The 72,089-nt window shown below is 35.3% G+C and overlaps 5 protein-coding genes across 5 annotated transcripts in view; 2 read left to right on the top strand and 3 right to left on the bottom strand.

Moving 5' to 3' along the window:
* Positions 1–9,803, top strand: part of LOC133196859 (mucin-22-like) — a 15,593-nt gene extending 5,790 nt beyond the window's left edge. Inside the window, exons 6-15 of the mRNA XM_061332708.1 lie at positions 128–304; positions 447–542; positions 713–814; positions 1,259–1,467; positions 1,721–1,864; positions 1,950–5,880; positions 5,944–8,931; positions 9,228–9,323; positions 9,407–9,682; positions 9,766–9,803. Of these exons, the coding sequence (XP_061188692.1) occupies positions 128–304; positions 447–542; positions 713–814; positions 1,259–1,467; positions 1,721–1,864; positions 1,950–5,880; positions 5,944–8,931; positions 9,228–9,323; positions 9,407–9,682; positions 9,766–9,791 (8,045 nt within the window). The 3' untranslated portion in view covers positions 9,792–9,803. The remainder of the gene's footprint in view (positions 1–127; positions 305–446; positions 543–712; positions 815–1,258; positions 1,468–1,720; positions 1,865–1,949; positions 5,881–5,943; positions 8,932–9,227; positions 9,324–9,406; positions 9,683–9,765) is intronic.
* A 9,887-nt stretch (positions 9,804–19,690) lies between these two features.
* On the bottom strand, positions 19,691–34,571 carry LOC133197372 (zinc finger protein 184-like). The gene is made up of 7 exons (XM_061333369.1): positions 34,510–34,571; positions 33,476–33,585; positions 27,280–27,424; positions 26,829–27,011; positions 23,786–23,866; positions 22,646–22,687; positions 19,691–22,236 (listed from the first exon to the last, which is right to left on the bottom strand). The coding sequence occupies exons 2-7, from the start codon at positions 33,554–33,556 to the stop codon at positions 19,784–19,786; spliced, it is 2,985 nt and encodes a 994-aa protein (XP_061189353.1). The 5' UTR covers positions 33,557–33,585; positions 34,510–34,571; the 3' UTR covers positions 19,691–19,783.
* A 6,302-nt stretch (positions 34,572–40,873) lies between these two features.
* On the bottom strand, positions 40,874–44,211 carry LOC133197371 (glucosidase 2 subunit beta-like). Its single transcript, XM_061333368.1, has one exon. It carries the CDS (start codon positions 44,190–44,192, stop codon positions 43,143–43,145), a length of 1,050 nt encoding a protein of 349 aa, XP_061189352.1. The 5' UTR covers positions 44,193–44,211; the 3' UTR covers positions 40,874–43,142.
* Positions 44,212–44,846: 635 nt separating this feature from the next.
* Positions 44,847–53,889, top strand: LOC133196415 (microtubule-associated protein futsch-like). The gene is made up of 6 exons (XM_061332310.1): positions 44,847–44,923; positions 45,200–45,268; positions 46,873–47,017; positions 47,901–48,140; positions 49,769–50,614; positions 51,385–53,889. Exons 2-6 carry the CDS (start codon positions 45,206–45,208, stop codon positions 53,253–53,255), a joined length of 3,165 nt encoding a protein of 1,054 aa, XP_061188294.1. The 5' UTR covers positions 44,847–44,923; positions 45,200–45,205; the 3' UTR covers positions 53,256–53,889.
* Positions 53,890–58,249: 4,360 nt separating this feature from the next.
* On the bottom strand, positions 58,250–70,527 carry LOC133197370 (zinc finger protein 729-like). Its single transcript, XM_061333367.1, has 9 exons — positions 70,225–70,527; positions 69,281–69,425; positions 69,094–69,141; positions 67,398–67,493; positions 66,720–66,836; positions 66,407–66,532; positions 63,725–63,847; positions 62,367–62,420; positions 58,250–61,891 (listed from the first exon to the last, which is right to left on the bottom strand). The coding sequence occupies exons 1-9, from the start codon at positions 70,525–70,527 to the stop codon at positions 58,443–58,445; spliced, it is 4,461 nt and encodes a 1,486-aa protein (XP_061189351.1). The 3' UTR covers positions 58,250–58,442.
* Between the last annotated feature and the right edge of the window lie 1,562 nt (positions 70,528–72,089).

The following is a 72,089-nucleotide window of genomic DNA, read 5'->3' as shown; positions in this document are numbered from 1 at the left end:
GTATGAAACAAGCGCCTGTGGTCGGTTATCATCCCTATACCAAACCAAACCTAGACACGTATCTCAAGAGAACATTTCTTCTTAAATTTTCATTTTCTGCATGATTTTTGAATTTATAATTTAATAGACCCTTCCACTGGAAAGAGTACAACAACGTCCACTACCCTACCCGTTACTCCATACAGACTTCCAACAGGAGTAGCGTCAAATTACAACCCCCTTGATCCAAAGGACTGCAAACGGTCACTCCTGGCCTACAGCTGCAGCGTGCCGATAATTCGTCAGCACTGCAAACATTCTTGTGGTACCTATATTTTTTATTCCTTCCTCATACATGTGCGCACTACCTATCGATACAGAGTTAATCGTATACATTTATCTACTTTTGATATTTTTAACATTTAAAAAGAGACTGTAAAATATATTGATTTTGTTCAATTGATTAGCAAATACATCAGTACTAACGACCAGTGCTACCACAACAAATGCAAACCAGACGATAGCAACAACTGGTGGAAGCATGACTTCATCGAATCAAACAGGTAACGGTCGCCCAGACCCCCACCCCCCACTTCCAAACACACACGAAAGAAAAAAATTGTCTTTTTGTGTTTATTCTCTTCATTCTTTACTAATTTCAAATTGAGTAACTTGAATATGTCATTTTAAATGTCAATTGCACGCTGGACTCACTCTTTTACTACTTTTGAAGGAAATACTTTCTCTTCTGCTTCCTTTCCAACATCCTCACCGAGTGGATCAACCAATATACTTACCAAAGTACCTAGCCAGGGCATTCGCCTCCCTAATACACGTTAGTATATATATAAATACGACTACATCTAGGGTTTGATTCGTTGTTTTTAGCTTGTAAGCAAAATATCATTGCTTCACATTTGATTTCCAGACGTATTTTCATGTAGGTGGAAGAACATGTGATTACATAAGAGGATGACGTCGTTACATTTTAATTAAACAAATCCAATTGATTGCTTGTGTTTATTCGACTAACATACGAAGAAAATATTTATAACGTGATTATCATCTTAAGATTAATTATACCATTTTATAATATTTGCGCATTAAAAACGTGTAGGAATTGTTATGTACATGTGCCGTGTTTGAGACACATTACATAATTCATATTTTCTGTAAACAAGTCTACGGGAATGCTCGATTGATTAAAAAACGAAATAAACCCACACATTCCCGTACACAACAATACCTTCCAAAACAAGAACAAATTCTTTTTTTAAAGCGCAATGTGACGAGTACCTTGTTTCTGGGTCGAGTCCCGTACCGGACAATCACATCAATGCTACTAGTGAGTACGGGGCAGCCGACCCCAAACACGACTACAGTGCCCCCAGGGCACGGATCAACAACACAGAAGTCAAAACACCGCACGGGGTCACACAGATGGGGGCCTGGGTCGCAAAAGTTTTGGATAAAAACCAATATATACAGGTATGTATATATTTTCCAGTAGTTAAAGGTGTTTATAGGAATATATGTTTCCTTCTCTCACTTTGGTGAAAAAACATATGAATTACACTAATTAACATTTTTTACGAAAACCAGTTGTGAATGACTTACATTTACTTACCAATTGATCAGATCAATAGAACTACTGTATACGCATTTCTTACTATAGTTTAAGTGTATATTTAAGTACATATGTGAGTATTTTGTTCAGACACATAAAGATATTAAATTCTAGGTAGAATTGAACAAGATAAGCACAATCAAGGCCATTGTGACAAAAGGACGTGACGGTTGCTGCAAACAGTGGGTAACAAAGTATTCGATAATGTACAGCATAGATGGAAAACACTGGAGCAAATATGGTCCACAGACAGCGCATGTGGGTACAAGATATTTGAAGCGAAATAAAATTTGTTAATGCTAAAAATTATTTTAGACTTTAAGAAAATTACTCAACATTTCAGGTTTTCAAGGGTAATTCTGACGAAAACACACCAGAGATCAACACCTTACAATCCCCAATACAGGCAAAATATGTAAAGCTACATCCCTTGGAATGGAGTCATCATATAGCAATGCGATTTGACTTGATCGGCTGTGCAAGTACACAGCAGACAACAATCTCCTTACCTGTTTCTACACAATTAACAATGTCCACCACCAGAACCTCATCAGGAAACACATCCTATCAATCATCAACTCTACAGTCAACAACACCCACAGTTGTATTAACTGCATCCTCCAACACCAGTGGACTAACTTCTGTATCTTCAATTACAACAGCTAGTTCCTCAACAATCGTTGGATCATCTGGAATACAGACAACTGCGCCCACTATTACATCAGGGCAATCTACAGGATCCTCCATCACAAATACACAAACAACTGGATTTTCAGTATCAACAGGACCAACAAATGCAACCTCTGTTACAATGGGTCAAACCACTTCTATCACAAGGCAAACCACAGGATCTTCAGTCACAACAGCACAAACATCAGCACCCACAGTCCTGACAGGACAAATCACAAGCTCTTCAGGAACAGCAGGACTCACAACCACACCTTTTGTCACAACAGGACAAACTACCAGATCTTCAGTCACAACCGCACAAACCATAGGATCTTCAGTCACATCTAATCCTACAGTCACACTATCTACAACAGCACAGACAACTACACGCTCTGTCACAACAATACAAACCTCAGGCTCCTCAGCCACAGCAACACAGACATCTCCATCCTCAGTTACAATAGGTCAAACCACAGGATCATCAGTCCAAATAGCACAAACAACAGGATCTTCAGTCACAACATCAAAACCTACAGGAACTTCATCTACAATATCACAGACAACTACATCTGTCACAACATCACCAACATCAGGATCTTCAATCATAACAGGGCAACCCTCAAGCTCATCTGCCACAACACAGACATCACCATCCTCTGTCACTGTCACAACAGGTCAAAATACAGGATCATCAAGCCAAACAACACACACATCAGGATCTTCTATATCAACAGTATTTTCTACAGGCACATCATCCTCAACATCGCAGATATCTACACCTTCTGTAACAACAGGACAAACAGCAGGATCTTCTTTAACAACAGGACAAGCAACAGGATCTTCTGTCATAACAGGACAAACAGCAGGATCTTCTTTTACGACAGTAAATACTACAGGAACCTCATCCTCAAAATCACAGACAGCTTCACTTTTTGTAACAACAGGACAAACCAAAGGGTCCTCAGTTACAACAGGACAAACAACAGGATCTTCTTACATAACAGGACAAACAGCAGGATCTTCATTAACAACAGTTAACTCTAAAGGCACCTCTTTCGCAACACCACAGACAACTACACCTTTTGTAACAACAGGACAATCCACAGGGTCTTCCATAACATCAGGACAAACAACAGGATCTTCCATCACAACAGGACAAACTACAGGATCTTCAGTCACAACTGCACAAACCATAGGATCGTCAGTCACATCTAATCCTACAGTCACACTATCTTCAACACCACAGACAACTGCATCCTCTGTCACAACAGCACAAACCTCAGGCTTTTCAGCCACAGCAACACAAACATCTCCATCCTCGGTTACAATAGGTCAAACCACAGGATCATCAGTCCAAATAGCACAAACAACAGGATCTTCAGTCACAACATCAAAACCTACAGGTACTTCATCTACAATATCACAGACAACTACATCTGTCACAACATCACCAACATCAGGATCTTCAGTCATAACAGGGCAACCCTCAAGCTCATCAGCCACAACACAGACATCATCATCCTCTGTCACTGTCACAACAGGTCAAAATACAGGATCATCAAGCCAAACAACACACACATCAAGATCTTCTATAACAACAGTAAATTCAACAGGCACCTCATCCTCAACATCTCAGATAGCTACATCCTCTATAACAACAGGACAAACAGCAGGATCTTCTTTAACAACAGGCAAAGCCACAGGATCTTCTTTCACGACAAGACAAACAGCAGGATCCTCTTTTTCAACAGTAAATACTACAGGCACCTTATCCTCAAAATCACAGACAACTACAGCTTTTGTAACAACAGGGCAATCCACAGGGTCTTCCATCACAACAGGACAAACTACAGGATCTTCAGTCACAACCGCACAAACCATAGGATCTTCAGTCACATCTAATCCTACAGTCACACTATCTACAACAGCACAGACAACTGCACCCCCTGTCACAACAATACAAACCTCAGGCTCCTCAGCCACAGCAACACAGACATCTCCATCCTCAGTTACAATAGGACAAACCATAGGATCATCAGTCCAAACAGCACAAACAACAGGATCTTCAGTCACAACATCAAAACCTACAGGAACTTCATCTACAATATCACAGACAACTACACCTGTCACATCATCACCAACATCAGGATCTTCAGTCATAACAGGGCAACCCTCAAGCTCATCTGCCACAACACAGACATCATCATCCTCTGTCACTGTCACAACAGGTCAAAATACAGGATCATCAAGCCAAACAACACACACATCAAGATCTTCTATAACAACAGTTAATTCAACAGGCACCTCATCCTCAACATCGCAAATAGCTACATCCTCTGTAACGACAGGACAAACAGCAGGATCTTCTTTAACAACAGGACAAGCAACAGGATCTTCTGTCACAAGAGGACAAACAGCAGGATCTTCTTATTCAACAGTATATACTACAGGCACCTTATCCTCAAAATCACAGACAACTACAGCTTTTGTAACAAAAGGAAAATCCACAGGGTCTTCCATCATAACAGGACAAACAACAGGATCTTTCATCACAACAGGACAAACCATAGGATCTTCAGTCACATCTAATCCTACAGTCACACTATCTACAACAGCACAGACAACTACACGCTCTGTCACAACAATACAAACCTCAGGCTCCTCAGCCACAGCAACACAGACATCTCCATCCTCAGTTACAATAGGACAAACCACAGGATCATCAGTCCAAACAGCACAAACAACAGGATCTTCAGTCACAACATCAAAACCTACAGGCACTTCATCTACAATATCACAGACAACTACATCTGTCACAACATCACCAACATCAGGATCTTCAGTCATAACAGGGCAACCCTCAAGCTCATCAGCCACAACACAGACATCATCATCCTCTGTCACTGTCACAACAGGTCAAAATACAGGATCATCAAGCCAAACAACACACACATCAAGATCTTCTATAACAACAGTAAATTCAACAGGCACCTCATCCTCAACATCTCAGATAGCTACATCCTCTATAACAACAGGACAAACAGCAGGATCTTCTTTAACAACAGGCAAAGCCACAGGATCTTCTTTCACGACAAGACAAACAGCAGGATCCTCTTTTTCAACAGTAAATACTACAGGCACCTTATCCTCAAAATCACAGACAACTACAGCTTTTGTAACAACAGGGCAATCCACAGGGTCTTCCATCACAACAGGACAAACTACAGGATCTTCAGTCACAACCGCACAAACCATAGGATCTTCAGTCACATCTAATCCTACAGTCACACTATCTACAACAGCACAGACAACTGCACCCCCTGTCACAACAATACAAACCTCAGGCTCCTCAGCCACAGCAACACAGACATCTCCATCCTCAGTTACAATAGGACAAACCATAGGATCATCAGTCCAAACAGCACAAACAACAGGATCTTCAGTCACAACATCAAAACCTACAGGAACTTCATCTACAATATCACAGACAACTACACCTGTCACATCATCACCAACATCAGGATCTTCAGTCATAACAGGGCAACCCTCAAGCTCATCTGCCACAACACAGACATCACCATCAGGATCTTCTATAACAACAGTAAGTTCTTCAGGCACCTCATCCTCAACATCGCAGATAGCTACATCTTCTGTAACAACAGGACAAGCAACAGGATCTTCTTTAGCAACAGGACAAGCAACAGGATCTTCTTTCACAACAGGACAAACAGCAAGATCTTCTTTAGCAACAGTAAATACTACAGGCACCTCATCCTCAAAATCACAGACAACTACAGCTTTTGTAAAAACAGGACAATCCACAGGGTCTTCCATCACAACAGGACAAACAACAGGATCTTCTAACATAATGGGACAAACAGCAGGATCTTCATTAACAACAGTTAACTCTAAAGGCACCTCATTCTCAACACCACAGACAACTACACCTTTTGTAACAACAAGACAATCCACAGGGTCTTCCATCACAACAGGACAAACAACAGGATTTTCCATCACAACAGGACAAACTATAGGATCTTTAGTCACAACTGCACAAACCATAGGATCTTTATTCACTTCTAATCCTACAGCCACACTATCTACAACAGTACAGACAACTGCACCCTCTGTCACAACAGCACAAACCTCAGGCTCTTCAGCCACAGCAACACAGACATCTCCATCCTCAGTTACAATAGCACAAACAACAGGATCATCAGTCCAAACAGCTCAAACAACAGGGTCTCCAGTTACAACATCAAAACTTTCATCTACAATATCACAGATAACTACACCTGTCACAACATCACCAACATCAGGATCTTCAGTCATTACAGGGCGATCCTCAAGCTCATCAGCCACAACACAGACATCATCATCCTCTGTCACTGTCACAACAGGTCAAAATACAGGATCATCAAGCCAAACAACACACACATCAGGATCTTCTATAACAACAGTAAATTCTACAGGCACCTCATCCTCAACATCTCAGAAAGCTACATCTTCTTTAAGAACAGGACAAACAGCTGGATCTTCTTTCTCAACAGTAAATACTACAGGCACCTTATCCTCAAAATCACAGACAACTACAGCTTTTGTAACAACAGGGCAATCCACAGGGTCTTCCATCACAACAGGACAAACAACAGGATCTTCCATCACAACAGGACAAACTACTGGATCTTCAGTCACAACCGCACAAACCATAGGATCTTCAATCACATCTTATCCTACAGTCACACTATCTACTACAGCACTGACAACTGCACCCTCTGTCACAAGAACACAAACCTCAGGCTCTTCAGCCACAGCAACACAGACATCTCCATCCTCAGCTACAATAGGACAAACCAAAGGATCATCAGTCCAAACAGCACAAACAACAGGATCTTCAGTCACAACATCAATACCTACAGGAACTTCATCTACAATATCACAGACAACTACATCTGTCACAACATCACCAACATCAGGATCTTCAGTCATAACAGGGCAACCCTCAAGCTCATCTGCCACAACACAGACATCGCCATCCTCTGTCACTGTCACAACAGGTCAAAATACAGGATCATCAAGCCAAACAACACACATATCAGGATCTTCTATATCAACAGTATTTTCTACAGGCACCTCATCCTCAACATCGCAGAGAGCTACACCTTCTGTAACAACAGGACAAACAGCAGGATCTTCTTTAACAACAGGCAAAGCCACAGGATCTTCTGTCAAAACAGGACCAACGGCAGGATCTTCTTTAACAACAGGACAAGCAACAGGATCTTCTTTCACGACAAGACAAACAGCAGGATCTTCTTTTTCAACAGTAAATACTACAGGCACCTCATCCTCAAAATCACAGACAACTACAGCTTTTGTAATAACAGGACAATCCACAGGGTCTTCCATCACAACAGGACAAACTGCCGGATCTTCAGTCACAACCGCACAAACCATAGGATCTTCAGTCACATCTTATCCTACAGTCACACTATCTACAACAGCACAGACAACTGCACACTCTGTCACAACAGTACAAACCTCACAGTCATTTCCATCCTCAGTTACAATAGGACAAACCATAGGATCATCAGTCCAAACAGCACAAATAACAGGATCTTCAGTCTCAACATCAAAACCTACAGGAACTTCATCTACAATATCACAGACAACTACACCTGTCAAAACATCACCAACATCAGGATCTTCAATCATAACAGGGCAACCCTCAAGCTCATCTTCCACAACACAGACATCACCATCCTCTGTCACTGTCACAACAGGTCAAAATACAGGATCATCAAGCCAAACAACACACACATCAGGATCTTCTATATCAACAGTAAATTCAACAGGCACCTCATCCTCAACATCGCAGATATCTACACCTTCTGTAGCAACCGGACAAACGGCAGGATCTTCTTTAACAACAGGACAAGCAACAGGATCTTCTGTCATAACAGGACAAACAGCAGGATCTTCTTTTACGACAGTAAACACTACAGGCACCTCATCCTCAAAATCACAGGCAGCTTCACTTTTTGTAACAACAGGACAAACCAAAGGGTCCTCAGGTACAACAGGACAAACAACAGGATCTTCTAACATAACAGGACAAACAGCAGGATCTTCATTAACAACAGTTAACTCTAAAGGCACCTTATTCTCAACACCACAGACAACTACACTTTTTGTAACAACAGGACAATCCACTGGGTCTTCCATCACAACAGGACAAACAACAGGATTTTCCATCACAACAGGACAAACTACCAGATCTTCAGTCACAACTGCACAAACCAAAGGATCTTCAGTCACATCTAATCCTACAGTCACACTATCTACAAAAGCACAAACAACTACACCCTCTGTCACAACAGTACAAACCTCAGGCTCTTCAGCCACAGCAACACAGATATCTCCATCTTCAGTTACAATAGGACAAACCACAGGATCTTCAGTCCAAACGCCACAATCAACAGGACCTTCAGTCACAGCAGCAAGGCTTTCAAACAATTCATCAACAAGAGCACAGAACACTACTCCATCTGTCACAACAGTCCAATACAATCCACTGGATCCTCCTGACTGTAAGCAACGTGTCTCCATGGGTTGTTCTCAACCAAGTATTCTCATACACTGTCCATATTCATGTGGTAAGAATTAGATCTAATTTAAAAATTATATTAAAATTTTGAGTAATGTTTCATGCTAGCAACAATTTTTTTTTCTGAAACCTGGACACATTTAAAAATTAAACTTCCTCTGCAAATTTAAAAAGTAACCTAGAGTTTGTTCTTTTTTTTGTTGAAAGTAACTTTTATGATTAACATTCAATCAATTTTTCAACTGGTGTGGTCTTTTTCATCAAACATAAATGCTTTACATATCAAATTCCACATTCTGTTATGTCACACATAGGAAATAAAAAAGTAAATAAAATTAAACACAGGGTCATCCAGTGTTACTACTTCCATACCAACAACTATTTCTGCAACGATGACAGCTCTCACAACTATCAACAGATCTACACAATCACTAGGTACAAGTATGTAATATTTTCAAATAACCCTATTTTCTCTAAACTATGAAATTCTTTTCCAAAACAACTTTCATACCCATTTGTTATAGGATTATCCAGTTCATCAATAACAACCCCTTCCATTGTTTCACTGCCAACAACCACCTCAACACTAAAACCAAAGGCACATAGCAAATCAACAGCAGCTCCAACAACTGTCAACATCATATCAACATCCACTGCTATGAAGAAGACAACCAAACATGTTCTTCCAACAGGAGCTGCTTCTTTTTATGATCCAAGGGATCCTGTTGACTGCAGGCGAACACTTCTCACTTATTCCTGCAGTATTCCTTTACTGCAAACACACTGCAAATATTCCTGTGGTACGTATCATGATTTTCAGATACATTTAGAGTGAAATGCTGTTCATAATTATTTAAAATGGTTTATATCTGCTTTGTTTCAGCATCACAAAAGAAGCCAAATGGATAATTTTACAGAGAGTTTTTTTTTTACTTTTGTCTAAATATATTTATTAAAGAATTAAAAATTAGTGTTGAATCTTTCATTCAAAAAAAAAGAAGAACAAGAGGCCCATGGGCCACAATGCTCATCAGAGTAACTTTGCCCTGCTGTTCTTCACCAGACTTTTCCCCATGTAATACATGTACCTATTGTGGCCCCATCCTATCCCCAGGGGTAAATATTTTCACAATTTGTAATCTACACTACTCCAGGATGCTTACCCATAAATTTCAGCATTTCTGGCCCAGTGGTTCCAGAAAAGGAGATCTTTAAAGATTTTTCATATATATATTTCAATGTAAAACTTGGATTCCCTATTGTGGCCCCTCCCTACCCCCAGTGGTCATGATTTTTATAATTTAAAACCAACACTACCCCAGGATGCTTCCACATAAGTTTTAGCTTTTCTGGCCCAGTGGTTCTTGAGAAGAAGATTTTTAAAGATTTTTTCTATATTTTTCAATGAAAAAATTTGGATTCTTTATTGTTGCCCCGCCCTACCCTCTGGGGTCATGATTTTTTCAATTTAGAATCTACACTACCCCAGGATGCTTCCACACAAGTTTTAGCTTTTCTGTCCCAGTAGTTCTTGAGAAGTTTTTTAAATTTTTTTCCATAGATTTCAATGTAAAACATAGATTCTCTATTGTGGCCCCACCCTACCCCCGGGGGTCATGATTTTTAGAATTTACACTACCTCAGGATGCTTTCACATAAGTTTCAGCTTTTCTGGCCCAGTGGTTCTTGAGAAGAAAATTTTTAATGATTCCACCTTATTTTTGCCTTTTCTTGATTATCTCCCCTTGTAAGGGGGCTTGGCCCTTCATTTTAAGAATTTAGCTTCCCCTTCGCCCAAAGATGCTTTGTACCAACTTTGGTTGAAATTGGCCCAGTGTTTCTTGAGAAGAAGTTGAAAATGTGAAAAGTTTACAGACAGATGGACAGGCAGACAACGGACAATGGGTGATCAGAAAAGCTCACTTGAGGTTTCAGCTCAGGTTAGCTAAAAAACTAGAAATGTGTCCACAGGACATGACAGCCCTGGCGAGAGTATATTACTAATGCAACATGAAAGTTTGTATTAGCGTATGAAGTTGGATGACAATATACACAATTTGCTAGGTTACAAATATTTTTCAATATCCATTTTTGTTAAGCATATTTTTAGCTCTACTGGTCAAAGACCAGAAGAGCTTATCTGATAGTAAGGTGTCCATCCCTCTCTGTCTGTCCGTCTGTCTGTAAACAATTTTTCAAAACGCTACTCCTCCTACAGTTTTGGTCTGATTTCAATATAACTTGGCACATAAGTAGACTACACAAAGATACATAATTCTGTATATCGGTTTTTGATTTCAATGAACAGTGTTGCCATGGTTACCAAAAATAGAAATTTCTGTGAAAAACTTTCAAAACACTACTCCTCCTGCATTTTGATCTGATTTCAATATAACTTGGCAAATAAGTAGACTTTGATAAGATACATAATTCTGTGTATCGGTTTTTGATTTTTATGAACAGTGTTGCCATGATTACCAAAAATAGAAATTTCTGTGAAATACTTTCAAAACATTACTCCTCCTAAAGTTTTGGTCCGATTTCAGTATAACTTGGCATACAAGTAGACTACACTAAGATACATAATTCTATGTATCAGTTTTTGATTTCAATGAAAGGTGTTGCCATGGTTACTAAAAATAGAGATTTCTGGGAAATACTTTCAAAACGCTACTCCTCTTACAGTTTTGATCTGATTTTAGTGTAACTTGGCACACACGTAGACTACACTAAGATACATAATTCTTTTTATTGGTTTTTGATTTCAATTAATGGTGTTTCCATGGTTACTAAAAATAGAAATTTCCTTGAAATACTTTCAAAATGCTACTCCTCCTACAGTTTTGGTCTGATTTTAGTGTAACTTGGCACACAAGCAGACTACACTAAGATACATAATTGTCTTTATTGTTTTTTGATTTTGTTGAATGATGTTGCCATGGTTACTTAAATTGAAATTTCTGTAAAATTGTTTGAAAAGGCTACCTCCTACAGTTTTAGTCAGATTGCAATAAATCTTGCCACAAAAAGAGACAAAACCAAGGACCATTATTGTATTTATTGCTGTTGCAAAGTTTCAAGTCCAAGTGCTACTTTTATCTTCCTTTATAAGTACAACCAGTAGAGCTACAGTCTCATCAGAGACTTCTGGTTAAATATTCAGTTTCGCAAAACATATTTTTCCAAGTGAAAAGTACCTTAAAAGAATTTAGAACAAAAACAGCATTAGACTTTAAAAAGTATCATTAAAAAGATTCCATACTATTCTTAAAGATGCTGGGTGGTCAACAAACTGAGTTGAACTGAGCTAAACGCAAAGTGCGACAGAAGAACAGACTGACAAACTCTATATGACCTGGCCATATTCATGGCGGGGCATGAAAATAATTTCATTCACATCTGACTAAAAAGTGGCAGTAGGGTACAACAAAGGACGAATTTACACCTAATGTTTGTGATGAGGCAGATACTTTATTATATATCAGTGTGTTACAGTTCTCCGAGAGGTAACCAGTGCAGAGATCTAAAGTATAATACTTTGGACTTAACATATACTGTAGAACTTTTCCTTATGGAATTTCCATAGTAAAATATTCAATAAAATTCAACCAAGATTATGGATTGCATTCATAATTTCACTAAATCTCACAAAATAGGTATTTTTTATTACCATTACAGGTTTTTTTTAAAATTTATTTTTGTATGTGGCAGAACTCTCATCATATGACGAACATCAGACTTTTTTATATTCGCCATCATATGATTATTATCTGATTTTGTGTCTGACCTTACAGGTACTTTTCAAAGTGTAATAACCTCTCCACTTCAAAAAATTAGTCTCCATAAGAAAATGGTTAATCAAAATTGATATTCAAAGTGTGATAACTTCTCTATTATTAAAATCAGACTAGACAAAAAATAGGCTAATCAAAATTGATATTCATGCAAAAAATATTACAATTTAAAATTGTTTCTTATTATTGTAGACATTTTTGAATTGTAATGAAATGAATATACAAATAGTTTTAAAGATCACATAATAGATGTCTCATGTAATTTCTTGAAACTCTTGGTGCCAAAATTTGAAATATTTAGCATGGTAGTAGAGTTGACAGATAAGTTCTTCCATTTTGAGATTAAGCACAGCATAAACACATTAATAGTTGCTGACATTGGAGCATCAAAGAGAAGTACCGGTAGAAATAATTTGATGTCTTAATATAATTAAATGTACATAAAAGAGATAAGTTGTAAAGATAAAATTACAAATTTATATGATTCTAAACTTATTTCATTTCTCTCCATAAAATAGAAAATATGTATACATTTAATAATGAGAAGTAACTCTTAATACATATTTAATGGAATACTACTTTTAACTACTTCTATTAGTCAAACCTCAGGAATTTAAACCTAGCAGGACTAATAAAATATTAAAGATTTCAAGATATCAAAGTGGAGACAAGAATTCATACTACAACTGACTGGGACAGTAGGCCAGCCTCAACTATACCTGGTATTTGACATCTTGGTGTTCAAGACACTGAAGTTCAATGGTACTACATAACTACATACATGCAATAACAATGGTAATTTATGTAAGAATGTATTATTGATTAACATATTTTGTCTCTTTTATATATATTCCAGTAAATTCAAATAACATTTGTCAAGTTAGGACTAACCCCCCCCCCCCCCCCTCCCCTTTCCCCAAGGCTAACCTAAAAAAAAAAATCTGTTTGCAGTTGCTGACCCACAATTTTTAGAGAGGGTAAGTATGTTGTTTTTTTTTTTAAATTGATTTCAGTTGGTTTTATTGGACTATAAATCATAGGGGTATTCATATGGTTATTGAAAGTTGATGAACCTGCATGCGACATTGTGTTTAAGTACTTAATTGACACACTTAAATCAGAAAAAAAAATTGATATTTTGAAAACTTAAACATGAAACTAGAACTGTCCAAAATGGACAAATACCCCCCGCTGGGTTTTTCAGAGAATGTACCAAATCACTAATGTTTTCTAGATGTGAGAGGTGTTCACAATTTGCTTAAACATTTACAGTGAAAATTTAATTACTCATTATATTTTTTTATACGCCCATCGTAAGACGGGACATATTATGTTTTAGCGTTCATGTCCGTCCGTCTGTCTGTTAGCTTTTACATGTCTGGCTCATAACTTTGTCAGCTGATACATCTAGGGTAGAAGGTGTGTCGCACATTAAAACCAGGTCACTCTGACCTTTAATCAAGACGCTATAGCCAAATATGGAAAAATCATAACTAGAAAACCATTAGACTTAGAATCAAAAAACTATGTCTTTTAACTTTTAAATTACACAATCCCGAAAGATGTCAGAGTATTGCAGTATCTTTATTAAAAAAGTGTTAAATGAAGAAAATACTAGTCTTATTTTTTTTCATTATGTTCTTTACAGCAATCTGTAAGAAGAAAAATTCCACCTCTTCCATGGGTGTAATGATCAGGCACTGGTCAAGGAAAATTTTGATAGCAGAAAACTGCATGTCAAATTAGAGATAAATTAATGAGTTTAGTGTGGGGAGATAACTGGTAGAGCATCTCTGATCAAGCAGGTGTTATCTACATCTCTTGGGAATTGGGCAAAAGGAATCAGTCTCTTAATTAATTGCTTGTGTTGTACTGAATTGTTCTTGTTGGCTAGTCTTACTTTCAAGATAAATTTGATGTAATTAAAACTAATTTGATATTGTACATAATAATTAAAACTTATATGATATTGTATAATATAATTTAAACTAATTATTTATTGTACATTTTTTATTTTAATTTTTATATCTTTACAACAAATTGCAGACTGCCTTGTCTCGCTAAGATGTCATTTGAACAATTGAATCTAAACTGTTTATGATAATTTAACAATATTTGATGGGCATATCATGCTGTGGTGGGGCACTTTATTTAATGAATGAAACTAAGGTGCAGCCTAATAAAACATCAATACTAATAATTACAGTGTTTTTATTACATTGAAAAAATAGTTTGCAACTATCTGCCATCTTTGTGAGATATGACACTCTGCAAATTGATTGTTAAAAAAAAATATCATAATTAATTATACAAAATCAAATTGATTTTAATACCTTTATATCAAAATCATTTTAAACAAGAGGCCCAGGGACCACATCGCTCACCTGAGCACTCTGGCTAGGAAAAAGCAGAAATCAGTTCAGTCTTGAAAAGTTTTGATATAAAAGTGGTTCGAGGGGGAGGGGGGGGGGGGGTAATTTGAACTTGAATCTATACTTCAAAGGGATGCTTTTGAATTAATATGACAAATAATGGCTATGCTGTTCTTAGGAAGACAATTTTTATTGATATATCATTTGTATTCCTTTGTATAACTATGATCCCCTGTTATGGCCCCTCTATTCTCCTGGGGGGTCATGATTTGAACAAAATTTGAATCTACATTACCTGAGGATGCTTGCATTTAAATATGACTAATTATTGCTTTGCTGTTCTTCATCAGAAGATTTTAAAAGGCTTGCATTTTCCTATGTATTCCTATGTAAAACCTTGATCACCCATTGTGGCCCTACCCTACCCCTAGGAGGTCATGATTTAAACAAACTTGAATCTACACTACCTGAGGGTGCACCCATAAAAAAAAAACAATCATGGCTTTGCTGTTCTTGAGAAAAAGATTTTCACAAATTTTTCCCATGTATTTTATGTAAAACTTTGATCACCCATTGTGGCCCCACCTTACCCCTGGGGGTCATGACTGGAAAAAACTTGAACCTGCACTACTTGAGGATGCTTCCATGTAAATATGACCAATCATGGCTTTGCTGTTCTTGAGAAGAAGATTTTTAAAGAATTTTCCTATATATTCCTATGTAAAACTTTGATCGCCCATTGTGGCCCCACCCTACCCCCGTGGGTCATGATTTGAACAAACTTGAATCGACACCACCTGAGGATGCTACTACATAAATATAACCAAACATGGCTTTGCTGTTCTTAAGAAGAAGATTTTTAAAGAATTTTCCTATATATTCCTATTTAAAACTTTGATCGCCCATTGTGGCCCCACCCTACCCCCGTGGGTCATGATTTGAACAAACTTGAATCTACACCACCTGAGGATGCTACTACATAAATATAACCAAACATGGCTTTGCTGTTCTTGAGAAGAAGATTTTTAAAGAGTTTTCCTATATATTCCTATTTAAAACTTTGATCATCCATTGTGGCCCCACCCTACCCCTGAGGGTCATGACTTGAATCTACACTACCTGAGAATGCTTCCATGTAAATATGACCAATCATGGCTTTGCTGTTCTTGAGAAGAAGATTTTTAAAGATTTTTCCTATATATTCCTATGTAAAACTTTGATCGCCCATTGTGACCCCACCCAACCCCCGGGGGTCATGATTTGAACAAATTTGAATCTACACTATCTGAGGATGCTACCATATAAATATGACCAATCATGGCTTTGCTGTTCTTGAGAAGAAGATTTTTAAAGAGTTTTCCTATATATTCCTATGTAAAACTTTGATCACCCATTGTGGCCCCACCTTACCCCCGGGGGTCATGATTGGAACAAACTTGAACCTGCACTACTTGAGGATGCTTCCATGTAAATATGACCAATCATGGCTTTGCTGTTCTTGAGAAGAAGATTTTTAAAGAATTTTCCTATATATTTTTATGTAAAACTTTGATCGCCCATTGTGGCCCCACCCTACCCCTGTGGGTCATGATTTGAACAAACTTGAATCTACACTACCTGAGGATGCTTCCATATAAGTTTCATATTTTCAAGCACAGTGGTTCTTGAGAAGAAGATTTTTAAATGATGCCATTAATTTTTCATGAATTCATGATTATCTCCCCTTGGAAGAAGGTGTGGCCCTTCATTTGAACAAACTTGAATCCCCTTCACCCAAGGATACTCTGTGCCAAGTTTGGTTGAAATTGGCCCAGTAGTTCTGGAGAAGAAGATGAAATTGTGAAAAGTTTACAACGACAACAACGCCGACACACAACGGACAAATTTTGATCAGAAAAGCTCACTTGAGCCTTCAGCTCAGGTGAGCTAAAAAAGGCTGGTTCCAGTACTATGTATTTTGACAGACATAAATTACAATTAAGAGACTTAGACAACAGATCATCTTTATTTCTTTCTGCCCAATTCCCAGGAGATATTGATAAGACCTGCTTGATCAGAGATGCCCTAACAGCTTCCCACACTGAACTCATTAATTAATCTTTAACTGGATGCATGTCCACTCATGACTCCCAAGGGACAAATGGATTTACACTATCTGCAGTGTAATGTACAAACTGTTTTTAATACGTTGTAATTTTTTTTAGTTCTAATGAGTAGTTTTAAGCTGTAGTTTACATTTTTGTACAGATGTTCTAGATTCTATGTCTCAAACCTTAGACATCAACCGAAATGACTAAGTCAATAAAAATAAAAAAAAAAAAAACACCTGTAAAATGCAGAAAAATTATCAAATAATGTTGAAAATAAGAGGTGCACATCTTCATATGGTAAATAATAAGTGTACAAATTTTCATACAAATCTATGCAATAGTCTCTGGGAACAGATCCGGACAAAACCACATAATAAAAATGAAAAAAAAAACACCTGTAAAATGCAAAAAAATTATCCAATCATAATGAAAATACCAGGTGCACACCTTCATATGGCGAATAATAAGTGTACAAATTTTCAGACAAATCCTTGCAACAGTTTCCAAGAAATGGTCCAGACAAAATCTCGTCTACAGACAGACGGACAGACAGACAGACGGACATGCTGATTCCAATATACCCCCCCTAAACTTCGTTTGCGGGGGGTATAAAAATATTATCTTAATAAATACACATTGTAGCTGAAAAAATTGGGTTTGGTGCTTTTGAAGTGGGTCAGTTGGCAGCTGCAAACAAAGTTTTATGTTAGGCCGAAGGGCAGACTCGGAGCAGGGCATATTTTTCAGCACTGAATTTTTTTTTTTTTTACATTTAGTAGTGCTGTAAATTACACAATTCCAAATAAAAATTTATTAATGAATGTTGATGCATTAATATGAACAACCTATGGTTTTTGCCAAATACAAGATTCTCATATTTCTACTGCATAGTTATCCCCCAAGTATGTAGTGGAACAGACAAATAGACGCACAAACAAGGTATAACTAGAAATATGTCCATAGGACATGAATGCCCTACCGAGGGTATATAAGTAATGCAACATGAAAATTTGTATTAGTGTATGAAATTTGATGAGAATATCTTGAACAGTTTCTTTAAAATTGAAATCGAAATCTAAATAGTTGAATATAGATGATAAATTCTCACCAAATTATGTATAAGTGCATAAGCTTACATAAATATATCTTAAATGGTTTCTTTAAAATTAAGCAAAATGCAAATTTAAGAGAAGTGAGGTCAAGGTCACATGAAACTTCAAGGTCAAACGTTTTTGATGCAGTTGAATAGTTCTCAAAGGTGCGTATCAGCATATTAAGTTTGATAAAAATATTTTGAATGCTTTATTTAAAACTGAGCTAAACACTAATTAAAAATAAATGAAGTTAAGGTCAAAGGAAAGGTCAAGGTCAAAAAATGCAGTTGAAAAGGTTACATCAGTATGTATTAGCATATGAAGTTTGATAAAAATATTATGGTTTCTTTAAATCTGAATCAAACACAAATTGAGAAAAGTGAGGTCAAGGTCAAAGGAAAGGTCATGGTCAAAAATATTGATGCAGTTGAATAGCTTACATCGGTATGTATCAGTATATGACGTTTGATACTAATTTTAAAAAAGTGAGGTCAACGCCAAAGGAAAGGTCAAGGTCAACAAATGTTGATGCTGTTGAATAGCTCTCATCAGTATGTATCAGCAAATGAAGTTTGATAACACTACATCGAATGGTTTCTTTAAAATTAAGCAAAATGCAAATTTAAGAAAAGTGAGGTCAAGGTCAAAGGAAATGTCAAGGTAAAAAAAATTGATGCAGTTGAATTGCTCTCATCAGTATGTATCAGCATATGAAGTTTGATAAAAATATCTTGAATGATTTCATAAAAACTTAGCTAAACACTAATTTAAGAAAAGTGATGTCAAGGTCAAAGGAAAAGTCAAGGTCAAAAAATGTTGATGCAGTTGAATAGCTTACATCAGTATGTATCAACATATGAAGTTTGATTACACTATCCTGAATGGTATCTTTAAAACTGAGCTAAACACTAATTTAAGAAAAGTGAGGTCAAGGTCTAAGCAAAGGTCAAGGTCAAAAAAATGTGCTAAACGCAAAGCGTGATGGAAGGACAGACAGAAGGAGGGAAGAGGGACATGACAAACACTATATACCCCGGCCATATTTATGGCAAGGCATAAAAACTGTACAGTGATTCACATATATCCCATATACTTTTTCTGGTAGGGATGTACATTATGTAAAAGTCTGAAATGGGTTCATATGACATATAGCAATTCCAAAAAACATGAAAAAGAATCACTGAATGGTTTTGAAGTTCATATCTCTGGTGAAAAACTGTTATATAAAATATTTACAAACCATTTCAAATCTTAAAGCAGTCATAACTTTTATTTGCGTAATAGATCAGTCTGAAAATACAAAGTGTACCGATTTAAATAATATTACACCACACTAAGCTTTGAAATAAAGTAAGTTAAATTTTACATATAATATTCTGACAAATAACATCTAAGAACAGACATATTCAAGTATTTTAGTGTAATGCCTCAATGCCCCCCCCCCCCCCCCCCCCCCAAAGACACACACACATAAAGTGAAAAATTCATTTGCACAGAGTATTATAAAGTTGTTTTTGGACCCTTTTTATTTGCCATATATTTGCCTATATGTTAACTATTTTCTGGTGCTAACTGCAAAGACAAGCTCCCATCACTATTTCTTACAGCATATATCACTCCACCTGTATTCTGGGCTGAAATGAGTTCATTTGGTAAAGAGTTCAGATAAATCACCTGTTCCCCAGCATTGTCCAAACACACTTCATCTGCAGTTTCCTCAATCTCATATTCCTTGACAGCTTCTAAAATTTCAGCCTGGGATTCTGCTTCTGTTGTGAAGTCCCTCTCTGCTGCATTTGTTGAACTTGGCTCCTCCGATTTTGTGACATCTGAGCTAGCATCTGCCAAAAGCTGTAGTAGTTTTTCCTGTGCTTCAGAGTGCTGTAATTCATAAGTACTTTCTGTTTGATACTCCTCAACAGGTTCTGTAGGTTGTTCAAGCTCTTGTTCATGTTTCAATACTGTTACCTTTGGCAAGTCTAATACAGAGTCCTTAGCTTGAACCTGCAGACTCTGAAATGCTCTAGGTTTTCGAATAGGTAAGACTTTTTTGTTGGATTTTGGATGAGGATAAGATCCTTCATGCATCTTCATTGCTGAGAGTCCTCCAGTTATTAGTTTGTTGTGAACATTCATCATATGCCTTTTCAGACTTCCATACCTTTTGACAGTGACTTGACAAATGTTACATTGAATAGATTTATCACTGGAGTGGATCAGCATGTGGTTGTTCATGTCAGTCCTGCAAGGGAAGTAACGCTGGCAGATTTCACAATACTGAAGCCTTCCATATGATTTTGCCTTTTCCACATCATCTACTGCCAGGGCATGACTTTGCGAGTGGGACTGCCAAACTTGATAGATTTTAAAAGTCTTGCCACATCCCTCCCACTCACACTCGTAGGGGCGATCATCAGAGTGCCTCACTTTCATGTGGTGTCTTAAGCTACCCATCTGCCTTGTTCGATGTCCACAAATTTCACAGACACATGGTTTTTCTTCTGTGTGCATGAACTTCTGATGCAATTTCAAGCTATCCTTGGAAGACAAATATTTCTTGCATATTTTACACTGCAATTCTGGATCATTTTCTCTTTTCTGATGTGTTTTGAGATGGAGCCTCATATTGTCTTCCCTTCTAAACTTCCTGCCACAAGTCTCGCAAATGAACTTCTTGTTGGCTTCATGAACCTCTAGCTTGTGCTTGTTAACATCAAAGTTAGTGGGAAAGCGTAATCCACATTCATTGCACATTACCGGCAGGCCCGGATTCAATAGACTGTTGTTTATTCGCTTGTGGTAACTACAATGGCTCTCATATTCTCTGATCCTCATGAAACTTTTGTTGCAGCTTGAACAGAAAAAGGGATAATCGGAACCATGAATGGTTTTCATGTGATTCATGAAAAAGTTGTTGTTATCAAAACTTAGATCACAGTCTTTCATAGGACAACTTTTCTTCCACATTGGCCTGCAATTGTTTACTGCAATATGCTGTAAACAATTTTCCTTTATGAAGTACTGTACCCTACAATTACTACACTTATAAATAAGTGGGCTCTTTTTCTTTTTAACTGTCAAAATCTCTCTTTTTCCGTCTCTTGCGTTTTCCTGCAAACCATCATGTTTTGTTTGTTTCATGTGCTTGATCAATGAAGCAATGCTCTCAAAAACATCTTGACAAGTATAGCACTTAAATTCAGATCCTGTAACAAAGTTTTCATACTTCTTGTATGTTTTCTCATCAACTCTCATCGCGATTGCCATCATATTAAAATCTACAGTTTTTTTCTTTGACTTTATGACTTTCGTTCCCTGGTCATCTTCTCCAGTACTTTGCATCTCATTTTCATCTAGATTGTGTTCTTCCTCATCCATCTGGGCTGTAGCTGAGGTTTCATCTCCATGCATCAGCAACACATGCTTTTCTAAGTTCCTTGTGTTTGTAAACTTAGCTTCACATTTCTGGCAGTCATACAGAATATCCCCCTCCTCTGATTCTGCTTTGTTAGACAAACCCCCTCTCTTTCTTCCTCGTTTTGATTTATTAGCTCCCAGTGTTCCAGCAGACACAGGATGTTTTTTACCTAAAGATACCAGAATATCTGTTTCTTCCTCCAATATTTTTGCCCACACATCTTTGTGCTGTAATCGCAGATGATCCTCTATCAGATTCTGTGTGCTAAATTTTTCCCCACACGTCTGGCAGACATGGTGACCCTTTTTCTTTTTAAGTGTCGCCTCTACTTCTTCAGATTGTTCCAGATCAGTACCCTCTTCAATATCTTCCATCCTTACATCTCCTCTCTCTGCAATATCAGACTTTGCCATTTCTGGTTTCTCTTCATTTGAATTTTGAGTTTTCCATGTTTGGGGAGATTGTTTGATGAGGGACATGAAAGAATCACTTGTGCTGAAGTCTGAATTGACACTAATCTTTCTCTTCTTCTTTTCCAGTGATACATATCCAAGTGACTCAAGTGTCTTCCGCTTAATTCTTCTCCCTTAACATTGTGAAATATGTTTTAAAAAATTAATTAGAGAGTAAACAAACAATATAAAGCTAAAAATGATGATATAAAGCAAGGAAATTTATTTAAATTAAACTACTGTAGATTTCTTTTTTTTTTGCGAGCACTCAATATCGCAAAATGCCTCTTAAAACATCATTTCATGAGAACATGCATTCATTATTGGGCCATTGGTCTACTCTAAAATTTTTACATGAATTTCAGTGATGTAATGATAAAAGCAAGTAATTTTATTTTGTACACTGTGCTTCTCATGAAAATATACGATTATAAATTATATTTAGGGATCTGCAGAAATCAAAGAGAAGTAGCTGTTCTGCAAACTTAATCAGTGAAATTTAATACACAATTAACATATCTCTTTGTAAATATTTGTATTTACCACTTCTGGAAACTTCACACTCTGTTTCTTCAGAGCTGTTATCTGTAGAAAAAGAAACAAATACTATATAGACACAATACCATCATTTTTACACCAAAAAAGTGACACTAAATTTCTATGTAAAATTTAACTTTTTTCTTGATTAGTCATATCTAAAAGGAAGCATCCTCAGGTAGTGTAGATTCAGATTTGTCCAAATCATGACTCCTAAGGGTAGGGTGGGGCCACTATGGGCGATCAAAGTTTTACATGGGAATGCACAGAAAAAAATCCTTTAAGGTTCTTCTTCTCAAGAACAACAAGGTCATAATTAGTCATATTTAAAAGGAAGCATCCTCAGGTAGTTTAGATTCAGATTTATTCAAATCATGACTCCTAGGGGTAGGGTGGGGCCACTATGGGCGATCAAAGTTTTACATACGAATGCACAGAAAAAAATCCTTTAATGTTTTCTTCGCAAGAACAGCAAGCTCATAATTAGTCATATTTAGAAGGAAGCTTCCTCTTGGAGTGTAGATTCAAATTCGTCCAAATTATGACCCCTAGGAGTAGGGTGGGACCGCTATAGGCTATCAGTTTTTCATAAGAATACATAGGAAAAAATCTTTAAAATTCTTTTTCTCAAGAACAGCAAAACGATCATTAGTTATATATATATATATATTGAAGCATCTTCATGTTGTGTAGATTCTAATTTGTTGACCCCCAGGGGTAGGATGGGCCACAATGGCCAATCAAAGTTTCACATAATAACACATAGGAAGAAAAAATTTTAAAGTCTTCTTCTTAGAACAGCAAAGCCAAAATTATTTATGTATGGCAGCATCCAATGATTCAAGTTTGTGCAAATAATGACACCTGGGGGTAGGATGGGGCAGGGGGTAGGGCATGGCCATATATTATCTTAATTTTACAAAGGAATATATTGGGAAAAAATCTGTAATGAACAGAAGGGCCACAGTTACCGAGGTGAGTGTTGTGGCCCATGGGCCTCTTTTCAAAATTTGCTTTTAAAAATACTTAACACCATTGCTCTGTATTTCTATTAATATTTTTTTTATGAAACTCACTGGTTGCTTTACTGTTCTCCTAAACATCATGGTTCTGTATTTTCTATAGCTACTATTTATTGGGACTCACCAACGGCTATATTGTTTTCGTCCTTCTCTTCTCCTGTATCTTCATCACTGACTTGTTTCTGTTCTCCAGCTTTCCGAGCAACTAAAAAGGCAGTAAAGAAAAAAAATATTGCTTAAAGGTGCTCAGACACAGATTTGAAGTTAATATTTTCTCAAATTTTCTGTATAATATCACGACTTATATATTGCAATAGCATTTCACACGAAAATATAATTAAAAGCTTATTTTATCTGGAAATTATTGGAACTACGAATTCCTGGACGCGTTTGATTAACACATCCTTGCACTTTCACAAATTTTATCTTTATCCTTAACATTTAAGAAAAGAAGTGATTTTGTTGTGTATTAATGAAAAACATTACATCTATAATCCAGAAAATTCAGAGTAGAAATGTGCGAAAGCAAACCCCTTCACTAATATCGTCAGCCCGTGCTCAGTGTTGTGTTCAGAGTTTAACAAATTGAATACACCCGTGAAACGTAAACTGTTTTTGTAAACAGGGCACAGGCTCTGTTATTGTTAATGTTTACGATTCACCGGGTGTGTTCAATTGTTAAAGTCTGCACACACCACTGAGCACTGACTGACAATACTGTGAGTGGGTTTTGCTTTCGAACATTTCTACTCTGAATTTTCTGGATTATAGTTTTAATTTTTTTCATTAATACACAACAAAATTCCACTTTTCTTAAGTATTAAGAATAAATTTAAAATTTGTGAAAGTGCAAGGATGTGTCAATCAAACGCGTTCAGAAATTTGAAGTTTCAATAACTACGAGATGAAATAAGATTTTTATTATTTTTTAGTATGAAATGCTATAGCAACATATAAGTCATGAAATTACACAGAAAATTTGAGAAAATATTAACTTCAAATCTGTGTCCAAGCACCTTTAAGGTGATTGATGATGGAATGTAGCAAATAATTTACCTCTGGTAATACATGTATCTAACTTTATGACTTCAATTCAATTTCAGTTGCAAGTCCTTTTTATAGGCAGTGTAGAACATGTCAATATGGTGTTTCTAATGACCACAAGAGGTCTATGGACCTTGAAAATCACTTGAGTATAATAAAGAAACAGAGACTTTACACATATGTGTTACATGAAACTGTGTGTCTCCATAATGCTCCATAAACATGTACTTATGTAAACATGTGTACAAATGGGGAATATCACTAGAGATTACAATTAAAAGTTAACCCGACAGTGTTTAATGCTAATTTATTATAATGGTACCTGCCATTTGTTGAATTTTTCATAGGTGAGGAAAAATAAAGAAGGAAAAATAAAGAAATTCAAATGTGTTCATTAAACAAAATAAAAATCTTCATCAAAAAACACTAATCTGTATAGTTTAAAGGTACAAATTTTAAAATAATTTGTAGCTTGTTTCAAGTATGTTCTCTATGAAGAAAGAAAAAAAATCACTTTGTTCTACCTGTAATATAAAAAATACTCCTGAATATAAATATCCTCTCTACCATTATTTATTTTATTCTCCTCATTTTTGTACAAAAAGAAAGTCAATTGCTGCAAAATTCAAAATGAAATAATTCGATGACAATTCAATACCATCGTAATGTGTCAGAACAGTAATTGAATATAATTATATAATTTCCAGCAAAGGCATAATTTCACAACTTTAATTTCACAGAAATATAAGAGCATTTGTTTATTTTGACAAAGAGTCAAAGACATTGCATGTATGCCTTTAAATAAATGATAAGCAATACAATATTATTTATAGGGGCAGTGGGATTTCATAATTATTGTTTAATGTATTAGTTTCTCTGCTACATGTAAAGAAGAATAAGATTTTGATAACTTGTTTAATATTTTATGACCTTTGGGGTTATTTTTCCAGCTAATGCTACAGGAGAAGATGCGAAATTTGCTCAAAGATTTAAGGTCACTGCAAAAATACATACATGTGATATGTACCGGCGGTACGCAGAATGTACAGTTTTTATAGCCCATTTGCCGTGTACCGGCGGGACACCAAAATTCCTGGAATATGAAAATTTGTACAGTATTTTGAATTTCTCACTAAATGTCGCCATTTTCCTCTCATTCTCGCTCACGAGACACTGGAAACGTCACCTGTGTTTGACACTTGACCTTCTGATAATTGTGTAGTGTACACAAACCATCGCGTGTGAAGGTGTGAACCGCCAATTGGGATAATTATCGTGCTATAAATCCGTATCAAGATACCCCTTTAGGTAGCTTTATTTTTAAAGGGATTACGATACTTAATTATAACTGTTAATGTTTCGTAACTTGATTGAAAAAAATTAAACCAACTTCTAAAGTTGATATACATGACTTAATCATGTTAATATACGTGAATCTGACCCAGGATCTTTGTAGGTATAAAATATACGATGCTTATTACCATGATTACGCTGAAATAAAGGATATAGTTTTAAGTTTTTATGTGCTGAAATTTATGTATGATTGTATTTGCTGCTGTTATTTAGCGTTGCTGATGTATATATCAGTAATATGAACACGATGTAAATTGGAGACATTGACTCTCACATTAATACTATATAAAGCTGGCAAACAAACTATCATCTAAACTAGCTTAATTTATAGTCGATTCATAAGAACATTTTGATTATAAAACACAATGTATGACATTTTAAAGCATTCAAATCTCCATTACATCTTTTAAAATAAGCCATTTGCAACAATATATATTTGTTGGTTTAGAAATAAGGTGCCTTATCAGAAGAATTTATACCGTTTTTTGTACCGTTTTTTGATAGGCAGTGTACAGTTTTTTCACCCAAATTCCAGTTTTTTCATGGCTCCTGTACATTTTTGTGGTCTTTGACTTATCACATGTATGAAAACATATAGGATGAAAATGAATTGCAAAGGTGATTTAATAGACATGTAACAGATATGACTGTGGTAACACTTAATAGCCCCTCTTTCTTTAATCACAACCTACAGAAAATTTTGCTTGTAACATCCAAATACTGGTTTGATTGAATCTACAGGAATTGTGCTTGTTGCTGCTCATTATTACCTTTGAGTGGCCTGCCTCTCTTTCTTTTGGGTTTAAGGACAACAGGAGACTCAGGCATTGTGTTGTTGACATCCATCTGAGAAATGCTATCATCCAGATTTAGGCTGACAGGTTGTACTTCACTGTCCAACTCAGGCAATACTGAAGACATACTCTGGTCTATACTAGTTTCCATCAAATCACCTGGGGTACAAAGAATGTATAATTCTATTGCATTTACTAGATTCATTCTGTATTTTAAGATTAATGTCAGAGATTGACATCTACATAATCCTCATTGTCTTCTAAATACCACTAAATGATAACAATTTTTATACTTTATTTGTACAATAATGTAAGTGCCTTTTGTTGGTAATTATATGTTTTGACAATTTGTAATATTATGTTTAATACCAGTTAAGATTAAAAGATAAATCAATATCTAGTAAAGAAATGCAGAAAAAGTGATTACCAAAACAGAACTTGTGAAACCGCATTGCCAAATCCTGATCTTGTGATAGAAAGCCCTTTCCCTTGCTAGATCCTATGACATGAATTGTAGTCCTGTTTGCAGTGATCAACATACTTTCCTCTCCATATTCAATTAATTTTACCAGCTGAAAAAAAATAATACACTCTTAATTCCAATAATCAACACAAATTACTTTCAATCTGATTAGATTTTTTTTTTAAATTTAAAAAATTGTCTGTCTGCAGAACCTGGCTCACAATTTTAAAGATATACATGCAGATATTTTATTTCTACAAATATGTGTATTATGAGATCACATATTGGTCCAGAAAAAGTCAATTTTACACTGCAGCGTTTCAAACTAATGAAATGGTAGCAGGCGTGGATCCAGGAATTGAAGTTGGGGGGGGGGGGTTCGCAAAAAGTAGGCAGGGGGTCTGGGGGTTGCCTTGAGGCCCCTAGTGGGTCCACGGCAAAGCCCTGGTGGGAGCCCAGGGGATGAAGCCCCCAGAAGCTCCTGGATTCTGAAGCTTTTGTACGGTAAAAATGAGGTCTACCAAGTTGACATTTTTACATTTTTTCGACGAAACTATGATTTACGCTATCTTTGACAGTTTAAGGGGGGGGCACGCACTGGGCGCACCCCCCCCTTAAATCTGCCACTGGGTAGGATTGGCAATTCAGGCGCATATAGTCATAAAATGTCCGTATCATTCTAAAATAAGATTTTCTATTAGAAAATCTAATTTTTTTAGAATGATATTGACATAGATTTCTAACATATTAAATTTTCAACTAAAACTCTCGTAACACTAGCATGAAAATGCTGAACAAATTATAACAAGTTTTATGCTTTTAAATAACATATGAGTTGTGATAAAAGGAAGCAGTTTACAAACAGAGGAATTTTTAGATGATCTAAATTTTAGACTGTGTGGTATGCAAAAAGGGTGCTACTGGCAAAGGTAGGCACTGATCTGATGCACATTCCTACACCAATCATATCTGAGGTTCCCACCTGAAGGGTGGTTTGTATGGAGCACAGTGAAAAGAGAGCAGGAAAGAGAATATGTACCAAGTAAGACAATTGAAATATATAACTTTCATAAACATCTTCACAGTAAACACTGAGTTTCTTTTTCTTTGCTTTTTATACGCCCGTCTTAAGACGGGACGTATTATGTTATAGCGTTCATGTCCGTCCGTCCGTCTGTTAGCTTTTTCGTGTCCGGCTCATAACTTTAATACTATTAGGCCTAGAGTTATCAAATTTTGTCAGCTGATGCATGTGTCGCGCATTAAAAGTAGGTCGCTCTGACCTTTAATTAAGTTGCTATGGCCAAATATGGAAAAATCCTGTCCGGCTCATAACTAGAAAACTATTAGACTTGGAATCATCAAACTTGGCCAATTTATGCATCTTAGGTAGAAGGTGTGTCACGACCTATTCCAAGGTCACTGTGACCTTTAATTTAAGTGAAATTTTTAAAAAAAAAAAATGTCTTTTTACTATTAAATTACACAATCCCAAAAAATGTAAGAGTTGCAGTATCCATATTAAAAAAATGTTAAATCGAGAAAATACTTATTTTTTTCATTATATACTTTACAGCGATCTATAACAAATGTAATGTTATTAGAGAAATTCCACCTCTCCCATGGGTTTAATTATCAAGCACTGGTCAAGTAGAATTTTGATAACAGAAAATTGCATGTCAAATTAGAGAGAAATTAATGAGTTTAGTGTGAGGAGCAACTGGTAGAGCATCTCTGATCAAGCAGGTGTTATCTATATCTCTTGGGACTGGGCAAATGTTGGATTAAATACATGTAGTTCTTGTTCACAGGCTAGCCTAACTTTTAAAATGAATTTGGTGAAAAGTAATTAAAACTAATTTTTTGATATTGCATAATAATAAAATTTGTTGATATTTTATAATAAACTAATTAATTAAAACTAATTATACTGGGGGGGGGGGGGGTTAATATTGAAATCAGTATGCCCATTGTCCATATGATTGCAGCTTAAAACCATGCAGCTAGTCTGACATTAAATCTAAATCAAAGGCCTGAAGGGCTGCGAGTTGACTCGCTCGAGTAAATTGAGCTTTTTCATACAACTGGACACCATACCTTATATTCAGTTTATTTTGCATCTTAAGAGATTGAATATCAGGTCTCCATGTTCGGTTAAAAATTAAGGGCTTCATTGCTATCTCACATGAGATTTTGCTATTTTTTTAAAGTCTGGGTTAAATTGATAATACACATATAAGATACATATTGTGACAAAAATTTCAACATTTTGAATAGAGATCTGAATACATCTGCTTAAATTTGAAAGGGCCTCAATTTACCCCACACCTGCAAAAGTAAAGAAATTAGGGTTTATCTCCCACCTTCTGAAGTCAACTGAATTCTTAGAAAGACTTCACTTCAGTATTTTTTAATTATAATTATCATCAAGTTGACTAGATCTCAGTGTTCCAGTAAGAAACAAAAAACTACAATAAATAAAGTGGAAAAAAGGGGGGGTCATGTTAAAATAGGGAGAAAAAGTAACAGTGAAAGAATTTTAACATATAAACATAGCTACAATCACTGAGAAACAACCTCTAGTAATGGAAAACAAAAATTAGATATCTATGAGTAATTCTTTTTAAGATCTGCCTAACTATATTTCTAATATTTGAAAATCAATAAAAAAAAACCACATATATAAAATTAAAAGCTGTTGACTTTAGTTACATAACGGAATAAGGCACATGTACAAGTATATTTATAAACCAAGACCCAAGTACCTGTAAATAAGATCGCCATGTTTACGTCAGAAATCTTTTCATTATTTGCCTATCTATCCCATATTATTGTGAAAAGCAGCACTGCAAACCTGGATTCTAATAATGAATTTAAGCAGACTAGCTGCAGTGGTCTGTCTTATTGTCTGACGTCATGGCGTCAGACAGTACTAGATTTAGCCAAGGCTTGCTGGTCAAGTCGTTCAACAGAATTTGTGTGATAACTTGATCTTGAAAACTTCATACTATCTTAAATATCAATTGGAGAGCATGAGGAGTGAAGGAAACATGCTGAACACCCAAACAAGCCAGAGCACTGGACCTGATGTCATTATTATCACATTATACAGGTTACATAACATTTGGCCATTCTCGAATGCATCATTCATGTCCAGCAAAACAGAAGGAATAAAGCTGGTCAGGTCGAACACTTGTCCATTATCTTTATCAGATGAACTAATGGCTGTTTATTTTCAATGCATACCAAGTCTCTCTACCTTTAGAATTTTTATAAATCAACACATATTCATAACTTGCAGACGTTAGATTTATTCATAGTTAAAAAAAATATATCAAAGGGAAGGATACTCCGATGTTGAATATTCTTTTGCTTAAATGCAAAGATGTTAGCTCATTTGTAACATGTTTATTCAAAAAAAAATCTATAGTTAACAAAATTGTTCACCAATTGATGTTTAGATTTTTATGTGTTGTAACTTTTTCTTTCAAAGCCACTGGTTATATCTTTGTATCCATGAACAGGCCCGTTAAAAGAAATTTCAGAAATTTTCAGTTTAGGGTGGACACTATCAAGAAAAAAAAATCTTATAGAACATAAAAAAAGTTATCAGAAATTAATATTTACATAATTTAGGGGACACAAGCATAAAATAGCTATGTATAATCGACAAAATTATTGTGGGGCAGTCCCCCCCCCCTCCTCCCGGTTCCTACGTATATTAAAAAAACAAAATTACAAGTAATATAGTGTACATAGAAGCCACTGAATTGAACTTTTTTTGTTTCTTTGCAAAAGAATTCATTTCATGACTCAGAGTCATGTTGCTTACACATGCAGGATTTAACTTTTCTTGATTCTTCACATAAAAATAAATTTGCTCAAGTCAGACAAGCTTTTTAGGAAAGCTAATACTTGTGGAGTAATTAGGTTAAAGATTCCCACTGCAAACCTGGATTCTAAAAATAGATTTTTCAAGCACACTAGCTGCAGCTAATGAGAGCAGCAGGTGTTTGTGTTAGGGAGTATTCTAGGTCAATTTTAAATAAACTTTAGATGGGAAGATTAGATCCGCCTAACATGCTTGACCATATATTCATACGCAGTAATTGTACATCATACAGATATTTAATCAAAATTTTCTTTGAAAGCATGAAGACATAAATAATGTTACAGTATGAAATTTTATACAGTTTTTACCTCCTAAGTTTATACAATCACTCAAACAAAAGCATTTTTTGCTAGAACTATCATATTTGGTGTATGAATCACCTTGATGAATGAGTGATAATTTTTACAGCTCTGAAACAGCTATGATGCCAGGGAGTAGCTCGCTACGTGAGCCGACTCAAAAAATCAAGTATTTACAAAAAATGTTTTAATTATGGTAGATAGCCACTACAAATCTAAGAATCATGCGGGAACCTTATTAATAATGTTGCTTCAAGATGACACAAGTTATTTTTTTGGGGTTTTTTTTCAGAAATCTTTGTAACAAATTTTAAAAAAATCTTTGTTTTCAAATTTAACTTCAGGATGACATAAAATATGCATTTTTATTGCACTACAAAGCAAATAGTGCAGATCCATTCATCCCTTGGGAGTAATGAGTGGATATGCATCCAGTTAAAGATTAATTAATGAGTTCAATGTAGAAAGGCTAGCTGTCTCAATCATTTCTGTAAGAGCATCTCTGATCAAGCAGCTCTTATCTGTATCCTTTGGGCATTAGACAGAAGAACTGCTGGTCAGTTTATAGCATTTGTCATTTGACTGCCAGCCTTTTTATTTTCAAAATTAATTTGGTATAGTTTAAGTGGTTAAGACTAAATTGATATTGCTTAATATGATATTTTTATATTTTTTGAAAATATCAACTAGAGCATCATGTCTCACAAATATGAAAGATGTGTGGAGGGGGGTGGGGTGGGGGGTGGCTGCAGATGGGCATTTGTCAAGCTCTAACACAACCAGCTGAGGATCTATTATGTAATATTTGTTAAAATCAATGCGTACACCACAGGAGATGTATAAACAAATATTATAAGGAATGGAAAAATCATGGAAGTCCTTGTACCGGTATCAAGGTTGACATGACTTTCTTGCACTCTAAACTGTTTTTGATAATTGAACAACATTTGACGGGCGTATCATGCTGTGGCGGGGCACTTTATTTTCTAAGATGTACAATATTCATTTGTATTAATAATATTCTAATAAAATAAGAAAATATGTTTTGGGATTCATTACAATGAAAGGACTTAATTAAAACAAAACTCCTTTGAAGGTTAAGATTAATCCAATCTACCTGTATCCGTGTACTTTTAAAATTTGAAAAATTTTACTTGGCTAGCAGGAGAAGTGTGCTTGTTAGATCTAGTTAATGGTTTTTTGCCTAACCTAAGTTCCTTAACATTTTAATTTCAGCAAGCCTTGTGTCTAAAGAAAATTAAAAAAGATAATTAGCCCCTTCACGGTTACTGCCGTACTACTCTTTTGCAGGGCAAATTAACAAGGTTTGACAAAGTTTTTGTTGACAGATAATGAAATGACGTATATTTAACAATTACTTTTACGTCATATTTCACCAAACTATGTCATTTTGCCCTGCAAAAGAGTAGGAGTGAAACAGTTCACCGCGGTATCGATTCACCGCGGTATTTTTTTTCCGGTTTGATACACGGTGCAAAATCTCTAATTTTCGGTTCGGTCCATTTTTCAGTCGAGATCGTTATTCAGTCAGGTTTGGCATAAGGTAAAACACGTTACTCAGTATAAGTAAGTATAGAAAACGTATATTTTTGAGGACTGATAGTTTGTAAAATAATTTTTGACAGTCAAATAATTCTAATCTATTTCTTCTAGTCAATTTGCAAATAAAATTCGTAAATTAAATGACTAGATTACGTAAAAAAAAAAAAGCATAAAACAACGTAGAATTTGTTTCCTTCTGTCAAAATGTATCGTACCGAAAATAACCATACCGAGACAAAATTATACAATAGGTATCGAACCGTGAAGGAGGTGTATCGTTTCACCCCTACAAAAGAGCAGTACCGCAGTTACCGTGAAAAGGTCTATAAGAAGCACAAGTTAGAGGAAAAACAAGCTACTAATTTGCACAAGTTATGGAACCCATATGTATTCTTATTCATCTCACCAATGCATCAATATCATGCATCACAGAATCTTTCAGGAGTGTTTCCTCAAGTTCACCTTCTCCGTTTCTGGTCTGCTCCATGTTGTAAATATATATAAAGCCACTTGCACCTACAAAGAGAACATGATCGATTATTTTGTTTTTATGTAAAAGATGATGGTAACTTAAACAATGATCAAGCTCATAAATTCAGTAAAGAAATATGAATCTTGAATAGAAAAAATATCATGGGCCCCCTAAAAACATCACAGGTGGGATCAGTTGCTTGGACAGAGTGAGCATCCCCTGTTAACCAGTCACACCTGCCGTAAGCCCTCTGTATAGACGAATTTCACATTCTCCCGTTATCTCCCGTTGTCAGCGTAATGCTCAATTTTTTCACTATAACCTTTGTAACTTACCTGTAAATATTTTCAACCTTAAAATTTTGATTCTTTCCTGTATAACCATAGTATGGGACAACATAAAAAAACATAACAAACATATTCATAGTACAGATTTCATTTGTAAGACACTGTCCAGTGAAGTTGGTAATTTTATAGAGGGAAAACAGTGTCTTACGTCGGTTGACCCCAGATTGATCCCACAAAGGGAAATAACTTTTGTAAATGTGAAAGTCATCTATTGATCTAGGAAAATGGAGTAATTCAGTGAAAATTAGATAAAAATTAAAAAAGGCTTAACAATTGGTGTACAAAAATCAGAATGAAATAAGACAATAAGGAGTATAGTTTGTACAATATCTTGTGAATAACTGATACATGTTCCATCATATTTTTTTTTTTACTTCTTGAATTTGATTTAGTCAGGGACCTGATTTAGTTTTTCCATGTTCCTTGTTTTACCCAATCCTAACTAATTTTATCCTACCCTTCAAAATGCACGAACTGACACAGTGGATAAAGTAGGTTCCCAACAACACACATGTTAATGTATATTGTGTAGCATACAATAGTGAATACCACACTGTACATTATACCCGAATTCATTAAGGAAATATTTAAATAGACAAAAATACAACAGAAATTTAATACCGTAGCAATTTTCTTTGAATACTCTTATTCCTATTAGTAGATGTTTTGGTCCGCCATGACGCCAACGTATTTTGATGACGCGACTTGGCACATCAAGAATATATGTCAAGATATGCTTAATTAAATAAATATAATGTAATTTTTCATAATCAGTAACGTTTAATAGCTTAAATAAGTCAACTTTCTTGTTTTAAACAAAATAAATGCTGACCTTCCCTATAAGAATTCTGCAGAAAAACCTCCTATTTTTACCTATACCGGAAGTGATATTCTTCCTCTTTATTAAGTTGTACGTGAATTGGAATCCCCCCGCTCCCCTCTAAGTACCGGGTCAAGGGGATATAGGTATATAGGTGTGGGATCCTCTTGGAACTTTCAAATTTATCAAATAAAATCATTTGTGACTCATCTTTTTGAATTTAACTTCGTAAAATGAGGAGGAGTGAGTAGGTACCGTAGGCAAGGGGGAGGGGGGATATAATATACTTCAGAAAGCAAGTAAAGCTTAAAATTAATTCTTCGTGGATGTGTCCCCTTAATAATTATGTCTAATGACTTTTTTTTTTTTTGCTTGTGAGGATTTTTTTTTTTGGCTTCTGGATCCCACCCCCTTCTTAAACTGAAATTGCTTCCTACGGAATTGTTTTGTATGTTTCATACCTGCATGCGCTTTGGAATTATGTACACCTTTGATCAGAAAAAAAAATCCATTCAAATCAGAAGTCCAGAAATTGTTGGTTTTTTTTTTTGTTTGAAACATGCTTAATTCTGACAATTTCTTTTCATATTTATCAAAAATATATCAAATATTAAGTATATAGTATACTTAGCAATCATTATCCTCCTTTTGCAAAGGAATACTTGAGTACTGAAGTATTGTATTTCCGAGAGAGAAAAATAGAATAGTGAAATCAAATGATTTGAATGATAACATTATAATGACCACGTCTCTAAAATTCCATCTTGTGTGTATATCGTAATCATGTTTTGATACATTAACATATCAGTGGCGTATATATATTTCCATATAGGCAAAAAGGCTGTAGCCTACACCTCATTTCTCAGGAAAGATAATTTGGTTGAATAAAGGGGCGGGGAATTAATAATAAATCATACCTATTAATTTTATTTTGTTGCAAATGCTAAAAAAGCATTCTTAGCAATCCGCACTTTTATACCTATCCGATTATGTTTACAGTTTTGCTTTTATATTTAAGGACAAAACTATTCCCATCGCTGGAATTTTTAGCGTAAACTGACCCAAACCAGGTTATAAATACTCGAGTAATTTGGCCAAGAATTAGAGTCATTCCTAAAATAATTAACACAAAAGTGACCGAATTCTCATTATCAATACACGAACACTACTGTCTTAGACAGCCTCCTCGGTGTTTGGGTCACCACAACTGAGAGAATTGTTTTGCCCCTCAATGTATATAGCCAGGGCATTATGGTGTTTTACATGTGCAGGGTTCTCTATATATATATCATTTCAAATTTAACTGCGGCGCAAGACTTACGCGGAGTGAAAATATTCGCGGTCAGTTCTCGACCGAATTCGCGAAGAAACCATTTAATGCAACGAAAAACACGTTCACAACTCTTCTGAATCACTCAAATAGTATCTAAAGATAATTGGGGAAATTTGAAAATATATAAATTGATTTGTAATAAAACCAATTACTTGGTATATCAAATAAATCTGGTGGTGTAAAACAAAAATTAGACTGTTTTCAATATAGTGTGTGAAAACACTATATACATGTATTTATAGTGAAAACACTATAAGCCCCCTCCCCCTTTCAACAAACCTACACATGTACTTATAAATAAACAAATAATTGATAATAAAATCTGAAAAAGTACCCGTATTAAAAAGTTTAAATTGTTTAACTCTGATTTTTTAATTACTTAAACATCAGTATAGAATATCCTAAAATACTGTTTTGATGGATATATCGTTAAAATCCAGTGGCGTATATTCCTTTCTGCTAATGTGTAGGTTAGTGTGAAGTCACAGATTTAACCTGAGGTGCAAATGTGGTAGGCAAGGAGATCCCTCTCGATAGGTATGGGGGGTTCAAAGGGAGGATTTTTGCAAACCCAGACATCTACAATATTAATTTGACCAGTAAAAATAATATTGTAGACATATTCTCAGTTCATATCGTGATATGAAGACCACTTAACAAAACTGAGAACTCTTTCCTTATCCTTATACTCTGCTCAGATAATATAGGGAACTTCCTTACTGTCTAATCAAAATTCGAACAATACGTTTAATTTCGTACTAACCAAATATATTTCAAGTTATCAATTTCATTTCCTGCACTTTTTGCTTTCGATGAAATTTTCTGATACAAACTTAATATTAATAACACTTAAACTTTGGCTTAAAAAATTCCAGCTATGGGAATAGTTTTGTCCTTAAATATAAAAGCAAAACTGTAAACATAATCGGATAGGTATAAAAGTGCGGATTGCTAAGAATGCTTTTTTAGCATTTGCAACAAAATAAAATTAATAGGTATGATTTATTATTAATTCCCCGCCCCTTTATTCAACCAAATTATCTTTCCTGAGAAATGAGGTGTAGGCTACAGCCTTTTTGCCTATATGGAAATATATATACGCCACTGATATGTTAATGTATCAAAACATGATTACGATATACACACAAGATGGAATTTTAGAGACGTGGTCATTATAATGTTATCATTCAAATCATTTGATTTCACTATTCTATTTTTCTCTCTCGGAAATACAATACTTCAGTACTCAAGTATTCCTTTGCAAAAGGAGGATAATGATTGCTAAGTATACTATATACTTAATATTTGATATATTTTTGATAAATATGAAAAGAAATTGTCAGAATTAAGCATGTTTCAAACAAAAAAAAAAACCAACAATTTCTGGACTTCTGATTTGAATGGATTTTTTTTTCTGATCAAAGGTGTACATAATTCCAAAGCGCATGCAGGTATGAAACATACAAAACAATTCCGTAGGAAGCAATTTCAGTTTAAGATTCAGCTGGTTGTCAGGGGGGGGTGTCCCCATACCAAACCAGGTTATACAGAAATAATTTGTGTTCCTTTTTGGATATTAACCAATCAGAGGCTAGAATAGAAACAAAATTAAATTATAATCACGTAACTAAATACTGTTTTCTCTCAAAGTTAACCCAGGAAACAGGGCCTCAAAGATTCAAATTTGATCTTGCAGAATCTAAAAGAAAAACAAGAAGCCCATGGACTACAACACTCACCTGAGTTACTTCAGCACTGCTGTTCCTTAGATTTTTATATTCCCACGAAAAATATTGTGACCCCATACCATGGCCCTACCCTAACTATAAAGGGTCTCTGAATCCACATATCATAGGGATGATTTGATATCAATATGATTAACAGTGCCCTGCAGTTATGGAGAAAATAATTCTTTTCCTATTAAAACATGCATTATGTAAAATTTGATCCTGATTTTAGCCCTTCCAACCTGTGGTCCATAATTTTGAAAAAAAAATTAGATAACTGGGAATGTTTGCAAATTAATGGTCCTTATTGTATTTCTTAAGAAGATTTTTAAAAAAGCTTACATAGTTCCATGCGAAACCTTTGATCCCTATAGTGGCCCAACCCTAACCCCCCCCCCCCCCCCCCCAGGTGCCATGAGTTGAACAGTTGAGAATTTACTCTACTTTTGGAAGGTATCTCATAAGTTTCACCATTTCTCATCCAGTTGTTCTGTTGAAAAAAAGGGATTTTTAAGGATTTCTCTAATTATTTCAATGTAAAAATTTGATCTTTTATTGTGCCTATCTGTCTGTCTATTTGTCTGTTTATCTGTTTGTCAGCAAAAACTTTAACATTGCTCATAACTTTTGATTGATTGGAGCTATAGCTTTCATATTTCACATGTGTATTCCTTGTACATCAACATCAACATAACAAGACCTTTCTTTGGGTACCATCATATTTGACCTTTTGACCTTGGAGTTTGACCCAGTTTTACAAAATTTTACTCAACTTTAACCTTGACCATAACTTTTGAATAGTTGGTGCTAGGGCTTTTATACTTCTCATGTGTAATCCTTGTGATAAGACCTTCCTTTGGATACCAAACAACTTTGACCCTTTGACCTTGAAGTTTGACCTACTTTTGAAAAACTTTAATCTTGGCCATAACTTTTAAATGGTTGGTGCTAGGGATTTCATACTTCACATATGTAATTCTTGTGACAAGATCTTCCTTTGGATACCAACCACTTTGACCTTGAGGTTTGACCTGCTTCTGGAAAACTTTAACCTTGACCATATCTTTTGAACAGTTGGTGCTACAGCTTTCATACTTCACATATGTAATCCATGTGGCAAGACCTTCCTTTGGATTCCAAGAACTTTGACCCTTTGACCTTGACCTAGGAGTTTGACCTACTTTTCAAAAACTTTAAACTTGGCCATAACTTTTGAACAGTTGGTGCTAGGGCTTTCATACTTCACATGTGTAATCCTTGTGACAAGTCCTTCCTTTTGATACCAACAACATTGACCCTTTGACCTTGACCTTGGAGTTTGACCTAATTTTGAAAAACTTTAACCTTTTCCATATCTTTTAAATGGTTGCTGCTAGGACTTTCATATTTCACAGGTATATTCCTTGGGACAAGACCTTCCTTTGGGTACCAATATATTTGATTTGCATTTGAGAAAGTTTAACCTTCACTATAAGTTGCCATATGGGGGCATCAGTGTTTCACAAACACATTTTATTCTTATATATATTTAAATTTAAAACTTTCATCTCCTATTGTGGCCCCATCTTACCCCCGAGGGTCATGATTTGAATTATAATTTAGAGTCTACATTTCAGGAAGCTTCCACATAATTTAATTCACCTTTTCTGGCCCAGTGGTCCTTGAGAAGATTATTTTAAATTCATAGATGTTTCTTATATATTTTAAAGTATAACTTTCATCCCATGTTGTGGTCCCATCTTTGTCCCGGGCTTATGATTTTGACTTTCTATAAACTACACTACATCAAAATGCTCCTGCATAAGTTTCAACATTTCTGGACAAGTGGTTCTTAACATGAAAGTTTCTTAATGACTCCATCCTATTTTTACCTTGTCTTGACTACCTTGCCTTGGAAAGGGGGGGTGGCTTTATTTGAAATTTTTTTCTAGAATCACCTTTACCTATGGATGCTTTGTGCCAACTTTGGTTAAAATTAAAACAAAGTGGTTCTTAAGAAGAAGTAAAAAAAATTGAAAAGTTAATTGACTGATGGACAGATGGAGGCCTGACAACAGGTGATCAGAAAAGCTCACTTGAGCTTTCAGCTCCAGTGAGTTTAGAATCCACAAGTTTTCTGACTCCTTTGAAAAACAAACATAGGTAATCAAAGATTACGAAGCTCACCTCGACGAATGTTATCTATAAGTAAGGCAAATTTCACATCATGTTTTTTTTTCTAGTTAGTGTACATGCAAAGATCAATATCCATGCAAGTTTGAATTAAGTAGGACTTATAGTTACTTGGAAATAGACCTGCTCAAAAACTTTTAACTTGTTTACTGATCAAGAAAATTTTGGTCAGTTCCAAAATCTAAAGCAAGTCTGGAAGTTTTCATTTTAAGACGCACCATTTATACAAGTTTAATTATAACAGGCCATAATATTATATAGCTACTCAAAAAAAATTACCCTGGTCACTCATCTGGAAAATGTAGGTCAAATTCGGAATTCAAAGCAAGTCTGGAAGTATCCATCCCTAGATACATCATCCATGCTAATTTGGTTAAATATGACTATAATTCACTCATGTGGAAAATCTAGGTCAAATCCAGTATCCGAAGCAGGTGGGCTAGTGTACATCCCTAGATGCATCATCCATGAAAGTTTGGTCCAGGTAGATCTTATAGTTACTTGGGAATGGACCTGCTCCAAAATCTTAACCTGGTCACCCATCTGCATCTGGAAAATCTAGGTCAGATCCAGCATCCGAAGCAAGTGTGATAGTGTCCATTCCTAGATGCATCATCTATGCAAGTTTGGTCCAGGTAGAGCTTATAGTTACTTGGGAACGGACCTGCTCCAAAAACTTTAACCTGGTCACTCATCTGGAAAATCTAGGTCAGATCCAGCATCCAAAGCAAGTGTGGTAGTGTCCATCCCTAGATGCATCATCCATGCAAGTTTGGTCCAGCTAGGGCTTACAGTTACTTGGGAATGGACTTGCTCCTAAAACTTTAACCAGGACACCGACGCTAATGCCGACACCGACGCTGACGATATAGCATAAGCTCATCTCAACTCCCTCGAGATGAGCTAAAAATGTCAAACTAAAGATCACTAAAATTTGGCTGTGTGTTCTTTAATTTCAAATTCACATTTTGCACTGTTGTACTTGTATATATTAATATCAAAATATATTACCTCTTTTTTCAAATACAAAAATTATATACATGTACTACAAACATACTTTTGTCCAATGGGATTAATTAATGGTAAGGCCAAAAAAAATAATAGTCTTGTTTCCTGCTACCAGCCTGAAAAAAATAGGGTAGGTAGGTAGGAAAATTATTTTATTTTATATTTTTATTTTATTTTTTTCCGACAGCAGTTTTTGGATATGAACTAATACAAGATAAAAATTAAACATGTCACAGGTCAATATTATACAATTAATTACCCCTTATGCGGTCAACATGGTAAAATAAGGACCCGAGACCTGGCCCACGAGGTGACCTGACCTGACCGAGGCCGCGTAGCGGCCGAGGTCAGGTCAGGTCAGCGAGTGGGCCAGGTCGAGGGTCCTTATTTTACCATATTGACCTCATAAGGGGTAATCAATTGTTTTATTATACCGATATAAGTTAAGGCAATTTTTGTAAGCTTAATTACTAAAATAATCAATTACATGTATAAGACCTATGAACTGTTATCAGTGTTCCATCGGGATCGGGATTCGCTAGTGAAGTTGTTCACTTTTCGGCTGCTAGTCTTGTAAGTTTTTGCACCGCCGATTTATTAAAACACTCTGTGATTGTCAGTAACATTGCATTTTTATAAATTCACAGATACCATTCCCGACTACAATGACAATCTGGTGTAGACTTTAAGTGTACAAGAGAGCCGAGTCTGCGTTCGTTGAATTTGACATTGTATTGTAACGAAAGATAATTTCAATGAAAACGATAAATGTTATGACGCATCTAAAGGCCAATCGTGTTCCGTATCCTAAAAATACTATACATATTTTTATAACGGCAATTTTTGTAATGTAAAATCATTACTGTATGCATATTTTTTTTTAATTTGAATGGAATTTGGAGTAACAGGTCATTTTAAGCGGTCATTAATTTTATTGACCGGTCATTATACCCCACGTGCAATGATTCCTAGGTCATTATTGCTGTAAAAGGTACTTTTTGGAGTCATTATTGAGTTTAAAAGCCTTCTAACAAGCCAATCAAATTTGAGTATTCTTATAGAGGTATAATAATGTCTTTTAAAGTTGAATTTCATGTCTTTTTATGCACAACTCAAGTGGTATTTTATGAAAGTCCATATTTAAAACAAGAATTTCATGAAATGCTTGTTTTGTGTTAACACGGAAACCGATTACGGTGACAGAACGATGAAATTCCGCAAATTCCCGATTTTTTTTCTCCCAAAACTTAAAAAAAAATTTAGGGTCGGGTGCAAAAAAATAGGGTAGGTCGGGTAGCAGGAAACAAGACTATTATTTTTTTTGGCCTAAGTTAACATCAAATTTTCTAAGGAATATGTCACAGCGTATATTGATCTAAATAAGGATTACAATACATACTACCGTTTTGTTTTGGAATAAACCAAAATTGTGATTTTGCAGATTTTCTGATCCCATGGAAGAAAATATATGTTTTAAACAGTTTACCTAAGTATTGGTGATTTATCTTCATTTTGTGTTCTCTGCTTCTGTTTTTACAATGGAATCTGATACTCTATTAGAGTGTAAATGTAGCTTATACCTGAATAACACACCTCAACTCTGAGGTTTATATTTATAAGAATATATTTCTGAAGCTCCCAAATGATGAATCATGAAGAAATTATTCACATTCAATAGAAATATTATAATCACAGTATAAAGGTTAAGGCCATTACTTATCTATATAAGGGATAGTATGTTTTAATTTAGCAATTAAGATGATCATACACATTTTCCTAGAATATTTTCCGGTATTGACTTTTTGACCAGTCTGGATAAAATACAATACCTTGGGGCTGTGAATTTGCCCGTCTATAATGACGTTATTTCCTGGTTATTCTGGTATTCCCCCTTTAGTTAGCTGTCTGTTTGGGGAAGAACCCCAGAACCCCTTCTAAATTTTTATTGTCCCCTGCTATTTCAATTCTAAGGGACAACCCTACAAAATAAATGAATACCAGGTATCTTATTTTAAGTTAATTTATATTTAACTTCTCCATTAAATGTCCTTAGGCTACATTTTTTTTTCAACCAAGACTGAAGTTATACTTTATGTGAGTTCAACTTTGCATTACAATATGAGGAGTATACATCATGTACAATGTATACAGTCATGTACTATAAAAAAATATTATAATAACTAATAAACATTGATTAACATGCTGCTGGAGTTGCAAATTTAATAAGATATTCACAACGCTGGTCTTCTCTTAATTCAACAACACGATCACTGATGCCACAAAGAAATAAAATCAATGACTGCCTGCCTCTTCCAGGACAATTTACACCATCCCCGCCAGACATCTCCAGCAGGAACTGTCCGTGTGATCTCTGTTTCCAGACAGCCTTCCTGCCGAGAGACCACTGTTGTGTTGGAAACTGTTCCTGTGTAACACTTTGGAATGGACAAATTTTGTATTCGTATGGATGAGCTTTGTGTGAAAAACATTTCTGACTCAGTTTGTAAAACACTCCCTCTGGTCCATACACTTCTTTATTGCTTAATGATTGAGCAGCTATAAGATAGGTTCTTTTTAATCTCTGCCCCATTTTTCTGATCTGTTCGTTTTCCTTGCTGATTTTTGCAATGGTATCACAGTGGTTTTGGCAAGGTGCTTGTAGGACTATGTTTTTACCTTTATGTCTCATTGATTTTGGTGGTGCCCTTGCTGCCCATTCATCACTACCATCACAACAGTCACATATTCCATCATTCACGCCACTGGAGGGAAGACTGGCTGCCTTCTGATCTGGCAGCTGAAGAGTACAGTAGAATCTACCATTTGGACAAGCTGATGTTCCAGGCTCATCACTTGAATCCTCACAGTCACAGTAATCATCATTTATCCAGGAATAAGGAATCAATCTCCTGGACTTCACACACCTGAACATCTCCCTTTCATCCTGCTGAACTACTGTATATAAATGCATGTCATCTTTATGGACTCCTCTTGGAGTTTTTATTAGATGATTAATTTCATTTGGTTCTTTTACATTAACTGTCACTACCTCTTCATTGTTGAATTCCTTTACCAGGTTTTCCTTTCTTTCATTCTCATTGATGTAACTGTAAGACCTCACCGCTGCTCTTTTTTGAGCATAAAACAAGGCTTCCAGAGAAAAGAACTGGAATGTCATGAAAATCCCAGCAGCAATAACGGCAAGGACAATGATTCGTGGACGCTTCCATAGAAAAATCTGCATTTGTCAAAGGGTCAAGGAACCATGCTATAAAAGTGTAAGCTACAACACACACTTCCTTCTCAGAATCGGGGTGGGTTCAAGGGGTGAAGTGTAGCTTTATGGAAAGGTGGATGCCTCAGAATCATTCGCTGATCAGTTTATGCACATACATTGGAATATATTTTGTGGTAGTGCAGAGCATTAGAACTGGCCTCGAAGCAGCTGGTGAAGTATGAAAAAAAGGACAAAAATTATTGAATTTTGATACTGTCCCTTTGTTATTGTATCGAGACTCAATAAGTAAGTTGTACAAAGTTTATTCATATAAAATTAAAGATTCTCAGAGACTGAAAAATGTTATTGTTTTATGAAGGAAAAAAAATCAACACACATTTTTATAATCAATTTACTTATGGAATACGTCGGCCAAACGTTTTGATGCAGGGATCTCTGAAGCCACCAGTCCTCTTCAGAGTAATGCCGTTAGAGGATTCCAGTCTCGTTGCTTCTAGAGAAATTTTATTTTTACATGCAACAAATAAACAGCGGTCGGTCGTCTATTGGAAACTTAACTTGCTTGGGCTCAGTGATTCAACGTACAGGAGATCCTTGTTACTACTGGTACGAGTTATTAATAAATAAACGCATCTCACCTCAGCATTTGTGATCCAGCATTTGTGAGAAAGGGCATGTTATCATGGTTATGAGGCTCAAGCTTATATACTATGTCACAAAAATCCCATGAATGAACGGTATTTAAAAAGGTCTTGATTATGCAATATGTGTCTCCTTCTGTAATCCAAGTTCTAAACAGGTTCAGCACAATAGTCAGTTTCGTGGCTACATAAAGAATTATAAAGCGAGTTTTCTTGAATGAAATTTTAAAGGAGTATTTCTACCTTAAAAATAAGATAAATTTTGGAACTTAGCAGAATTTTAGCAGACATATACTTTAATTAAAACCGAAGCACCTATGATTCTATTGCATGTAACTTTTCAGTATGTCATATGAATAAACTATTTTACAGACTGAGATGGACAGTGCAGCGAGTTTCAAAGACTACAGAGATTTGATTATCAAGAACATAGATGAGCTGGTATGTACCCCGAAATCAGGGTTGTTCCTAAGCCCCGGGGATTTTCCCCAACTATAATGCTGGAATCCCCTGGTAATATTAATATGGTATTCTTCTTCAAACCCTTGCTGCAGAACTGCATGTAGCTCAGGGGTCTAGAATTTTTTTTTAAATTCACTTGCCCACGGGCAAGTAATGACTGGGAATCCACTTGCCCAGATTCAAAATTCACTTGCCCCCAAAAAGATAGAGAAAATCATCTAGTTTTACTGATTTTTTTTTTGAAAACATATCAGAAAATCATTTAAATTTACTGGTTTATTTATTTGAAAACATATCATTAATTAACCTAAAACAAAACTCAAAAACAAAAATCTAGAAAAATATAAACAACTCTATTTTGTTATTTTTTTCATTGTGTGGTTTTAATATATACACCATCTAAAAGCAATTATTATGTACTTGTTTATTATTTTGTTAAAATTTCTATCGATTTAATCACATTTTTGACAAAACATTGTTTTCAAAACATCATTTCTGTTTTAAAAGCCATTCCGTAATTTTGAGATCTTTCCGGATTGGTTCGGGCAACGTGAAAGCGTAATTCTAGATCCCTGTAGCTCTCCGAAAAAATATACTGACAAACTGGAGAGCTACAAATCCACCCATAAAAAATAATGTTACTATATGTACAAAAAGTTGGGCTCTGTTTTGGATTTATTTTTCCAAATTCTTCTCTCAACTGCACAGAAGCTTGATTTAAAAAAAATTTCTTAGACCTCTATCAACTGACTCAATTTCAGGAGGGTTGTTAACAGCAATTATAGGAAATCTTTTGTTGTAGAAACAGTAAAAAATATGTCAGTAATATTTTGAGATGGCAATTTTAAAAAATACAGAGAACTAAATCGAGAAACAGCAGACTTTTTGTGCGAAAAAATCTGTCAACAATTCAGTTTGTAAATAATGGCCTAACAATTAGTATAAAAAACGTCAGTTAACATTTGACTTAGTGATAAATTGTATTTGCTGACGAAGTCATAGTATCGACCATAGAACTTACGAAATGATGACTTTAAACAAGATGCTGATATTCTTGTTTCATCAACTTGTTTGTCAATAACTTACCTCGTTTTAGAAATTGTTCATACGTAGAGCATGCTCTTGTGTATCTAATCAACTGAGAGATATAAGCCCCGTTTGCAGGTGATGAAGGTATATTGCTGCATAAGTAAGGGAAGATGACGATTGAAAAGTTAAAGTCATCACGTATATCATAAAGCTTGGTTGTTAGATTACCATTAACATTTTTTTTGTAGTAAAATATCCAAATCTGAAACAGATGTGTCAGAGTCTGTGATATCTTTTATTTCAAGCTCACCGGGATATATCGTATCGGCATAAGAATGGAAATAACCATTGTAATATGTAATAACCATAAGCAAAACAAATCAATTCTTGACCTTTCCTCTACTTTTACCCATAAGTTTTATTGCAGGTAATTTTCATTTTTTTTTTCCCATGAATGTACCATTCAGTTCTTCTGTTGTTATATTCATCAGTAACTACTTAGATTTTAAACATTGTCTGTGCAATCTATGTATATTGTTTATGTTTTTGAACAGCTGTTGAAGCTGACAGAACATGGAGAAGAGAGCTTATTGATGACTGCAGATGGAACTTCCCTTCATGTAACTGGCTCAGAAAAAGGAAAAAAGTTCCTTGCAGTGAATCGTCAAATAGCTGAACAGTTTCACAAATTCTGCTTTGGTGAGTATTCAATGTTTTTTATTAGCTCACCTCTAGGAAGTTGGGGGAGCTTGTGTTATACCTCGGTTTTGGTGTTCCAGGTTAAAATTTTGGAGCAGATTTCTTTGCAAGTGTACTTTTATGCCCTAAATTAATCAGAGATGCATAGAGGATGCTTCTAGTGTGTTTCATTGTACCAGTCAAGGTTTCAGATGCTGCAATTTGCAAAAAAAAAAATTACCAGGTTAATGTTTTTGGAGCAGGCTAAAGTTTTTGGAGCAGGTCTCATTTCCAAGTAACTATAAACCCTGTGCTGACCAAACTTGAATGGATGATACATCTAAGGATGTACACTCCTGAACTTGCTTCAGATGCTGGATCTGACCTACATTTTCCAGATGAATGACCTGATTAAGGTTTTTGGAGCAGGTCCATTACCAAGAAATTATAAGGCCTGTTTGAATCAAACTTGCATGGATGATGCATCATGGGATGAACACTCTCAAACTTGCTTCAGATGCTGGATTTTACTTACATTTTCTGGATAAGTGACTAGTTTAAAGTTTTTAGGTAAGTCCATTCCCAAATAACTGCAAGCCCTATGAGACCAAAATTACATAAATGTTTCATGTAGGGATGCACACTACTAGATTATTAGTTTGGTTTGGGACTTTCTTTACTTAGTCAACATTCATTTAGATGAGCTCTGTAATCTCTGATTACCTAGGTTTTTCTTATCTCTAGTCTTATTCATACTTGTATCTAAAAGCTATGGATACTCATGAATCTTTTCAAGTTCACAAGTGAGCATTTCATATTCATACATATGTTAGTTTTTTTTTAAATGTACAACAAATATATTAAATGTATGACAGTGCTTGATTGCCCTTGTTTTTTTCGACAGATGTGCAGGAAAAGGTCTCCGAATGCAAAATCCAGGAAAAGTCACCACCCTCTTTTTTAAGGTATCCTATTGCACCAAAAACTGCTATCACTGTGACTAGTATAAAAGAGGTAGACAGTGATTTTGAAGTAGACCAAGAAGAGACCGAGGAGACCTTGAAATCAAAAGACAGCAGTTTTACCGTCTTCAACATCGAAAATCAAGAACACCAGTCCAGAAAATTAACTGCAAGTTTGCTAGGTAATTTTACTCCAGTATGCAGATCTTATGCAGATTGCTGTGCTCGAGTGTATAGCTCATATGTTCCAAAGGCTCAAATGAATATTTTGATGAAAGTTTGTCGTCTGTAGAAGGTTCAACTTCCGTTGTGCGGTTAATTTTTCATATTTTGAAAATTTAAGAAACATGGCCAAACATAAGCCAATATAATTGAACTTTCCACAGAACATCCATGGCAAAGAGGTGTAAAATTGTCCAAATAAAGGGCCTGATCCCCACCCAAAGAGACAAACAAGTAATGTTTATCCTGCTAGGCAAACAGTTGTCAAAATTATGTGTAGACATCCTCTTTATACAGACTGTGGCTCGTAGGGTGGGGAATGGAGTCTCAAAAGAGGTATTAAAGTTTTACAGAGAAATGTGTAGAAGAAGATTCTTCTAAAATCCTATGAATAAGTTCTCATTTACAGATTGTCCAGTTTATATGCAAGAATTCCTTAGATTAAAGTCTGTTCAAATCAAGGCCTTGAGGGCAGAGAAACAAAGCCCAGGGCATGGGCAAGGTTGTCAAGGAAGTCCAAAAAAATGTATTGGGAAAAATTTGATTTTCTTCCGGAAAACCCTAGAACTATAAATTGGCAAATTACAGTGTACATCTCATGTAGTGTGGATTTAAGTTTGTTCAAATTATGGTCCACTCGGCATGGTATGGGACCATGAGAGCAGGTCCAAAGTTTAACATTTTTTTGGAAAAATCTCCAAAATTGTCTTCACAGGGATTACACAATCTAGTCTATTATAAATTAAAACAGTAATGCACTGTAATATTGAAGTTTTCTGTAATACAGGGTAAATGAGATTTTTATCTCACAGTTGAAGAAAAAATTGATCAAATTTAAGTCCAACTCAAGAGTACCTGCAATACTGCCTCGTGTACTGTGTGGAAACAAGTACAGTGTACCAATGTAATTGATACTTGGGCTGCATGTTAAAGATTTTAACAGCTATGTAGGGCTACAATCAATAAGGATATGCTAGACTAGCCACACAAGCATTAATTCATACAATGCATTGAACAATTTAGATATCAAGCCTAGCAGCTGGGCTAGCAGCAGTGATCTTGAATGTAGCCCAGGTCCCAGGATCATGAAACAGTCTTAGACTTAAGTCACATAAAAAGAATATTAATTATAAGCAGAAACAATTTTTGATAACATTTTAGATTGCTTTGTTTTCTTATAATAAAACTTTATAAAGACAATATACAGATTCTGACTTTAGTCTATAACTGCTTCCTGATCCAGGGACCTGGCCTAAGGACCATGAACTGAGAACATACTTAAGTTAGAATGTCAGATTATCCTTGCTTTTGAAGTGGGCTTTCTGTACATAGTTTTTGGATGTGTAGTCATTCTATATATAGAACTTGAATCAACTTGGCTACAAAAGCAAACTGCATGCTTTAGTCACACTCTTATTTTGATAATTCAGATATGTTAATTATCTCACCAAAAAAACCAGTATGGTCATATTTTGATTATGGTTTCTGTGCATTGAATATGTTTTAGAATTAACTGCTAACAAACTTCTAACAATTTTAAACATTCTACAGAATTGTTTAAATATATGTTTTTGACTAATGATTTCAGATACCTCCTCCCCTGGAAAACCTAAACAAGAGAGGCTCAAGAATATCAGAGTCCAAATTCAAAGAGGAAGCAGAAGAACTGAAATCATATTACCAGAAAAATCTGACTTGACTGTGGAATCTAACCAGGCATCTGTTAAATCCAGGCTGCTTGCTCCAGACCAAACTCAGACAGGCCAGGCAGCAAATTCTCAGACCATAACAGACCACCAGCAATCATCTTTAAATGATGAGATCCAGAATTTATCCTCTGATTCTAAGAAATCAGTTACCTCCAAACCTGAAAGTGAAGCAAGGAATATCGGTTGTGAATCGGAAGAGGTCAGCCGTAACACATCCTTACAGAATGATTCAAATGAACATGGTACTGGGACTAATGAAACATCCTCTGATGCAGTTGGTGATCATACTTTTAATGATGACCACTCAGAGCCTATGGATTCAGTTGACACATTTGTGCATTCTCCTGTTGAAGACAGTGACAGTGAGACTCATGATAACAACCCAAGTGTTTCACAAGGGAACAAGCCAAAATTTACTGGGGATTCACCTCACGAACCATCAAGTCTAGGCAGCAATGCTAACTATCGATCCAAAGTTAAAGACATCCATTCTACAGCTGATGGGATCAAAGATTGTCAAGAAACTGCTATAACAGATGATGGAGACCCTGCTCAGGTTTTATGTGGTAATCAGGCCCCTCCCAAGGACTCAAATAATACTGGTTTTGATATGGAAGTGGACATATCTAATGAAAAAGGGACCAAGGTAGATCAAAACTCTCCGTTAAAACCTTCTGTTGTCAGTCCGAGGAAAAAAGGGAAGGAAAAGATCGATACTGAAAAAGGTATTTAGTAGATCATCTCTCATAAATTTTGTCAATGATTGAGGCTTTGTACAGGTAAGGCCAAAAAAAAAATAATAGTCTTGTTTCCTGCTACCAACCTGAAAAAAATAGGGGAGGTAGATAGGAAAATTATTTTACTTTTTTATTTTATTTTATTTTTTTCCAATGGTATTTTTGGGATATGAACTAATACAAATCAAATTAAACATGTCATAGGTCAATATTATCTTTTAAAATTAAATCTAATGTCTTTTGATGCACAACTCAAGTGGTATTTTATGAAAGTCCATATTTAAAACATACAATTTCATGATATACCACTTGAATATATATTTTTTTCAGTTTTGAAACATGAAATTCCTGAAATTTCCTATTTTTTTTTTTTTCCAAAACTAAAAAAAAACTGTAGTGTCGGGTGCATAAAAATAGGGTCCGTTGGGTAGCAGGAAACAAGACCATTATTTTCTTTGGCCTAAATAATTTAATTCCATGTTAAAATTGACAGTGTAACAATTCCATGTTAAAAGACAGTGTAAAAACTCGGGAAGTATCTTTACTTTTTGTTATAAATGATTTTTTTTTCAGCCATCATATCTAGATGCTGTTACATCTCAAAAGTGATTTGATTATACTTAATGCAGCATAATCTTCTCGCAATTGATCTAAATAATATTTAGAATATTAAGGCATTCCATTACTTTTGCACAAAGAATATACATCTTTGATCTTAAGGGTGCTTAAACAGCTGAAAGGAAACATTATATTCACAGGACAAAAGAAAAGGAAGATCTCCAGATCCCCGCAGCGTTCTCCTGCAAAGAAAATCAGAGGGAACCCAGATAAAGAAACTGGATCTTCTCCCATGGAAACAGCCTCAAGAACTACAGAAGAGGATGAAACTTTAGCAAGTGCAAAGATTACCTCAGCAAAGGAAAGGTCTGAGGTAACTTCATCAAGGGAAAGATCAGAGGTAACTTCAGTAAAGGAAAGGTCAGAGGTAACTTCAGTAAAGGAAAGGTCAGAGGTAACTTCAGTAAAGGAAAGGTGGTCAGAGGTAACTTCAGCAAAGGAAACGTCAGAGGTTACTTCAGAAAAGGAAAGGTCAAAGGTAACTACAGTGAAAGAAAGGTCAGAGGTAAATTCACCAAAGGAACACTTAAAGAAACACTTAAAGGTTAGTTCAGAAGAAAAAAATTCAAAGAAGAATTCAACAGAAGAAACTTCCCAGATTACACCATCAGAGAAAAGTTCAGATGTGGCTTTAGCAAAGGAAACATTTATGGTAACTGTAAGGAGTCCTGAAAACTCAGCAAGCAAAAGCAGTGAAAAGGTCAAGATAAAACACCAAAGCACATCTCCACCAAAATCAATTAAATCTAAACAGAAACTCCAAGTTAAACTACCAATAAGATCATGCAAGGAAGGGGATACAGCAAGACTCTTCAAGAAATCTCTAGTTGTGCAATTGGAAAAGATTCCAGATACAACAATTCAGCTTCTGGGTAAATCTCCAAAGAAAGCTGCTTCTGAATTCATGAATAAGTCTGTTGCTGAAAAGACTGAAATACCTGCTTCAGAACTGAAACAATCCCCTCTGAAAGGAAGCAGTATACAAACCTCAGAATCAAAGGAGCTCACCCTTAAAAGTAAAGCCAAACCTCCTTCAGAATCAAAAAATCCAGTTGCTGAAAAGATTGAAAGGCCTGTTTCAGAACTAAAAAAATCTCCTTTGAAAGAAAGCAGTATACAAACCTTGGAATCAAAGGAGCTCACCCCTAAAAGTAAAGCCAAACCTCCTTCAGAATCAAAAAATCCAGTTGCTGAAAAGATTGAAAGGCCTTCTTCAGAACTGAAAAAATCTCCTCTGAAAGAAAGCAGTATACAAACCTTAGAGTCAAAGGAGCTCACTCCCGAAAGTATAACCAAATCTCCTCCAAAATTAAAAAAGGCTATTGCTGAAAAGCCTTCTTCAGCACTGGAAAAATCTCCTCTGAAAGGAAGCAGTATACAAACCTCAGAATCGAAGGAGCTCACCCTTAAAAATAAAACCAAACCTCTTTCAGAATCAGAAAAATCCATTGAAAGATCTGCTTTGAAATCAAAAAAGCCAGTTTCTGATGTATGTGATAAACCCAGATCAAAATCACAGAAATCTCCTCATAGAATAAAGGATCTATCCAACTCGGAGTCTAACAGACCCAAAACTAGGATAGCTGAAATTCCAGCCACAGAAACAAAAGAATCTAGGAGTAATTTATCTGACACACTGGCCCCCAAATCTAAGAAATCTACTCCTAATGGCAACCTTGCATCAGAATCAAAAATGTCTACTTCTAAAGTAATAGACATAAATGCTTCAGAGTCAAAATTATCTACACCCGAAATAACTGATAAACATGTTGTAGAATCAACTTTACCAACCTTAACTCTAGAGAACAAGGCCACAAATAGTAAAGAGAAAAAAGACACCGGTGATAAATCTGTCCAGAAATCTATCCAAAAATACCCTGATAAAGTTATTATCAAGCAGCCAGTATGTTCAGATATTGCAGGAAAGGGTAAATGTGACTTGAAGAATTTCAAAATAGATTTGAAGGCTTTAGCGATGGAACTGGCTCTTCAGAGGCAGAAGAAGCCTTAAAAAATCAACTGGGACTTATTAAAACTTAAAAATGAAACTTCAGGCAGTGAATAGCAGTTGTGACAGGGTCCAAGTATGAGGACCTCTATAAAGACTATGAGTAAAGCTCAAAGCCCTTCCCGTGGGGATGATTATATAACATTGTGTTCATTTCTTCTGCAATATTTATGGTATCTAGAAAAAAGACACAAACATTTATATATATTGTCCTAAATGTGTATTTGTAACATAAGATGATTTGCTAGATATTCAGTTGTCTTATTTCATTGACAGTTGTCTAGCTCATGAAAAATTTTGCTTTTTTGCAAATCCATGTACCCTGGTAACCAAAATTAAAGGCAGCAATAAATTTCATTTGACAGATGCAAATTTTTGGACCTAACAGAATGAATTGTTCGTATTTATTTCCAATTTTTAGAATTTAGTATGTAAAAAAAATCTATATATTTTTAAAGAACACTGTTGCATCTTGTTCAGTATTAACATATTACCACAGGGTGGCCTTGATAAAAGTATTTATTTTCATAATTTAGTCGGTAAAATACAATATTCCAAAAAGTTATGAGATATACATGTACATTACATAGCTATGTTACGGTAATAAATGCTTCAAATTGTAAATAATGTCTTTTATGTTCAGAATAATTGGTGACCCTTTATGACAATAGAATTAATTATGACAATAGAGGCAATAGATTAATACATTTAGTACAGTGACATTGTCAAGAATAGATAAATATGTAACCATTTTCCCATTTTCAAAGAATGTCACATGGAAATGGCTAATGTTAAATATAAATACATGTAAATCTTCAGACTCTTGAAGGCATAAAAAAAATTCCTGTCAAACTTATAATAATATAAATTTCATATCCAGCTACAAAACATTGAAAATTTCCTATTGAATCATGGATATGAGGGATATTGCCACCAAGCCCTTTGCTATGATCTAAATTAAGTTGTATCCTAAACTTGTATGGTGATAACCATTATAGGACTTATCTGACACATCCCTCGATTTTGTTTCAATGTCACATACTGTAGATCACTAAACTTTTGCGACACCTTATTTTCCCGTTATAGTAATTTACTCCTTATTAGTGAAACAAGATTTTCACGAATTGTGGTTATTGCTCTATATATACAATCTTCAGGAATACTAATATAAGCGATAATGAAATTTTCGCAAGCACACTGCCTCATGTATTTATGCAAGAAAAAAATTCTCGCGAATAAAAAGTGATTTACAGTATTTTTCTTCATGCTTGAGTATCTATATTTTGCTATCATTGTCCAAATACTTTTGAAGCAATCAGTATACCATTAGGTGTTCTATCTTTTCAATAGTAAACTTTTATTTTTCAACTTCTCCAGAACCTTTGGGCTAATTTCAATTGAACGTGAAGCATTTTTGGATAAAGGGAATTCAGTGAGATAAAGGGAATTCAGTGAGATTCAAGTTTGATAAAATTACGGCCATCCACAGGGCTAGGATGAGTCAAGGGGTCAAATATATATATATATATATATATATATATATATATATATATATATATATATATATATATATATATATATATATATGCATATTTGGGGGGGCACAGCCAAACATTTTTCAGTTGACAGTTGAGGGGGCACTACCAAAAATTTTCTGACAAGCAAAAAAAAAAAAAAAGGTTGTCAACTACCAAATATTCCTTGACAAGCAAAAAAGAAAAAAAAAAAAAAAGGTCATCAGGCGGCTTTATTGAGGGGGCACATGCTTATAGTATCTATGTTTACTATAGTAATCTATATATCGGCAAAATTATTGGGGGGGCACGCCCCCCCCCCCCCCCCGGTTCCTACGGCCATGATATGTACCGGTATCTAATATACATGCATGTCCAGTATTGAAGATATCTGGTTTGTTCAGGCCATGGTCCAAATGGGCTAAGATGGGCCACATACATGTATGGAATAAACAAGAAACCTCTCAAGTACAGCAGAGCCACAATTAGTCATATTAGTCATATTATTTTGCAAGCATCTCCAGGTAGTGAAGATTCAAATAAGGGTAAGGTTTGGGCCACAATATGGGATTAATCAATGGTTAAAATGGAAATGTAATGTAAAGGAAAAAAATGTAAAATATTTCTCACAAGATCAACAGGGCCATGATTGGTTGATTTATTATGCAAGCATCCCCTTGGTCACAAGGGGTAGAAGGGTCATTAAGAGGATCAAACAAATGGAGAACAAGCAAATTCAAAGAATTGTGGTCTCCCGCTTTCAGTGTCTTAGTGGTTGAGATCCAATTTGAACTAGAAATAAGACACAGAGTCTACACATCTATTTCATATTTGGATATTTTACAGGAAAAAGGTCGAGGCCATGAAATGCAAAATAACATTACTGTCTGAAAGGTGTCATAAATAAGCTTTATCTTCTCTCATTTAAAATTATTGCCAATGAAAATAAAATTTGAAAAAGATTGTAAGGTAAACTTAATTTAAGGTCAAGGTCATGAGGTCAAAAACCAGAGTACATTCAGGAAGGTCTTGAAACAGGTACTGGAGTAATGCACATGTCAAATAGAATTCCCTATCCTCCCTTCTTCATAAGTTAACAGCAATGATATTTTTTTTAAATTAGGTTAACTTGAAGGTCAAGGTCATGGGGTCAAATGTCAAGCTTGAAGGTCAAGGTGTCCAACATCATATCACAATCAAAAACTTCTTGTCACAGATGATGTACTTGTTAAATATGAACACTCTATCTTCTCTCATTTAATGTTATCACCACTATTAAAATTTTTAATAATAAGGACAAACTTCAAGGTCATGGGCTCATATGTCATAGCATTTTCATAAACTTCTTGTCACAGGTAATGCACATGTCAAATATTACTAGTGAGCGTTGGCTCACAGCCTTCTTGTTTTTCCTATAGATTTCCTTGCAAACATTTGATCCCTTATTTTGCCCCTACCCCCAAAAGCCATAATTTGAAGAAGCTTGAATTTACACTATATCAGGAAGCTTTCATCTTATCTTCCCCAGTGCTTCTTGAGAATATTGCTACCAATAAATATTTTTCCCTATGTATTCTGATGTAAATGTGTCACACCCTACCACCCAAGGGCAATGATTTGAACAAACTTCAATCTACACTTTTAAAGGATGCTTTCATTTTAAGCTTCATCTTTTATGGCCCAGTGGTTCATGAGAATATTGCTAAATACTTTTTCTATGGACTCTGATGTAAACATTGACCCCCTATTGTGGTCAAACCCTATCCCCAAGGGACCTTGATTTAAACAAACTTGAATCTACACTGTATATCAGAAAGTTATCACATGTTTTATTTTTTCTGTCTCAGTGGTTTTTTTGATAAGATTTTAAATGAACCCAACAAATTTTTCACAATTTCTAAATTATCTCCCCATGAAATAGCATGTGGCCCCTTCATTTGAACAAACTTGAATACCCTTCATCTGAGGATGCTTTGTGGCAAAATTTGTTGAAATTGGTCCAGTGGTTCTTGAGAAGAAGCCGAAAATGTGAACAGATGGATGGTAGACACTCTTTGATCTGTAATGTTCACCTGAGCATTTGGCTCAAGTGAGCTAAAAATCTTAGGATGCCAAGACAACTCTGCTGAGAATTGCAATCCATGGGTCTCTTGTCTGATTAGCTTAACCAAGTCACTCAGTAGACCTATTTCTGTCTATGTGTGTCAACCATAAACTTACAAACATTTCAGCTTCTCTAAAATGATTGACCACTTGTATATGCTTTTAAAAGATCTACTGGTAATGGTGAAAAAAATTGTGAAATTTATGACAAAGTATTAGGATGCAAAATTAAATGGTGAACAGTGATAAATCTATGAAAACAGTGAAACCTGGATATCCCCAGATTCAGAGCAAGTCAACACTTTCTGGAATTCCAATATTCAGATTTTGTGTAACACTTTCCATGACTGTTCCAATGAGCTCTCTAATTTTGATGGAGTTCATGTATGGTTTCTATGCTAAATGTCTTTAAGTGATGTAATGATTTACGCGAAGCGGATTATAAAACAGCATAAACTGACCCAAACCAGGTTATACTCGAATAATTTGGCCAAGAGTTAGAGTCATTCCTTATAATTTAATTTTAAAATCATTAAATAACTATGGGTGTAAAATTTCATTGCTTTTTATTAGTTCAAATTTGCCACTCCACAATACAACGGTAGCAACGGAAGTGATGGGAAGCGAGGGGAGGTAAAAACTGATACATAGGCCTAGCAGCCTTGTTGTTTGTTTACATGTGGTAAGATCAAATTATTGTTTGAAGTAAAAGGTACATTTATTAAATCTGGAATTTTCCATGAATCACGAGGACTGGAAATGAGAGGATTGTATGGATACAGATGATTCAGCTGGTTGTCAGGGGGATATGTCCCCATACCAAACCAGGTTATACAGAAATAATTTTTGTTTCTTTTTGGATATTGACCAATCAGAGGCTAGAATACAAACAAAATTAAATTATTGTGCTGTGAAGGCCACAGTATTTGTTCAACATCATCTACAGAAGAGATATACTGTAACTTACTCACTAGTTTTATAGATTCTAAAAATATTTTGTAGATGAATGGATAAGAATGGATAAGAATCCAATGAAGACATTCACCAAAGTCACCTTAAACAGGATCCAAATAGTGTGCCTCTTCCTTTTTTGTCCAATACCTTATCAAGATTTTGATTTTTGCTCTTTCTCTCTGACAATCTGCCACCATCATACTCCATCAATTTCGTGACCTTTGATTTCCACCTTCTATTCATGAATGTGATTGACAAATAATCTCTAATCAGAATTAGTAACAACTTCTTTTCATCACAAATGACCTTTTTGTCTTTTTTGAAACAAAAATTTATTTCATTAGATACAGCGAAAGAAACAATACCATTTAAGGATTTTGTGGAGGTGGAAAACATGAAATTCAAATGATGACATTAGAAAGTGAAAAAATTTTCTGCAAAGTGTTTATTATCAACATGATAATTATACTACAATGCTACACAGCAAGCTAACTAGAAATACATGTACTTAAACATTACATGTATCTAGAAAATAATCAATTTTTACTTAACTACCGGTAATTCTTTACATAAAAGCTCAACTTGGTAACCAAAATGAAATTTTAAAAAAAAAGTTCTTTCACTGTTTTCCAACCATTTGAAAACAAACGGATCCATCTTCATTTTTCACTGCCAGAATAATATCTCTGCCCAGCTGTTCCAGATTGGAGATGTTACCATCAGGGTTCATGATGATGTACTGCTCGCCAGCATTTTCAATGATAATCTGGGATTCATCTACTGCTTCCTCTATGACGTTTTCTGTTGCGTTGGCCGAACATTCCAGAAGGCTGACTTGACTCTGTGCCTCAGAAAGGTAATCCCTTGCTTTCTGTGGGGATTCCCCAGTCACTATAGACGTCACCGGAACATCTACAATGGGTGTCAGTATCTGTTGCAGCTTCTGCTGAGCATCTGAATGAAACTGGTAGTCTATCTGTGAAAGCTCTTTGAAATCTACTTCAATGGATTCTTGTTCTTCTAGTGTTGCCGATGCCAAATCCAGAACATTTTGTTTCTTCATCAATGCTTTGGGCTTTCTGATAATGGTTTTAGTTACCATGGATGTATTTGTCTTGGGATCAAAATGGTGGACATTTCTCATGTGTCTGCGCAGACTGCTCATTCTTTTTACTCCTTTTCCACATAAATTACATGACAATGGGCATTCTGTTGTGTGACACAGCATGTGTTTCTCCAGGTTATACTTGCCACAGAATCCTTTCTGACAGATCTTGCATATGAAGACTGGTCCATATGTCTTGGCTTTTTCCAGGTTGCCCACATTCAGTTCATGTCTTTGCGAATGTCTCTGCCAGAGTTGTCGGTCTTTAAACGTCTTTCCACAATCAGGCCACTCACATTCATAGGGTCTCACATCACTGTGTGTGTTTCTCATGTGAAAAGCAAGGTTCCCCAGTTGTTTAGTACTGTATCCACAAATTTCACAGACACATGGTTTGGCATCTGAATGTGCAAATCTTAAGTGGAACTTCAAAGATCTCTGACTGGCAAGAGCTTTTCCACAGGTTGGGCAAGTTACAAAGTCCTTTGTAGGGTCTCTCTTGTGTACCATAAAAATGTGATCTTTCAGATTTTCCTTCCTTTTGTACTTCTTACCACAGATATCGCACATGTATCTCCTGTTGATTTCATGCTTTGCTTCTTTGTGTGCTCTTAATTCTTTGTTATTTCTGAATCGTTCCTTACAGACGTGGCAGGTCATTGGAGTGTCAGAGTTCAGTACATCTGCCTGGATGTGATGAGTGTCTTTGTAATGGGAGTTTCTGTGTGAATTCAATGCAGAGGTCTGCTCAAATTCTTTACTGCATACTTCACACTTGAAGGGAAATTCATCTTTGTGCATGGTTGACATATGTGCTTTGAAATAATTAAAGTTCCTAAACAAAATTCTACAGTTCATAATAGGACACAGTCGTTTGTATTTCTTCTTACAGGTTGCAGCCTCAACGTGTTTTTCACATCCATCTCTTTTCTTGAATTCCATTTTACAGAGAGTGCAAACATAACACTGTTCACCTGTATTACGTATTCTGACTCGGATATCTCTCTTGCCATCCAAGGCACTTAAAGGAAGTCCACAATGACCAGTGTCCACCATATGGTCACCAACATCATCAATATGACTGAAGGTCTCGTCACATGTGTAGCATTTGAACTCCTTCCCCCTGACATGATTGCGAATTGTAACTTGCCGCTTGTCCATCTTTTTGAAGGTATCAATTTTATCCACATCGTCTGCATCCTTAGATTTATCTCCCCTTTGAGACTCCACTTTAAGAAATTTTTTACTTGATGAGAAAGGTTCAGTAGCTTGGTTATGCTCTACAATTTCCTTGTGCTGTCCAAATAAGTCGTTATCATGAATTCTCTTGACATGCTGTCGCAGATTTTCATTGTAAGTGAACAACATGCCACAGTAGCCACACCTCTTTCTGCCATCCTCTATAGGTCTAGGTGGTGGGACATGGCCATCCTTCTCGGAATTGTGTGCTGCAATATGGGAGTTCAAGGCAGCTGTGTGGAAGAAAAGTCGCTTACATCCTTGAACTGGGCACACAAATGGAAACTCATCTCTATGTTCTGTAGTCATGTGGTGGAAAAACATGTTGTTCTCAAAAAACAATTTCTTGCAAGTGACAATTGGACAAGATTTTTTCCACGGCTTTTTGCAGACTTTCATTGCACAATGATTTTGGCAGTTCTCCTTTTTAACAAACTCACGCTTACAGAGGGAACATATGTACAATAAAATCCCCCTTTTGGACATGGAAGATTGCCTGGTGACTTCAATTTCTCCATCTAAACTACCCATCTCCTCTCCCATATGGCCAGATTGTGTCATGTGAAGCTCCAGGGTTTTCATTGTCAGAAAAAAACGATTACATGTTAAGCATGGAAAAGGAGTGACTTTCATCTCATCATGCTTGGTTCTCTTCAAATGTTCAGCTAATCCACTTTCACTTCCACAGTCTTTCAGACAGAGAGTACAAGCAAAAGGTTCATCATAATGGGCCTTCATGTCTAATTCTTCCTCATTATCTGACCTGTAAAGCTCTGGCAGATCTGTTTCGTAATCGTCCAGTTTTTTGGATTTTCTCCGTGAGGACCTCTTTGATCTTCGTACTTCCTCTTCTTCTTCAATGGGTTCAGTTTTCACCTCCATATTCTTTTCTGTGACTTCAGTTTTCACCTCTTCTTCTCCCGCCTCAACTGAACCTTCTTTATCTTCCTCTTGCTCACCCTCCTTTGTTGTATCAGCTGTGGTACTCTCTTCTTTGTTTTCTACCTTTACTTTTTTCTTCATAGCAATTAATCTCTGCCTGTATTTTATGAGCTCTTTCCTTCTCTTAATCTGAGCATATCTCCTATCTTTATGAATCAAACCCATGTGAGCATTTAGTAAACAAATGGTTTTATATTTTTTCTGACACACAGTGCAGCTATAGTGACCAGATGATCTGTGTTCCAATGGCAATTTATTCTTCTTTATGACTGGTGCTTTAGTGGTGGTATCTTTTTTAACAATTTCTGGTTTCTTTTCCTTTGGTGGCTCTTTCTTCAATGGCGTATCATCACATTTTGGCCTCTGCACTTTTAGCGGATCTTTTCCAAGAGCAAGCAAGATTTTGGTATCATCAATCAGGATTTGAGCCCATATTTTTGGGTGTTCCACTCGAATGTGATTCTCCATGACTTCTTGGGAATCTGCAGCAAATCCACAATTGCTGCACACTAGCCTGTTTGATGTCTCAATGTTCTCACTGCCATTATCGACCATTTCACTTGCTTCATCATTTGACATCGTAATTAACTCATCAACTGCATCATTGTCAGTCTGATTTTCATCTGTATCCAATCCCTCGTTTCCTTTGTCCTTGGCAGCATCTTTAATTAGAGGTACCTTTCTGATCTTTAAGTCCCCAGCTCCAATTCCAGATCTTCTTCCTTTCTCTTTAGGTGGTGCATAACCCAGAGATTCTTTTATCTTTTTCTTTACTGGACGACCTAAAAGTATTTCAAAGGATGTGTATCAAATTTCACAGACTTTTTACAATAATAATCCCCCCCCCCAAAAAAAATGGAATAAGCACATTCAATTTTCAGATCTTAAATTGCATTTATCAAGTAAGATTTGGAGAAAGTGCACTGAAGTATAATCTACTGAGTAAAATAACTGTATTTAGAGAAAAATACAGCGTATCAAAATTTCTGCAGTAAATTTTAAAATAAAATTTATGTTACATCTATAATTCATTTTTCAAAAACCACAATTTCACATTTTTGATTGATATAGTCTACTATGTATAATTAGGGGTGATGTTTGACAACAGCTCCTATAGATATGATTTGATATAGCCTACAATGTATAATTAGGGCTGATGTTTGACAACAGCTCCTATAGATATGATTTGATATAGCCTACAATGTATAATTAGGGCTGATGTTTGACAACAGCTCCTCTAGATATAAACCCACTTACTGCTTCTTCTGATTCCCCCTGAGCTGCTGTCTGTCTCCTCCTCTATATAAGTCACTGTAACATATTGAACAGGTTAATCTCAGCTCCAGCTAATGAACATTTACTTTGTATGTATAGAAAAAGGTTTATATTTGATACAAAATTAAGAAATTATATCTTGAATTACTTCTTTAAAAACAGATATTACTGTGGAATCATCATTGTTCGTGGGGGACCAATGTTCGTGGCTTTCGTGGGTAACCCTGACCCACAAATTTACATCCCCACGAACGTATATACAAACATTTGTTTTATTATTTATTAAAAGTTACGATTACACAGGCTATTTTATATAAAATAACCGTTACCTTTGTGTCCATGTGATCGCGCATAAAGAAGACAATCTGTATGTGTTTATTTAAACAAAAAAAAAAAACAGGAAAAAAAATATTTTATTAAGTATCAAAGACATCGATAACTATATACAATAAGTAATTAAGTGATAAATATTTGAGTAGTCACAAACTATTAAGTAGTGTTTACATTACAGTCCAACACGCTCAAATGACCCTTTAATGAGGTCATTTTTCAGTGCAATTTTGGAGTGGGTGCTAATTAGCCAATTGGTTTCAGGGTAGATGTTTTTTAAGTCAATTTTGGCATTGTTGTCGTTGTTCTCATCTAGAGATTTAAAAACCTGTTCCGCGTACCACTGGTGAAAACATGATTTAAATTGTTCTTTATAATCATAATTTACAGGGACATCTAACGGCTGTAATTTGTCGGTGCAAGCCGCCGGTACATATAGAGGTTGAATGTTGTTAGCTTTTAATTTTTCCAATAACGATTCAGTTCTATGCACTGCGAAAAAAATCAAATATGACTTTCATTTGGATCAGGCAATCCTATTGTTGTTGGCGTGGAAGTCTTGATTTTTCCCGTTTTAAGCCACTGTGCGATGGACATTTTGAAATGAGATGAGTGAGGTAAAATTCAACAGAATATACACTTACTGCTGAGAAATAATCACTATTGTTTGGAGAATCTTATAATGATACATTTTGTGTTCACAAGAGAGATAACTCCGTATCATTTCAAATGAGCAACATTGACAGGGTTATCCTTCATTTTTTTAACTTTGAAAAAAAAAAAAAAAAAACGAAATAGAACGTGGTTATCAACGAAATTACGTCCCCATGAACCGGGAAATTTTTGGCTACCCACAAACATTGACCCCTATGAATAAAAATGATTCCACAGTACCTCTTGATGACTTATCCTGCACTTTTATCAGGAAATTTTTTGTCAAAGCATTACTCTTGCTGATAATATAGACTCATGTTACCCCCTCCCCCTCCTTTGAAATGTATGTTATCTACCTTCTTCTTTTCGTTTCCTTCCCCTTTTCTTCCCAGTGTATGGCAGCTTGACAGGGCTACCTTCAGTTTCCTCCAATTTTTCTTCTTTCTTCTCTGTCGTCTCTGTCTCCAGGGTTTTGGTATCTGTTAAATATAGAATATACATATAATTTTTAAACAAAAACAAAAAATCTCTAAAACAAGAGGCCCATGGGCCTAAACATTCACATGAGTGTATAATACAACTCTATAAAGGATCCATAGATTCTATAATAAAACAAAATAAAACATAGGTAATCAGAGATTACAGAGCTCACCTCAACGAATGTTGTCTTTAAGTAAGGAAAAGTCCCACACTAAACTAATAATCTAGGAGTGTGCATCCCTAGATGCAATATTTATGCAATTTTGGTCTGATAGGGCTTGCAGTTACTTGGGAATAGACATCTGAAAACTTAAAACTAGTCACTCATCCAGAAAATGTAAGTCAAATCCAGCATCCGAAGCAAGTTTTGAGATTGTTCATCCCTTGATGCATCATCCATGCAAGTTTGGTTCAGATAGGCCTTATAGTTACTTGGAAATGAGATCTGCTCCCAAAACTTTAATCTGGTTACTCATCCGGAAAATGTAGGTCAGATCCAGCATCCAAAGCAAGTCCAGTAGTGTGAATCCTTAGATGTATCATCCATGCAAGTTTGGTCAATATAGGGTTTATAGTTACTTGGAAATGACATCTGCTCCAAAAACTTTAACCTGGTCACTCATCCGGAAAATACAGGTCAGATCCAGCATCCGAAGCAAGTCCAGTAGTGTGCATCCTTAGATGTATCATCCATGCAAGTTTAGTCAATATAGGGCTTATAGTTACTTGAAAATGAGATCTGCTCCAAAAACTTTAACCTGGTTACTCATCCAGAAAATATAGGTCAGATCCAGCATCCAAAGCAAGTCCAGTAGTGTGCATCCTTAGATGTATCATCCATGCAAGTTTGGTCAATATAGGGCTTTTAGTTACTTGGAAATGAGATCTGCTCCAAAAACTATAACCTGGTCACTCATCCGGAAAATATAGGTCAGATTCAGCATCCGAAGCAAGTCCAGTAGTGTGCATCCTTAGATGTATCATCCATGCAAGTTTGGTCAATATAGGGCTTATAGTTACTTAGAAATGAGATCTGCTCCAAAAACTTTAACCTGGTCACTCATCCGGAAAATATAGGTCAGATCCAGCATCCGAAGCAAGTCCAGTAGTGTGCATCCTTAGATGTATCATCCATGCAAGTTTGGTCAATATAGGGCTTATAGTTACTTAGAAATGAGACCTGCTTCAAAAACTTTAACCTGGTCACTCATCCGGAAAATATAGGTCAGATCCAGCATCCGAAGCAAGTCCAGTAGTGTGCATCCTTAGATGTATCATCCATGCAAGTTTGGTCAATATAGGGCTTATAGTTACTTAGAAATGAGACCTGCTCCAAAAACTTTAACCTGCTCCAAAAACTTTAACCTGCTCCAAAAACATTAACCTGGTCATTCTTTAGCTGAAATTGCAGCATCTGAAACCTTGACTGGTACAATGAAACACACTAGAAGCATCCTCCATGCATCTCTGACTAATATATCCATAGAAGTACTTGAAAAGAAAACTGCTCCAAAAACCTTAACCTGGGACGCCGACGACGAGGGTATTACATATTAAGCTCCCCCTACTTCGTTGAGGTGAGCTAAAATTGATTCTGATATGTTATCCCAAAAGAAGAGAAATAGGATGATCAAGGACTGACAGGGATCAGGAAAATAATTAGTCTAGCACTCAGCAACAACTCATAAACTTGCCAGTGCTAAAAACTCCCATTTGTCACTATCACAGACTAAAAAAAAAGTAATAGTACCCAGTAATGTTTATCATATTGGCCTCTCCTGATTTATGAATTACATTTAGTGTACAAATATAAAGTAATTTTGTCTCATTACTTACAAGTATATCTGACCATTAAAAACTATTAAAAAGATACTTTAAGTACCAAACATTAAAAATTCTTGTATAATTCTTTATTCAATTTATTTACCAATCTATTACATTTATTATTGTGATCAATTATCATAGGTGAATAACTAAGGGGAAATAACTCCTCTAAGTAGAGTACATCAATAAAGCAATTGTATGCATACAATATGTATAAAAATTAATGTTGCTACTGGTTTTTTTTTTGGTTAACAACAATGTACACAAGAGAAATTTCCATAAAAAAACCATGATGACAAAACAAGCACGTTATGGATATTTAACAGGTGAGATAACACGACCTCCAAAAGCTAAACAGACTCTGAGGTGAGAAACATGTAAACATACTGGTTGATGATAATTTGTAACATGTTTCAAATTGCAGTATAGTCCTGCTACTCGCCTGTGTGTTTTCTTTTATAAATACACTGCTCTTGGTATTTTTCCCAGTTTTTTTTTTACCCAAAGTCAGTTAAGAGATTTTGGACTACCATATGTTACTTTTGCACATCCACAAGCTTTGTTTAAAAGAGACCGACTCTGGGAAAAATAATTTTACAGAGTGGAAACTTTTAACGAAGAATTATTTTTCACAAACAATCAGAAGTATTTTTTTTACCATAACAACAGGACCAAGAGACTTCAATAAGCTGCACCACAACAATCAGAAGTAAACAGTTTTAGACCTTGCTCACCTGTATCCCGATTTTTGGGTGGTCTTCCTCTTTTCCTCACTGGAGTTTTCTCAGTTACATTTTCTTTTTTGGCAGTTTCTGTTTCAATTCCCTTGTTGGTTTCCGACTGTTGGTCTTCATTTGGTACTGAAAAAAATACCAAGTTTACATTTAATTTCTGAATATTACCACCGTAATCTTTTTTGCTTATCTTTCATTTTATAAAATTTGTACAGCAGGTACTTGTACACATTAATACAATTCTAAACATCATCTTTTCTTCAATGCATCCAGACTCACAATCATCAAATATGGAATGATTTTCAAATTATACCTGCAGTTTTAATTTTAGGTGGCCTTCCTCGCTTTCGTACAGGTGCTGGAGATATTTCTGATTTTTCTGTTTTTTCATTTGCTGATTCATGAACTATTTTCTTTAGGACAGGCCCCTCTAGAAATTTATATAATTCAATATAATGATGTACCTATTAATCGATTATCTAATCGAAGTGGTCCCCGATTATAGATAATCGACTATAATTTTGATAATCGATTATGCAAACTATTCGTTAAAAGCAAATTATTCTTTTGATTTTTGATTCATTCTTCTTTGAATTTAACTAAATCCTGAATAATAATCTAATAAATGAACCCCATGATACAAAATATTTCAAAAATGTATTCTAGAAATCACTCCAGAATTTCTAACTAATATATTCTTCATCCAAAAATGAACAAATTTAATATTTGAAATTGATCAATTCTTAATCGATTATAATGCATCCGATCATTCCGAAAATGGATTATGAAAAAATCCCGATTTCCCATTACTAATTCAATAATTTGGAATCAGAGCACAATGACAAGCATAAGTGTTTCACCATAAAAATACCTTAAACAGAAGAGCTATTTGTTTGGTGGGGTGGGGCTAACAAGAGTGTATCTGTTTTTGGAAATTTCTTCAGTGTTATTTTTTTCAAAATAAAAACATAAGAATATTGCCTGACAATACCTGATGCTGTGGGTTTTCTGTTTTGTGTTTTCACTTCAGTAATTACATTCTCTGCAACACCATCTTCCAGTCCTTCAAATGGCATCTCATCTGCATCTGAATTGCAAGCAAAAACTATAGTATAAACACTAGAATAATTCAGCCCTTATTTTGATAAATAACTTAAGAATTTCTGCCAATAAAACTGGAAGGACTTGTCATCAAACATACAGACATACTTGTCTGACTGTTGGTTTATTTGTCCATAAGATACAGTTGAACTTCGAAATCTCAAACAAGGATATCTCAAATACCATGGATATACTGAAGATATGGAAGTCCCAAGTACTTTTTCTTTCACAATTTAACCCTCAATATCTCCAACACTTCCACTTGCATATCTCAAAGTTTTTTTCTCAGTCCCATCAAGTTTGATGTAATGAGGTTTGACTGTATGTCTCATTAAGAGATTTGAATGGAACAGATTTTGATGTAGCCTCAATTACAATGGAGATTCTGATTTTACTTTATAATTTTGTTGAAAGATTGCATCGAAATACATTATGCACAGGAAGAAGAAAGTTATACCTAGATAAGTTGAACTGGAAGAGCTATGCCCTGTTCAATCATCATTTTCTTCAGAGAGTAAAATATTGTTTTGATTCCAAGCATATACTGTAGACATAATTTTTTTATGTGTGGGATTTATTTATGCTATATAAACGGTGACAACATTTTCCATGGAAATTTGTCCCAGCATATTTAAGTTGCTTTTAAGGCATACAAAGACAATCCAAGAAATCTGTTTAATTTTAATTTTTTACACACAGATTGAACATAAATTGTGATTCTGCAGAATTAAATCCCGTGGAAAAAGTATGTTTACAGAATGTCAGACATTCTAACCTCAGGAGAAGCAGCTGAGTTATACTTGAAACCTTATTTACAATAGATGAATTATATTTGATACCTTATTTACAACCTATTACACTTATCCAAGTTCAAATATATGACCATTTTAGATTTGGGCCAAAGGATCATGAGAAGGATTATTTACCCAATGAGGATATTTTAAATGGTCAAAATATATCAATGATATTATTGATGAACTTTTGTTTTGACCTTGATTGAGACAAACATTTATTCTTCAGGTATTCAATGAATACAATCTTTTAAAAGCATGTTGTCATAAATCACATATGCAGCACCTTGTTTTATCTGGCAGATTTCCTCTAAATAAAGCTTAGGTTTAAAGTTACCAGATTGCACATTCAATATAATGGTTGTCATCATATTTTAAAACAGTAGAACTTCGGTATCTCAAATGTTGATATCTCAAGTACCATGTATATGTCAGAGAGAGAGAGAGAGAGAGAGGCCACTTTTTCTTTGTGAATTTCTAATCAAAATAACTTGAGTCCTAGGATATCTCTCAGTTTTTTCTCAGCCCCTTCTAGTTAAAGATAAGGAAGTTCTAATGTAGAGATTCACTTTTTGTAATAAAATTCACTTTCTGAAATTTCAGTAATGGAATACTTACACAGGCAGTATTCAAATCATTTGCCATACCTGTGCATCATTACTCCTTGACTAAGATTTATATGAAGAAACAAGATTTAAATGCCTATGGAAATTAATGTGTTTAACAGTGAAGTTTTCAAATTAGAGAATCTTTTAAATTTAGGAAACCTGCCCCCTAAATTTTCTGTTTTATTACCTTCACTCATATCTGCATCATCAGCACTTGAATTTTTGTCTTCACTGCCTATGAAATAAAAACCATGTTTTAGTATATTAAAGAAATAAGAAAATTCAATATTCTCTAGTTTAGTAGCTGAACAGCATGAACATAATTCTTCCCCACAATCTGACAATCATAATTTATGATATACTAAAGTATTTACCAAAACACCTCTGATGAAATGATCTAGCTACAGCCTCATGGTCCTTGAGGAATTCTTTCCCTCCAGATGATCCATCCATTCGTATTGCCTCCTTATCAGCTGTGATAAGCAAGCTCTCTTGTCCATATTCCCTCAATTTTCCAAGCTAAAAAAAAAAGGAAACAGTCGGGGAAATAAAATTATATGCAAATTTTTATCCATACAAAAGGAAAACGATGTCATAATAATCTGTAACAACAGTACATATAATACTCTTCACACATTCGTAATGTGATAGGAGATATATATAGGTTAGGTCTATTCAGTTGGAATCTTATTTTCTCATTAACATCATGGAACAAGTTCTTTCAGATAAACACAGTATGTCTTTATGTATGTTAATGCTAAACAACGCTCACCTCCCATTTTGATTATATATACCAGTAGATTTCAGATATATGAAGATTGATACATGCTTTGCTAATTCATAATTTCAACTAATACATGTAGTGTGTGCTTTGAACTGAAAATTAAATGAGCTATAATGAAAATTAAGATACTTTCAATTGTTTACATGTGAATACTGTAAACATACTTTTTTTCCACAGGTTGATATTCTGAGGAATCACAATTTTCATTCAATGCACTGGTAGAGAATTATGCTGAATTTTTAAGACTGCCACTATATATAGAAAATTTATTTAAAGTATGCTGGAACAAATTTCTGTGGAAAATTTGTTACCACTTAGATAGCATGAATTAATACCACATGGAAAAAAGTATTTCTACGGTATGTGTAGTATAAAGTGTGTAGTTACAATTCCTGAGCAGGTAAAAATGCTATCAATTTGCACTGCCTTAAACTGTTAAAGATAACTTTTTTGGGAAATAAGAAGTACCGGTAAAATGACAGAGTCGATAATACATAACATAGTTTTGTGTGTAACACTGTTAACAGAATTTACCAGTATTTGGATATCTTGTTGTATTGCCTCAGCACTGGTGTACATGGTTTGCTGTGGGGTCCATTGTAACAATGGCGTCCCCAGTGATAGTCCAGAGGTGGACACACCACTGGGATTCTCCAATACAATATCCTCTGTCGCAGCATTATCTGAGGGCAAAATATCTGGGGATAGAGTTTCACAATGCAGCTGACCTTCAAGAGGGATGTTGTCTACAGAGTCTGTGGGTATTGATACTACCACTACATTCTCCTCAGTTTGAAGATCTGTATGGGGTAAGACTTCTTCAAGATTTTCAGCCATCTAGATCTGTCAACAAAAAAAATGACAGTTTTCATACATTTTTTTTTTTTAAAAATGAAACTGCAAATAAAACAAATAGTTCATTGCTATCTATTTAGTATCACCATTGCTTATCATGATGGTTGACTATGAATTGCTGTAGGGAATAGTGAGATAAGACTGTGATGTTGCCATCTAATGATGTCACTATGTAACCAATTACATCATAATAGTCAACTTATTTGAAAAGAAAACAAGAATGTATTTAACTGTGCTCAGAACATTGGAGTATAGTCAGCACAATAATAATACTAATGTTTTGTTTAGCATGACAAATACTAAATTAATGCTTAAATAGTAGTCAGGGTATTGGGTCATGCACTAAGTTAAAAACCCTGACTCGTATTCACATAGTATATGCAAAACAAAACATAATAATAAACAAATTTACAATACAGTAAAATGCACTTATAACAAAGTGCCAGGGACAAAAATTTTGTTTGGTTAATAAAAGCATTATTCACTTTATCCAATAAGTTCCTAATATGTTTTGAAACTACTGGGAGCATAAATCACTTTGCTGTAAGCATTAGTTCATCATAGATGTGTTCCTTTAACTGTGTTTAACTGTAGTGTTTTATGTTGCATCAATAGTTTATACAGCAGCCAAATGGAGGAACTGTGAGCACTGAGCTCACAAATTAATACCCCCTGCCTCTCATATGTTTATAATGGCAAAGTCCATGTTTTGCTAAGGGAGACCCGAAGTAAGTGTCCAATCAAAAAAAATAAAATAGGAAATGCATAGCAGCACTATAATGTAATAAAGATTCTATGAAAGTATCACTAAATTTTATTCAGTGGTAGAGGAGGAGTTGCAGATAAGAGATGGATACCCCTCAATATCATAGAAAGAATGGCAGTGTTCTATGTTGTGCTACATGTATCAGAAACCCGAAATATGTGTGTACTACAATCAAAAAGTAAAATAGGAGGTCACAATGGCACTATGAAACAAAGATTCTGTGAAAGTATCATTATATTTTATTCAGTGGTATAAGAGCAGTTGCGGATAAGAGATGTATCCCCCAAAGCGTAACAGATGGACGGTTGTAGATGGATGGACAGACGGACGGACACCCCATCACTATACACCCACAACGCACTTTTCAAGCGAGGGTATAATAATCCTGTGACTCATCCAGTTCAAAGTTCATGGCTTAATTATGAGATTAATGAGGTTCCAATTAATGTATAAGATACTGAATATTACATCTAATAAGTCTATTATATACTTTATTGTTGTGGTAAAAATATTATCAAACATATTTAAACTATAAGTTATGCATTTACTTCTTTTGAACTGTTTTATAAGTTAATTATAATCTTTGAAAACTGCTTTGCATTCACAGTCTGAAATGAAGATGAAAGTAACAGGATTTGTAATACTACTGTAGATCGATCACTTAAATTTTGATGACACCTTATTATCGCTAAAGAGTCATCGACTCTTTATTAGCGAGACAAAATTTTCACGAATTGTGGTATTTGCTCTATTATAATAATCTTCAGTAATTAAACTA

Source organism: Saccostrea echinata, unplaced genomic scaffold (assembly GCF_033153115.1).
Source record: "Saccostrea echinata isolate AGI-Se365-2 ecotype Australia unplaced genomic scaffold, CSIRO_AGI_Sech_v1 ptg000030l, whole genome shotgun sequence".
Taxonomy (NCBI): domain Eukaryota; kingdom Metazoa; phylum Mollusca; class Bivalvia; order Ostreida; family Ostreidae; genus Saccostrea; species Saccostrea echinata.
Note: the sequence above shows the minus strand (reverse complement) of the source record. Positions and strands in the feature narration are given on the sequence as shown.

Excerpts from the sequence above, each read along its gene's own strand:
- LOC133197372 (XM_061333369.1), bottom strand. The coding sequence starts at position 33,556 with ATGGAGCAGACCAGAAACGGAGAAGGTGAACTTGAGGAAACACTCCTG. Across the intron at positions 23,867-26,828 it reads GAGAGGCAGGCCACTCAAAG|TTGCTCGGAAAGCTGGAGAA; the intron begins GTAATAATGAGC and ends CTGCCTTTTTAG. Across the intron at positions 22,688-23,785 it reads CGAAAACAATATAGCCGTTG|ATAACAGCTCTGAAGAAACA; the intron begins GTGAGTCCCAAT and ends CTTTTTCTACAG.
- LOC133197371 (XM_061333368.1), bottom strand. The coding sequence starts at position 44,192 with ATGCAGATTTTTCTATGGAAGCGTCCACGAATCATTGTCCTTGCCGTT.
- LOC133196415 (XM_061332310.1), top strand. The coding sequence starts at position 45,206 with ATGGACAGTGCAGCGAGTTTCAAAGACTACAGAGATTTGATTATCAAG. Across the intron at positions 45,269-46,872 it reads TCAAGAACATAGATGAGCTG|CTGTTGAAGCTGACAGAACA; the intron begins GTATGTACCCCG and ends GTTTTTGAACAG. Across the intron at positions 48,141-49,768 it reads ATTAACTGCAAGTTTGCTAG|ATACCTCCTCCCCTGGAAAA; the intron begins GTAATTTTACTC and ends TAATGATTTCAG.
- LOC133197370 (XM_061333367.1), bottom strand. The coding sequence starts at position 70,527 with ATGGCTGAAAATCTTGAAGAAGTCTTACCCCATACAGATCTTCAAACT. Across the intron at positions 66,837-67,397 it reads CAGAAAACCCACAGCATCAG|AGGGGCCTGTCCTAAAGAAA; the intron begins GTATTGTCAGGC and ends ATAAATTTCTAG. Across the intron at positions 61,892-62,366 it reads AGGGGGAATCAGAAGAAGCA|GTCGTCCAGTAAAGAAAAAG; the intron begins GTAAGTGGGTTT and ends AAATACTTTTAG.